General features: G+C 36.2%; 1 protein-coding gene and 1 non-coding gene across 6 annotated transcripts; both read right to left on the reverse strand.

Moving 5' to 3' along the window:
* Window positions 1-2012: 2012 nt before the first annotated feature.
* On the reverse strand, window positions 2013-30837 carry PLSCR1 (phospholipid scramblase 1). Of its 5 annotated transcripts, none has more exons than XM_038571142.1 (9): window positions 30659-30837; window positions 26464-26489; window positions 23544-23624; window positions 18957-19285; window positions 17101-17143; window positions 14065-14285; window positions 12446-12607; window positions 6167-6328; window positions 2013-2444 (listed from the first exon to the last, which is right to left on the reverse strand). In XM_038571142.1, the coding sequence occupies exons 2-9, from the start codon at window positions 26474-26476 to the stop codon at window positions 2406-2408; spliced, it is 1050 nt and encodes a 349-aa protein (XP_038427070.1). In that variant the 5' UTR covers window positions 26477-26489; window positions 30659-30837; the 3' UTR covers window positions 2013-2405. The 5 variants fall into 5 exon arrangements, with proteins under 5 accessions (XP_038427070.1, XP_038427071.1, XP_038427072.1 ...); XM_038571143.1 differs by lacking the exon at window positions 30659-30837 and adding an exon at window positions 30545-30616; XM_038571144.1 differs by lacking the exon at window positions 12446-12607.
* A 1835-nt stretch (window positions 30838-32672) lies between these two features.
* On the reverse strand, window positions 32673-32775 carry LOC119865491. The gene has a single exon (XR_005377318.1). It is a non-coding gene; the product is annotated as a U6 spliceosomal RNA (small nuclear RNA).
* Between the last annotated feature and the right edge of the window lie 24564 nt (window positions 32776-57339).

Consider the following 57339-nt stretch of genomic DNA (forward strand, 5'->3'; position numbering starts at 1 on the left):
TTGGCCACAGAATTCAGTCTACTAGTCTAACAATGCTTGCCATAGTGCAGGCATACAATAATTCTTTTATGAATAATCATAAGTTATTGCCATTAATTTTGTCTGCTGTGTGGTAAATCCAAACACCTAGAGACTACAGTCCATTTTGATTGCAAATATATTTTCTTATACTTTTATAGTATTCTCTCGGCCTCATCTGATTTCTGCTTCTGAAATTCCTGTTGTGTATCAATTAAAATCGGTATATTTGTTACTAGGAATCACCTTTTCTATCATTTCAGTTTATCTGACTTCCTGGACTTTCTAAAATCTCTTTTATCACGTTATCCTTCTACTTTATGCAATCTAGTGTCTCCGTCATACTTTAAAATGTGGTCGTCAAATTTTTCAACATTAAAATTTTGTTCTCACAAGAATGTTCCTTTTTCTCTCCTGCCTTTTCCAGAAAGTAATCTGCAGCATTCCCTCAAATCTCCTTGAAGTTATAAATTTGTGTACAAATGTCAGGACATTTGTTGTAATAACTAGTAATTTTCTCATTTAAATTTCTAACTTTTCACATGTGATGATTTTTCTATTAATGTTTCATGGTAATATATTTTTCTAGTATTTGCACTTAAATGGGTTCTACAGATAGTGAGTTTCTGCTCAACTCTTCCTTGCACTTTCTTAGAGAAGGGAAGGACTGTTTAGATCATGTGTAGTTTTACTTTGCTTGACCAGAGATCCTGCATTCTATGCGGAGAACTGGGAGGAGTGGGAGAGAAGAGGGAAAATGAAAGTAAGATTATTCCTGTCCCAGGAATAATGCCAGTACCTCTAGCGTCATTTGGGGTTGGTTGTGTTATCTGATAGCTAGTAGGGAAAGCCCTCCCTTTCTTGACCTGGCATAAGTAAAGCCACTAGGAAACAGCCATGCAAGTACCTTCGCTTGACCTGGCATGCTGTCTGTACCAACTGTAAACTGCACATGAGTGTTTTGGTTACCCTGAATTATTAGAATCTGGCATGGAGGAGTTGTTTAGGCTAATGAGTTAAACTGTGGGTTAGACATCTCTTGATCCATCCAGTCTTTCCTATAAAACAGAGTATGAAAATGCCTTTAAGTTTCTGACAGGTAGAAATCTTATTTTACAGCACTGGTATGGATTTAATAAAGATCATTATATGCTTTTGCTCCTTTGAAAGGTGACCCAAAAGGGAAAAGATGGGGAATGTGTAAGGTTCAGGATACCATCTAAATGGATTATGCACAGCTTATTTAAAAATAAAAATAAAATATGGAAAGAAATATAACAATATTTAAATCAGTTATTTGATTGTTGGTATAAATAATCTACAGACCATTACTGAAGTTTCTACTCAGGTGAACATATATTCTATTTAACCTGAATGATCTCATAACTATTATGCTCTGTGAATGAAAATGAATACAGGATATATAATGTGTTAATAATTACTTCAAAAATTATAAAAATGTTCTAGTTTTTTTAAATATTTTATTTATTCATGAGAGACAGAGAGAGAGAGAGAGAGAGAGGCATAGACACAGGCAGAGGGAGAAGCAGGCTTCATGCAGGGAGCCTGACGTGGGACTCGAACCCGGTCTCCAGGATCACACCCTGGGCTGAAGGCGGTGCTAAACCGCTGAGCCACCTGGGCTGCCCAATGTTCCAGTTTTATAGTGAGTCTTTAAATATATTCTTCTTAAGGACATATCTTTTTCCTTGGAAATCATTGAAATATCAGTAATTTATTGTCTTGTTAATATGAAAATCTTTTTATAGTAGAAGATTAACTTAGAAAAGAAATTAAATATACTGTAATTTGTTGAAAACACAAATATACATTTTATGTTCCTTGGTAATATGAATATTATTATTTTAACATAATTTTAAAGGAAACTGAAATTATATTGATTTATAACTTATGTGAATATATAGTATTTGCAAAATAACATTAGTTGTTATACCCGTGAAGTAAATTGGAACTATATTTAATAAAATGTAACCTTTTATATTAAAATTACTTTAATAAGGCTTTAATTTTCTACAAAAATTGAAAATAAAAGAGATCATAGTTCAAAACAATTTACATGAGAGGTTTCATGATTAAATGTAAAAATTCCCATGTCCTTTCTCCAAAATGCACAAAGAAAAAGAACATGTATGAAATAAAAGAAAATGCATAAAAACATTTATCAGTAAGTGATACAGAAAATCAATTCATAATTTGAAAAGTCATGTCATATAACAAGAGCTTCAGGCATCACAGTATAATTCACATATGCTATAACTCATTTCAATAAAGGAAAAAAGTGAGCTTTTCTTTTACATAGTCCCAATCAATATACAGACTTCATGCATTCTGAGGAGACTTTCATTAATCCACTGCCACATTCCTTTTTATTCGTTATTTCCACTCTTTTCAAAAAACATGAAGTCCTAGATAAAAACAAAAGTACAGAAATGTGTTTTCAGCAACAGATATCATAAGTGTTAAGGGGTCTGATGAAACAATAATATAACTGCTAAGGAAAAAAATGACAAAATAAGTAGATCTGGGAAAAGTTGGTAGCTTTCCAATTTAATAGCAAGTAAATCCTGTAATTTTATTCACTTACTGATTACCTTCATGAATTTAATTATCGGTAATTTCTCTAAATATCACTTTTTCTAATTTTTCCACTCAAAATGTTTCTCTTTTTGTTCTTCCTTAACTTTTTGTACTCTTTCTCTAGTAATACAACTTCTTTTGAGACTGGAATTCAATGTACAACTTTCAGATTTTTTTCAGGAGAATGACAGCATCTTACAGGTAGCATCCATCTTAGATTATTTTTGGCCAGTTTTTTTTATTATTTAAATTCAATTAGCCAACATAAAGTACATACTTAGTTTAAGATGTAATGTTCAATAATTTACCAATTGCATACAACACCCAGTGCTCATTACATCACGTGCCCTCCTTAAGGCCCATCACCCAGTTGCTCCATCTCCCCCACCCACCTCCCCTCCTTGAATCTTCAGTTTGTTTCCTATAGTTAAGAGTCTCTTATGACTTTCTCTCTCTCTAATGACTTCCCATTCAGTTTTCTCTCCCTTACCTATTATACCCTGTACTGTTTCTTATATTCCACAAATGAGTGAACCCATATCATAATTGTCTTTCTCTGACTTATTTCACTCAGCATAATACCCTCCAGTTCTATTCACATCAATGTAAAGGGTAAGTATTTGTATTTTCTGATGGCTGAGCAATATTCCATTGTATACATACACCACATCTTCTTTATCCATTCATCTGTTGACGGACATCTGGGCTCTTTCCACAGTTTGGCTATTCTGGACATTGCTGCTATAAACATTGGGGTGCGGGTGCCTCTTCGGTTACTACATTACAAGATACTACATTTGTATCTTCGGGGTAAATACCTAGTAGTACAATTGCTGGATCATAGGGTAGTACCATTTTTACCTTCTTGAGGAACCTCCACACTGTTTTCCAGAGTGGCTACACTAGCTTGCGTTCCCATCAACAGTGTAAGAGGGTTCCCCTTTCCCCACATCCTTGACAACATTTTTTATTTTCTGTTTTGTTATTTTTATCCATTCTCACTGGTGTAAAGTGGTATCTCATTATGGTTTTGGTTTGTATTTCCTGGATAGCAAGCAATGTGGAGCATTTTTCCATGTGTCTGTTGGCCACTTGGATGTCTTCTTTGGAGAAAAGTCTGTTAATGTCTTCTGCCCATTTCATTTTTTTTCTTCTGCCCATTTCTTGATTGGATTATTTTTTGGGTGTTCAGTTTATTAAGTTCTTTATAGATCCTGGATTCTAGCCATTTATCTCATATGTCATTTGCAAATATCTTCTCCCATTCTGTAGGTTGCCTTTTAGTTTTATTGATTGATTGTTTTACTGTGAAGAAGCCTTTTATCTTGGTGAAGTTCCAATAGTTCATTTTTGCTTTTGTTTCTCTTGCCTTTGGAGATATGTCCAGCAAGAAGTTGCTGCACCTAGGGTGGAAGAGGTTGCTATCTGTGTTCTCTTCTAGGGTTTTGATGGATTTCTGTCTCACATTTAGGTCTTTCATGTATTTTGAGTTTATCTTTGTATATCATGCAAGAAGATGGTCCAGTTTCATTCTACATGTGGCTAGTTTTTCCAGCACCATTTATTGAAGAGACTGTCTTTTTTTCATTGGATATTCTTTCCTGTTTTTTGGCTCAGTTTTATGATTTCTGTCTCAAACTTGTCCACTGTGTTCCCAACTTGCTTCACTATATCAGTGCCTAACCAGACCCTCTTCCCTATGACTTTCATCAAATTTTATGGATTTTCTCTCACTTCTATCATTTTCCTTTATTTGTTCACAAAGAAATAATTTAATTCTTATCATCATTCCCTTACAGTTGCATTAGTGTAATTTTACCTCTCATCAGTCCATTTCTCATATAGTTACCAGGATTTATCTTTCTGAGATTTGGATTTATTACTATTTTATTTATACCTAGTTTAAAGCCAACCAATTAAATAATTTTCAGTATCTTCCCAACATCTACAAGAATTTGTCCAATCTTTAAAAGTCCTTTAGAAGAGGCCCAATCTACCCCAAGTAATTTCCTAATAACCCTAACACAACTCTCAATCCCATTTCTCATATATCCAACCATCCCAGACTATCTTCTCTTCCATTTATATGCCTTTGCTTATGGTATGTGTACCTCTGGTCAAACAGTTTCCTAAGGTTAAGTTTAATTTTACTTTTCACGTGAAATAAACAGTGAAAACATAGTTTTTAAACAGAACTGTGGTTATATTTAAAACTTTATATAGAAAATATTGAGCCTAAACCAAATTAGATAGAATAGCAAAATAAAATCCCAATGGCCACTCATTGAGCTTTAATAATTATTAACATGGCTAATCTTGGTTCATTAACTACTTAACCCCCTCGATTCCCCTGCCCTCACCCTCATTATTGAAAAGTAAATCTATGATATTATACCATTTTATTCTGAAACACTTCAGTGTGTGCCCCTAAAAATTTGGACTCTTTTGCTTTTATATAAGCCCAGTATTACTAACATTTTTAAAAAGTAATAATTATTAATATCATCAATAACCAATGTTCAAATTTTTTTGAATTCCTTCTAAATGTCTTTTTATATTTCTGCAATTAGTATCTAAATATGGTCTACAAACTGCTTAAATTGATGTATCTCTTTTTTTCCCATTATTTTTATCTTAAAAAGATTTCCTGACATTTATTTGTTGAAGTAACTGGATCTTTTTTCTGTGTATTCTCTCATTTTTTAGTTTTTTTTTTTTGGAACTGCATCACCATGTCAGTGTTTAAGATTTTCATCCAGTGGTTCCAAACCTTGCTTGCACATTGCAATCACCTGACAGCTTGCAGGCTTGGTCCCAACTGCAGAGATTTTGATTTATTTTCTGGATGTAGTCTTGACATAAGGGGTTTGAAAGGTATCCAGGTATTTCTATTGCAGCTAGGGTTGAAAACTATTACTCTGTCCCATGAGTCATTGGCTTTGGCTGCATATGGAGTTATCTGGGGAGCTATCCAAACTTCTAATTCTGACCTTCTAATTTAGTTAAATTGGGGTACAGCCTGATACTTGGGTTTTTTTAAAGTTTCCTAGCTGATTTAATGTGAAGATAAGTTCAGAACCACCGCTTTATTACATGTAATTCCTCTCAAATGGCAATTCTACCTAATGGCTTAATTGGTTGTTTATTTACTCTTATTGGAATTTACACTCCTGTGTTAGATGATTTAATACTGAATCAGGATGAAAATCTAGTTTTACTGAGTCTAATCCATGTAAGCCCAAATTCAAACTCTTTTCCAAAGCACCGATTTCAACTTTTAAATAAAAACCCCAAAGACCAGGACTCCTCCGTAACATATGAGGTCCTTTTGTTACCATAAGAAACTGCACAGACTTCCCAGAGAAATTAGTCACATGTGAACCCAGAATACCAGGAGAAAATGAAATTTCGGAGCTAGAATTAAATGCAGCCCCTTGGAATAAAACCTATAAATTTAACAAAGTCATTTAAAAATGTACAATTTACTAAATCATTTCAGAATGACACTAAATAAAGCCTCTAAACCCAGGATTAGCAAGAATAGACTCACGATGAGGAAACATGCACCGAGCATCACAGCTTTCATTTTCACATCAAGATCTAAAGGGAACTGGATGCCAAAGTTATCAGTATCTGTAAATGCCTCTCTCACCAAACCAGTCCACTGCTTGGAAATCTTGCCAACCACATTTTCTTCATCAAGAGATTTAATCTAAAATGAAAAAAAAAATACATTTTTAAAGAATTCTAGAAAACTAGTAACACACTAAAAGTTGAAATAAAATGAAATACCCTATCAAAATTACATGGAATACTTAACTATAAATACATAATATCACTCATTAAATGTATATATATTCCTGTATCTACTTTTAGATGCATGAAAAAATATATCTGTTTTTTTGTTACAGTGAACTTACATGAAAGTAGTTTTGCCTAAAAATTTAACATTTTCTACATTAAGAAAGTAACAAATGATCCAAAATAAAATTTAAGTAGGAAAAGATACAAATCTAAGATGTTTCTTTGGTGAAATCTCTAGAAGCCATGAGGAGGATACTAACTAATACCCCATTCTATAAGAGATGCACAGGGGGTTTACATAAGCTAAGTGTTTAAATATGATGAGATGGTTTATTACTACCATCAGTAGGAAAATATGAAATGTGAAGAGCCTGGAAAAGAAGACTGGCAGTTTTGAGTACAAGAAAATAGCTAATAAGCAACTTGATGGGGTGCCCCAGGTCAAGGGTTGGGGTAACACTAGACAGTAGGGTGGATGCACAGTCAACAACAAAAAGAAGCATGTATGATAAAAAGAGCTCCAAAGTAAAATTTTTCTGATTTTACAATTCTGCTTGAGGAAAGCCCAGAGCCATCTTAAAGAGTTGAACAGACTGTGACTGGACAAATGCACCTCACCAAGTAGGCATGTGTGGGGATGAATGTAGCCCACACTTACCCTGGTACATGCATGTAGAGTTATGTATGTCAAACTAGGAAGAGATGAATCCTTTTTAAATGTGCACAAGGTACCACAAGTGCTAGCCACACCTACTTAAGCCCTAGCTCAGGTTGAGAAGAGCAAAATAAATGTGAATTAACTGGGGGCATCTGGGTGGCTCAGTCAGTTAAGCATCTGCTTTTGGCCCAGGTCATGATCCCCGGGTCCTAGGAACGAGCCCCATGTCAGGCTCCCTGCTCAGCAGGGTGTCTGGTTCTCTCTCTCCCTCTGCTGCCCCCGCCCCGCTTGTGCACTCTCACACTCTCCCTCTGTCAAATAAATAAATAAAATCTTTTTTTAAAAATGTGGGGAAACGGAACACAGTTGACTCATTTTCTTTTGGTGTGGGTGGATGGGTTCTTTAAAAATCTGAAATTAACTTCTAATATAACTATGATAGCATAGATTACGGTTCAGCAAATATTCATGCACTACCCTCCCCGACCAATTGTAGGTCTTGTTTATGCTCCTGTTCATTGATAGGTAGGGTTGGCCATGTGACTTGATTGACCAATGGAATGTTAAGAGATGTGACATGAGTAGAGGCCTAAAACATGGCTAAGTGCTTTGGTCTGGTTGTTGCTCTCCAGTGATCAGACTAGAAATGCATGATCCAGGTAGCTGTATTTGCTACCGTTCCAGAATGAACATACCTGGAGTAGACCTGAGACCAACTTACAGCCCAAATCAGAGCCATCTAGTGAAGCTTGGATATATTCCCTGAGACACAACTGACCTGCATATCTATTCACATGAGAATAAATCCCTGTAGTTTTAATCCACTGAGCTTTAGAGGTTGTTATGCATACTATTGTGGCTACATAGACTACTACAAATCCCTCTTGCATACCTGTATTTTTTGTTTGTTTTTAAAGATTTATTTATTTGAGAGAGAGAGCATGAGCAGGAGTGGCAGAAGAAGGAGGAGAGAAAATCTCAAGCAGATTCTATGCTGAGCATGGACACAAGGCTGGATCCCAGGACCCTGAGATCATGGCCTGAGCTGAAACAAGAGTTGGAGGCTTAACTGACTGCACCACCTAGATGCTCTGCATACCTGTGTTTTACATATTAATAGCTGTCATCAGCATTTGAAGCTAGTAAAAAAACCTTATATTTAAAAATTTAGTCATTTTTAATTTCTAAAGTGTTTTTTAAATGAAATATACAACAGATAATTTAGCCACCATAATCCTACCACTAGATTTAACAAATACTGACATTTCTCCTTTTTATTCCTATATAAGAAATAAAAAATTTACCAAAATTTATGAGAGAAGTAGAACATATAGTTTGTTTTAAAAAGGCTCAGAAATGTGAATAATGATTTACAACTGAAAAGTAAATAGGATTAAATCATTTTTAGCCTTAATATTCACAGGAAATGAAAATCTGATAACAGCAAAAAATGATAAAGAAAATTAATAAGTGGCTGTTTGGCTCTGACTAGCTATAGAATACATCATTAAGTTGCCATAATTGAATCATAAGGCACTGTTGTAAAACAGATTATTCTATCAATGAAATAGTAGAATCTAGAAATAGATCCCATTATTTGTGGGAATTTAATGTATGGTATTTCAATTCAGCAAGGAATGACTAATTTATTCAATAAATTGTGATGTTATAGCCATCTAGCCATCTGAAAGAAAAAAATGTTTGATCCTATCTTTTTTTAAAAAATTTTTTTTTTAATTTTTATTTATTTATGATAGTCACAGAGAGAGAGAGAGAGAGAGAGAGAGAGAGAGAGAGAGGCAGAGACACAGGCAGAGGGAGAAGCAGGCTCCATGCACCGGGAGCCTGATGTGGGATTCGATCCCGGGTCTCCAGGATCGCGCCCTGGGCCAAAGGCAGGCGCCAAACCGCTGTGCCACCCAGGGATCCCCTGATCCTATCTTGTACAAATAAAATTCCTGGTAAGTTAAAGAGTGAACTATAAAAAGATTGAAAAAGGAGTAAATACAATATAACGTTGGGGTAACTTCATCATAATCAGGACAGGTGAACCAGAAGATATTAAAATAGATATATGTGACTATATGTAACAAATAAAATGTATACATATGCATACATATATTTATACACACACACACACACACACACACACACACACACACATAAATATATAAAGTCCACAAAGAAAGAGTAGATTTGTGGAAACTATTTGCAGATCAGAGGACGGATGCAGGGTCAATATCTTCAACATACAAATTACATTTATAAATTGACAAGAAAAAAAATAACCCAATAAAAATACAGGCAATGAATAGACAATTCAAAGAGAGCAAACACAGGTAGCTAGTAAACTTAGAGTAAAATGTTCATAATTCCTAATGGTTAGGGAATTACATAGCAGAGAGAACCTCCCCCCCCCCACCCACCCACTTGCTGATTTTAGATTTCCTTTTTAGTTTGAAGTTTGCAGTTTAAGTTGTATCTGGGAGTCATTTCTTCTTACTCAGGACTGCTTGTCCTTTTTTAATCTGAGAATCCATGGCATCAAGTCTGCATGATTCTTATCCATTTATCTCTTTGAATATTATCTCAGCACATTCTCTGCATTCGTTTGTTTGTTTGTTTGTTTTTTCCCCTGTAACTGCTCTTTGGCATATGCAAGACTATTTTATTCTAGCTTTCACATCCCTTTACACTTTTTTGGTCCCCTCAAATTTATCTTTTCCCCTCTCACATTTATTTTTCTCAAATAGATCATCCAATTCATCAATTCCCTCCTCACCTATATCTAATTTTCAGCTCAACCTTCCAATGAGGTTTCACATCAATGAGCGTTCCTTATTTCTGGAATTTCTATTTGGTTTGTTTTCAGATTCTCCTGTCCTTTCTTTAATAGTCTTATTCTTCTCTTATGACCTTCTTTGTTTCTTCTTTAGCCTCTTTAATGTTTATTTAAATATTTCTTATATGACTGATTGCAGACTGTTCTGTTTTATGCAGTTTGTTGGTGGTGGATTAATTCCTAGAACATTTTGTCATTTTTGATCGATTCATGTGAAGATCAGCTTATTCTATAGGAACAGAAAAGGTTTGGTGATCAATTTTTGGTGATATTCTAGTGTGCTTTTGCATTCGATTCTGTCATCTGTATCACCACTCAGAACCAATTTTTATGTTATGAGGTTTTGATCCATAACAGTGGTATGAATTTAGACTTTGGACTCATAAAGGGGACTATAATGTGTTAAGACCTTCATGTTTTTTCCTACCAAAAATTCTGGAAGGAGGCAGATTTCCTTATCATCTCCACACTTGTCTTTCTTCTACTACCCTTGGGATAATCTAATGACTTCAACTACGATTTTTATGCTGAAAACATCCCAAACTTTTTCTCTACATACTAAAAATCCAACATAACTCAAATATAAATTATGAGGTTCTCACAAATCAATTGTTTCTTCTCCAAGATTGTTAACTTGGCTAACTGGCTAATGACATCATTATTCATTCAGGTTTTTTTTTTTTTTTTTGAGAGAGAGAGAGAGAGGGATTGAAAGAGTAGGGACAGAGAGGGCGGAGAGAATCTTAAGTGGGCTCCATCTTAAGTGTGGAACCCCCATTATGGGGCTTGATCTCACAACCCTGAGATCAGGATCTGATCTGAAATCAAGAGTTGGGACACTTTACTGACTGAGTTACTCAGGTGCCCCTCACTGAGTTTCTTAAACATCAGATATTAGAACAGTATGACATCAGAATCATCTCCAAATTTTCTTTCATGCTCAACTGACATCAAAGCCATGAATCAATTCCACTTGGTATGCTTATGAAATGTCTCTTATTTCTTCCTTTAGAATGGCTCCTGCTGTGTTCAGGCCATTATCTCTTTTCTACTCTAAGTTTCCATACCATTAACACTATGATGGAGTCCATGTCCATAGTGGTTCCTTGTACTCATAATTCCTGCTTTCAAACTTTCCATTATAGCCTACAGAAAATGATTCAAGGGACTACTTTCTTAGTTCCCTCAAAGAGTTTGTTACCTAGTTAGACCATTCTGGATGCACAGGAGAAGAGTTAATTCATTACATATAACAGATGCTTTAAGGTATTCACTGAGAAAGGTTGCTGGGAGATTTCTAAATTCCTTAGCATTAAATATAAAAGTTTTGCAATCCAGCTTGACTTGTTACACCAGTACTTAATTTCTGCAAATAAAGTATATGTCAGCAAAAGTTCTATTAATATTCCCTGAGAGAACAATTACCTCTCAGTCCTTTGGGTCTTTCCTGGAATGATGACCTCTCTATAGAGAACTTATTATTATACAAAAACCTATAAAGTCTTTACACATGCAGAGTATACATCACCTCAATTCCTCCTTACACTATGTATATGCCTTTGTAAGAGTCTTTATAAGTTTCTATTTTATCTATCTTCGTAGAATTGCCTATCTTTCTTCTTCGACTCTGAAGTCACTGAGGGGAGGAAGGATTCATTTTTATATAACCAGGTCTAACAAAGGAATTGAAAATCATATGATTAGAGAAGTCACGCAGATAGTATAAAATAATGGAGCTGGACAATGGAAACTGTAGGAAGTAAAGGACAGCGGCAGATTTCAAACATCTTATCATAAGGGGCAGCCCTGCTTAGTTTTAGATTTTTGCCCCTGTTGTGGAAATGTTGGTCCATCTTAACAAATTTTATGATTTTCCATGAGATTAAGTTATAAAATCTCCCTATTTTTACACATTTACAACTAAATAATTTGGGGTACAAGGCTAGGCCATCTATGGGAAAACTGCTATAATGAAATTCCTTCATGTAGTAAATACACAGATATAGTGTGGTTTCCAGTCAATAAATTTAACACATGGATAAGAAGCATAGTTGGGAAATACATCTTACAGTATATTTCTTAAAACTCTCTTTGCATAAGTGAGCTTTTTGCAGGAATTCAAAAATGTCAGAACTTCTGAAGAGGATCTAGAGCACTGGCAACCTGTACTTCGGACTAAGGAAGAATTCATATGCTTTAGCAATCAGACTTAGATGATGAGGTTCACATTTTATTTTAAATGGATAATATATGGAGTGTCCACACAGAAACCACCATGTTCAAATGTTGGATGTTTTGCTTATTATTTGACTACAAGGCTCTGCTTTTCCTTTTTAAAGTATAATCAACCCTGATGCTTAATCAGAGCATTAACCACCTCTCTGACCAAAGTTAAATATATAAGCATACTGTCTTCCTCTTGAAATATCAGGACACACAAATGTATTCTATTTGTAACATCCTACCAAATTATATTATTCTTGTATGAGGAAAGCAAGACCTGTAAACATTATCACATCTCTTACCTCAAAATCAACATCTGCACAACAGCTGCATACAAGACACGGACCTGTAATTTTTAGCACATCCTCTCTCCTCTCATTTTGAATTGTAAACTTTGGCAGGCATGGATGCCAGGTCTGATTAACATAACCTACAGGTACACCAGGAGGAGCCTGGATTTCTATCTACAAAGACAAAAGAATATATATATAAATCATAATAATTATAATGTCTAGTAATAACTCACTTATTGAATACTTTCTAAGTGCCAGACACTATTTTAAGCACCACTTAATTCATAAGATATCCCTACAAGTTTGGTACAATTATGCCTATTTATAGAGAAAGTAACTGAGGAGCAGAGATGTTAATTAACTTACAGCAGATTCCTAACTACAAAGTAGACAAGATGAGGTATAAACTTGGGCAGGCTGCATGCATAGTCTTCACTATTAAGATTTGCTCTACTGGCCTTTGCACATTTTTTAATCTCCATATTTATGAAAAATGTCTAAATTGTTAAGGAACTCTTTTCTTAAACCTTTTTAAAAATAGTGGGTTGGATGAAGGAACACAGCTCTGATCAGTGGTGCAATTTCCAAATATGAGTAGCACTGCTGCCAAAATGGAAAAAAAAAAAAAAATGAAGTGTGGAATCTTGGCTCTGCTAGGTGACCTTTAAAGAGCCTCAGTGTGCTCATCAGTAAATGACTTCCTAGGTCCATTTTTTTACCATCAACTAGCATAATATATAGTTGTAGTATCATCATTATATTATAGAGCATATTCCATCAAACTCTCAGTTTTCCCTTAGATATTCCTGGATAAATATTACTATATCTAACTTAAATGATATGAAAATAAAATAGTTCACTATGAACAATTTCAGTTATCTTTTAAAAATACATACAGTATTAGATTTCAAATATTCATGTGCTTGTAACTGTGTCTGTCATGCTAGAACAGCCACCTCTATGGAGTGACTGAGTGACCCTGGCAGGGCTGGTCTCAGGCCAATGAAGATACAGGCAAACATCAACTTCCCTATAAACTCTCTGTGTCCCAGCATTTCCCCTGAAATATATATTCTCTATTAGTGGGCTGCCAAGTAATATGAAACAGTCTGGTCTTTATGGAGCTAATGGTACTCATAGCTGGTATATACCTCTTACAGGGGGCCCAAATACATTAATAATTTTTAAGGATATATAAAAACACAGGCATTGAAGTTTTTTCAGATGTGGGGCCTCTCCTAGGTTCATTCTATAATAGGTTGGCCCAAATTGTAAGATGAACACATGTAGGATATTCTAGAATATTCTCTAGGTTGTCACTGCTCTGGCTTTGGCTAGACTTTTCTCATTTATTTTAGGTAAGGGATTTGACCAAGGTGCCCTACCTTCTCAGATCTCCATGAAGATCAAGAAGCCTGGTCTCAGATCTCTGATCTCAACCCCATGAGACAGACACACTACTCATGGCCATGAGGCTAACTGCTCATTGTTTTTCACCTGCCTTTCTTCTTGGACAATTTATTCTCAAGTATAAACCAATAAGCTTATGGATCAATTTTCCTTTAAATCTCATTTGATTACATAAATTCAATAAAAGGGTAACAATTCTTACTGAACTACTCACTGACCTCCTGAAGGCAGCAAGGGCAACAACAGCTGCCACACCTTAGTGGTCTCTCCAGAGTTATAACTTCTTGGCCCATATTATCAAGAATCCTTATGGTAAAAGGCCTAGAAGCTCCACAGCAATTTCGGGTACAGAAATCCGTATCCTCTGCTGCAAAGTAAATCCTCTGTCCAAAGCTGTTCTTAATTTCATATTTGTTATTAGTTTCAAAACCTGTTATGACTAAAAACATAAGAGAGGGAATCATTATGACCATTATACTAAAAGAATATCGAATCTATCCTAAGATACTATATCCTACCATTTGTAGATCATACTTTAACAAAAAGGAAAGGTGTTTAGAGATGATCTAGATAGAGGATAAAAGATAAAGGGAAAAAAGAAGGAGAAGGTATTAAGGAACAGAGAAATTAAAGTCTCTGTGTAAGACAGGGAAAAGAAAACTCCTATCTTCTTAATTCCATAGTCTCATGTCAGAAAGACAGACTGCTTCTGAGGGATGGTACAGTGATGTAGATGGTCATAGCTTGCTTTGTGCATGCAGAAAATATCCACTTGCTTGGTATAGTTTTCTAATATTCAATTATATAAGGGAATATAGGATGGTTGCTATGTTCATACTCTATGAAATATTCTGTTGAATAAATTGGCTTGAGTTTTTTTATATATAATATTCATGGCTTATGTTTTTGCACTGTGTGATGGTGAGTAATGACAGGGCTTACTCTTAATGCACACTTGTGCATTAAGAAAGGGAGGGGGTTAAAATGGAGGGTGAATTAGAACATCACATTGGGCTCAGAGCACCCTGGTTTAAGATTTGCTCTACTGGCCTTTGCACATTTTTTAATCTCCATATTTATGAAAAATGTCTAAATTGTTAAGGAACTCTTTCTTAAACCCTTTTAAAAATAGTGGGTTGGATGAAGGAACACAGCTCTGATCAGTGGTGCAATTTCCAAATATGAGTAGCAATGCTGCCAAAATGGAAAAAAAAAATGGTTTAGCTTAGCGGTAGTTATTCAGAAGTGGGTGATGGGTATTAGACAATGGGAAGAGGTGCTTCGCAACCAAGGCTGCAACTCAATAGGCTATCTAGACCACTGGCATCCTACGTAAATTCTGTACTCTGGAGGAGGCTAATCTTTTCACAAGGGGACAGAGGTATGCTAAATGCTGATGTCCATGTGACATCTTACCAATGGGCTCCTATACTGAATCACACATTGCAAACCTCTCCTTGCTTAGAGCCAGGGGAACATTAACAGTCCTACTAGTCTACAGTCCTCATTAACGTGGGTCATGAGATGCCAGAAAGCCACCAATATATAATGAATGATAGAGAGATACATATGGAGACAAAAAATATTCTCTAATATCTGTGTGGATAGACTTAGTCAGATATAGATGTCCTTCATAAATTCTATGATCATGGCCTCTCTTAAGTATCTTAGCTGGCTTCAGCCAGCCTTTGGATTTTTAAAAGAACCACCCTTGACCTCAACATCTGCCAGTCAAGTGCTGTGTAAGAAAAAAATTAAACTGATTCGTAACATGGAGTCTGTTATCTAAATGTTTCATTAGCTAGCTTAATCTCAAATTCTTAGCTAGTTTATCTGTAAAATGAGATGAATGGGTTTACACAATCTCTAAGTTACCTTCTAGTTACAAAATGAGAATGAAATAAGACTTCTATGGTCATCATTACTGTCTATAAAGTTTTGAATTGGGAAGTGTGTAAGTGCCTGTCATACACTCAGATGGTAAAAATAAATGGAATAATCTCCATCTCTTTATGCTATCATGTTACAATATATACTTTCATTGAGATGAAGAGAAAAGAAGAAAATTGAAGACATCACTATTAGAAAACTGAAGAATAACTATAAATTTTGAACTTACTTTACCTTTCATGATATGTATAAAACTTATACATTTAAAAACTATAAATGGGGAGTGCTTTATGATGTACAGTATCTGGTTTGGTTTGATTTTATGACATCAAAAATAAATTTCTTAAAACATTAAAAAATTCAAAGTACTAATTATCAAGCAACAAAGAATGCCTTTCCAGGGAAAACTTAGTATTAACTAAAAACACGCATATTATAAATATCTAACAACGTACATTATAAGCAATTTATTACTTTTTTTTCATTATAAGCAATTTAAATAAAACAGGCAAAACTAAATCTATTATTCTGCTCTTACTATTCATAGTTATAATTTCTATCATTGGAAACAAACTTTGCAGAGAGATGAAGGACTTAACAGATATATTATAAACTCTAGCTGAGCGTTCATTACTCTTTATATCTAGAAGAAAGACACCATGGTTCATGAAGGCATCTAGGTTCTCTTTCCCCTGGTAAGAGTCTTGAAGCATCTGGTGGCTTCTTAAGTTTACCTTGCACCTCAGGAGTGCTGTACCCAAGGAAATATTTATTTGCCATTCACATGAGCAGGAGTGCTGTTTTAAGAAGCCAGGCCTCCAAGCCTACTGATCAGCATCCTCCAACAATGCATTAGCCCTGCACCCAAGGTGATAATCCACAGCCCACAGAACAAAGGTCTTACAAGGTTCATATGAACTCCTGATATAAATTGTTGGCAAGAATACATTTTCCAAAACATACCCATCCAAATTGAAGGACTTTCCTGGCTTTAGAAATGTACCAAGGTAACTGAACTAGTGCATATGGTTCTGTGTCAGCATCAAGATCATGTCAGGCTGGAGAAAACAGCTGAAATGATTTCTAGAGGGAAGTGGGAGCAAAAGTACTTTTGATGGGCTTCCTTCTAAGTTGGCATGAGGATGGATGCTCAGAATAATGGTGTTTTACAAGTTGACTTCTAATTTCCAGAAATGTGCCACTGATAATTGCCATCATTTCATTATCATGAAGAAAGACATTTGTAAATAATCAGATTTAACTGTTCCACATCAGTGAAAGTGTTATATTTGTGGTTGCTGATATGCTTTTATCTGTAAAAACATCTTCTTTCTAGAAATATGGTCAATAAAATGAATACATACCTTCCAGAAGCTCAATTTGCTGATGAATCAGTATTTGATCTATCTATTATAGTAAAAAAAAAAAAAAGACGATATTTTCATTCTTTTTATACCAAAATTAATATTTGTGTTTTCTATTTTAAGGAACGTATATAATAAATTGTCAATATTTATCAATATTTAATAATATCATGTCTTACTTCTAAACTTTTATACCTAAAGGTATAAAATTAAAGTTAATATATCTTTAATTGAAAACAATCTACTGGGGCACCTGGGTGGCTCAATTGGTTAAGTGGCTGGCTTTGGCTCAGGTCATGATCTCAGGGTCCTGGGATCAGCCGGGAGTTGGGCTCCCGACTCAGTGGGAAGTCTGCTTCTCCCTTTCCCTCCGCCCCTCCCTGCCATTTTTGTGTGCTTGCACATGCATGCATGCTCTCTCTTTCTCAAATAAAATCTTTAAAAAAGAAAAAGAAAAACAATCTATTGAATGTGTTCACTATTAACGTGGGCAAATTCAGGTCAAATAAAATTGACTTACACTGGAATCCCTCTAAAAATTAAAAAAAAAAAGTTCCTTCTTGAAAAGACTTAAGAAATATTAAGACTCCTTATCCATTTAAAGTGCTTCTTTCCAAATTTAAAAATTCTTTCCAAATTTAAAAAACAAATTTGAAGTGTGCTTGATATTACCTTTTGGAGCAGGTAATAACTTCCCCTATATATTTTGTAAGGCCTTGATTTTTAAAAAGAATCTGTTTAAAGTATTTCTTGGATTGTATGAACTACTAATAGTTCTTACAACACCCAAGTGCATTGGGGAAAATTAAAGTAGTACAGAGAGTAAAAGAGAGCCAATTCATTTACTTAAAACTGGTTAGTTATCGCAGGAATAGCTGTTTATAGATTAGACACAAATAATTTCATATTCCCAGTTTACATACCAGATTTCCAACATTAAGCAAATACTAACCTTCACATTGCTAGGATATGGGCAAGGGAAAAAAAAGGATTTTTTTTTTTCCTCACTGGTGGTGTTAATAAAATTGGTTCTTCCAAAGGACAAAGCATCATAAAATATAGTTTTATTAATTATAACAAAAAGTGAATCATGTTATACAGAAAATATTAACTCTCAGTTTTTGGTACCACTTATTGATATCAACACTAAATTTTTTAAAAAGATTTTTTTGTTTATTTATGAGAGAGAGAGTGCACAAGCTGGAGGGAGGGGCAGAGAAAGGAGAAGCAGACTCTGCTGAGCAGGGAGTTTGACCCTGGGTTCAATCCCAGGAACCTGGGATAATGACCTGAGCTGGAGGCAGACACTTAACCAACTGAGCCACCCAGGCACCTTGACACTCAGCACTAAATTTAGTTTAATGTTTCTATTCACCTCTCAGGAAGTTATTCGGTGTTAAGATTAAAGAACAAGATCTAGAACCAAGTTTCCAGAATTAAGAAGCCATTCCTTAGTGTTTTGACCCTGAGTCAGTTATATAATCTCCCTGGACCTCAGTTTCCTCTTCTGTAAAATGATGATAATTATAGCACCTATATATCATAGAGCTTCTAAGGGATTAGATAAGTTAATGCATGTGTTATACTTAGGAACAAACTCTGGAAAATAGTGCTTAATTAAAGTTTGCTATTGACCATTGCCACAGAGTATATTCAAAATCATAGAAAACACAATTTCATGAGACATTTATATTTTGCTTTGAAAGTAAACTTGACCTAGAAGACTTATAGTAATTTGTTAGTGTAAAATGTTTTACCATTTCAGACTTTTCTGAATTAGTCATTTGTTAATTTCATTAAGCAAATGATATGCACAATTTTATTTTTTTATGAGTGTTTCACTTATTTAGAATTACCTGACTTAAATATTCCAATCCAGGTGGACAGTCTAATGGAGGTGGTGGTGCTGGCATCCATGGTACCCCTGCAGGTCCACCTGGCTGATTATACACTGGCTGGTGTTGGACAGGAAAGCCTACTGGGCCAGCACCTAAATAATCAGCTGGTGGAATTGAGTAGCCAGCCTGAGGGCCAGGATAGCCAGGCTGGGGGCCGGGATAGCCAGGCTGGGGGCCAGGATAGCCAGGCTGGGGGCCGGGATAGCCAACCTGAGGGCCAGGATAGCCAACCTGAGGGCCAGGATAGCCAACCTGAGGGCCAGGGTAGCCCATATGTCCTGGAGGCCCTGAAATATAAACAAGTAAAATAATTTGTAACTGCACAGAAAATTTGAAACATGAATTCTTTTGGGATTACTCCTAAAACTCTACAAACTAAAATTTCAACTCAGAAATCCTGTTTTTATGAAGCTTAAAGGTTGTGTTTTTATCTTTCAGCGATTTTTCAATGAAATATTTGTGGTTTCATATCCACTCCTATACGGCTTGGGGCTGGGAGTAGGATTGGCCCAAGCCTTATCCACCACTCAAAATTTTCAATTTTCAATTTTCAGTTGAAAATAGTCTTGAAAACTAGGAAAGTGACAGGAAATCAACAATGATCTAGAGTCACCTACATAAAGATTCTGGAATGCCCTAATAGAAAAGAGAGATGGCACGGAGTAAAAGGCCCAAAAAGGCTTGGAATCAGCATTTCTGAAACCAAAGTATTGTATAAAAATATGATAATTCTGGAACTGTAGGAAACAGTATCTCCTTTATGTATAGAACTAGGGGTGGTTTTGCCCCCTCAAAGAATATGTGGCAAAGTTTGGGTATATTTTTGGTTGTTTCAGCTGGAATGGAGGGTGATACTGGCATCTGGTAAACAGAGGTCAGTGATGCTGCTAAATACTTCCTGAAATGCTAGAATAGTACCCTGAAAAATAAAAAGAGTTATTCATCTCCAAATATTATAGTGCTGCCATTGAGAAACCTTGGCATAAAGGTAAAAGCATGTTGTTACTTCCAATATTGTCCAGATGCTTATCTGGGTGAACAATCAGCCTGAAATTTTCAGGCATGGTACATTCCTATCCTAAAACCTCCTACATGAAAAAATCATCCAGTATGATAGATTACAAATTTAAGTTTTATAATTTACAGCACTCTGAAAAATATAATTTGAGAACTAAGGAAGATAAAAAGTTACAATAGGCAATCTTAAGTATTTAAGAAGCACAGGAGAGGAAGAAATTTAATAAGCGTATATTCTGTATTCCATGTGAATTTGTGATTGCAATGGAACTTCATAAGCTTCCATGAGTAGTCCACAGAGTAGCAATCCCACAGGAATGGAATATAATTTCAAAGGAATGTGTTTCATAATATTTTAACAGGAAAGGCTATATAAAATTTAATACTTAGATTATGTAATTTATAAGTACTTAAAAAATCACTGAGGCAAAACACATACACCATTAAAAAGATTTAGAAGAGACTAAATCTCATACTAATATCTTTTAAATATAGTTTTTATAATTCATTCCTTCTTACAATAAATATTTACCAACATTCTACAATGTGACTGGCTCTGTTCTAGAATCAGAGGACACAGCTATCAACAGGCAACCTGCCCTCAGGAAGCTTACAGGCAACTTTTGGGAAAGGGAAAATAAATTCTTTGATTTAAAAGATTTCAGATTGAACTTATAGAGAAAATGCATGGTGGAGAGGGAAAGGTATCAATTCGTTACATTAGATAGAAAAAAAATTTCTGTTGAGATCTAAAATATGAGAACAGAAAAGCTCTGTGTAAAGATCCGGCAAGAAATGTCCAGGAGGAAAGAAAACCAAATGCAAAACTCTTCTACTTAGGAATGAATTTGGCATGTTTGAGAAAAAGAGAAACCTCCTAAGGGAGAGAGGAAGAGTAGAAACTGTGGTCAGTGAAGAAACAGCAGCTCATCGAGGAAGCCCATTCATAAGGAGTTTAGATATTATTCCAAGTGTGATGGACAGGTCTTTGAGGATTTTAAGCAGACAAGTGAGCTCCATAATCTGATTTATATCTTACAAAGTTTATAGGAGTGCTGAGCACTGGGATTTAAAATGAGAAATGCAGATGGAATCCCTGCCCTCACTGCCTTGTGGGGAAGATAACTTTATACTTTATAAAGTTATAGTTTTTAACTTTATACTTTATAACTTATACTTTATACTCCAGGGAGCCACGACACCAGTATGACCAATTTGTTAACTATGGTTGAAGACAAGCTCTTTGAAAGAAGGGCCCAGATTTTTATGACTATAAATGCCAAAGGAACGTGTTGGGATGGGGAGAGAGAAAAGGAAGGAGTTAGGACAGCTTCCCTGAGGACCTCCTTTCAGCTGAGATCTAAAGGATGCAGAGGAGTTGAGTAGACCAGGAGGCACAAGGAAAATGTTTCAGAGAGAAGCCCTGGGTTAGTAACAGGGTGTCTACTAATCTTTAGAAAGGCACATGGACTTGAATAGCGGAGACTCAGGCTTAAGAGACAGTTAAAGAGAATGCACGGGAGCCTTCAGGTCTAGTGAACCAAAATAAGCATTTTGGTCTTTATCCTAAAATCAAGGAAAAGTCAGTGATGTACACATTGAATGCTATCTGTAATATGAACAGGTAAGCATTTTTAAAGATCACTGGGTACAATGCAAAGATCAGACCACAAGCAAATCAATGGGGATATATGAGTTAATAGGTTACGTTATTAGCATTATTTCAATCTTCTCAAGACTCCTAGAGTGGATAGTTGATTATTTCCCAAGTCAATGGATTAAACATACAGAACTACCTGAAATTTGTAAAAATACAAATATTTTTATTTGTATAAAGTCCAATTGATTTAATGTATTATTAGTAGAATAGTCAACAAATATTTGTCACTTATTATTTGTAAATCATTGTACTAGGTATTTTACATATGTTTTCATTTAATCTCCAAACAAAACTGAATTGGAAAATATTATCCCCATTTTATAGATAAGAACAGAGGCTTGGAGGTACAGCAACTTATTTGAACCATCGCACAACTATCAAGTACAGAAGCCATAACCCAAAACCTGATACAGCCTCTCTATGCCTTTTTCCCACCTGAATAATGGGGATAATTGATAGTATTTACCTCATAAGCTTGAGAATTAAATGAGTTATCACACATGATGCACAGTAAAGTCTCATTTTTAAACTATCACTACATCATTATCATATTAAGACCTGTACTATATATGTGGCCTTGGACTTGAGAAATAAAATTAAGCTATTTTTCTCATAAGCTCTCAAGTCTGATTATAACTGAATTTAATTATGTATCACCTACTTTTAATTAGCTGTGAAGGTGGATTAAATCATTCTCCAAGTGCCTTGGATGAATATTGCAGCTTGCTAATAATTTTTCAAACAATCATCATATAAGAATTTAGAGCAGTAGTTCTTAGCTCTGGTGGTTTGCACATTAGAATTACCTGGGGAATTAAAAATATTACTAATCCCTGGGTCCTACTACCTGAGCTTTTTAAATTTTTCTGGGATGATGCCCTGGTACAGTGTTTTTAAGAACATCCACATAATATTTCAGTGCAGGCCCCCTTGAGAACTATAACCTTAGAGATTTTCTAGTTCACATCCTTATAACTAACTGCAAACATCTGAATGAGATCCAGGCCCTACTGGGAAATTTCTGTCTAGATAATTCAATTCTCAAGCAGATTTATTTGCTCAGAGCAGAAAACAAAATGGATATGCCCTGCTGCCCAAACCGGATTCCTTTTGATCCTAACTAAATCTTCAGAATGGTCTCTCAAGGTGGGAGTAGTCGGACTACTTGTAAATCCAGGTGCACCATGAACTTTGTCATTTAGAAAAGTTCCAGTTATTTTGATAACTGCATTTGACTAAATAAAAATCTCTGAAGTCTCCTATTCATTGGTTCAAAGGGTAAAAAGGTATTGCCTTGTATGGAGTGATATGACTCAACTGCTTTTCTTAGATGAAGGCATGAGTTAGGATGTATATAAATGCAAAGCTCTCATATATGTTATGGAATGAAAATGAAAATGATACCCAGGAAGCTACATTTTTACTACTTAGAATTTCCAGTTTTAAGTAGTCACCTCTTTTCTGTGACTCTCACTGTGCACAATTACCCTTGGCTAATATCTGACTCAAAAATACTCGGGGATAAATGTCCTAAATGTGTTTCAGAACAGGTGGAGAATCAATTAAATCTTTTATTTAAAATGTCTATTTGGGGGTTTAATTTATGTGAAAACTTTATTTGCTAAATTTTTATTGACTCTACATCTTTACTATCCTGTATAAGTAAAAATTACTTTTATGATATTTATGATAATACATAGTCAAGCCAAAAAAATTAACAATAGGCTTCCAATTTCATTATTGCACTTTTAGTAAAAGACACTACCAAAACACACACAGAGACAGGCAGACACACACATACGTACACTTTAGGGGAATAACAATAATTTAAAATTTGGGGGGGTTTATTCTTTAAATAAATATTTTACCTTGGAATGCTGCTGAAGGATATTCAGGGGGATGTCCAGATGGTAGATTTGTCCCTGGATGAGGAGCATCCATTTGCCCATCTGCAATACAGGGGCGGGTAAACATCTATCTACTTTAATAAAATATATATCAGAAAGAAAATTACATTATCCTTAGAAAGAAAAATACATTGTCTTTAGATAATTTTCATTTACACAATCTTGTGCTGACTAAAATTGATAAAGTGAATTCTTCACTCAACACAAGCTATGCTTGCTTTCAGACTTAATTTTTAGCAGAATCCTGTTTCAAAGAAATTCTTTTTCAGATAAAATGAGCTGAGTTACAGGGACTGAATTTCTAGTTTTCTAATATGCCTGATTAATGTTTACTTCTGTATTTTGATTCTGTTGGTATTAGGAAAACAGTATTTTAAAACCACATATAGACTGTGAAGAAAGACGTAGAGATCATAATGGAAAGGTTACGGATAATTTCAAAGATATGTATAATTATTGCTATAAGAATTATTTTAAAAATATGTAATATAGTTAAAAAATATGTAATACAACGCATACATTTCAATATTTAAATGTCCTTTTTATGCTTGCTCTGCAACTACCCCAATAAGGTTGAACCATAGGAAATTCCTAATATTTGACTAATTTTGACTTATAAAAATCATAACTGACTGAATTACAATAAACTAGCATATTAAACTTTGTTGAATATTTTTAATATTCCATGACCTTCTAGTTCTTCATATTTGTGCTTTCTAGTCACTCATATAGTAGCTACCCCAGTCAGACAATAAATATTTGTTGAGCACCTCCTATATTGTCTCTGAGTTGAGCTCTGAGGCTATACTGGCTCTGTCTTCATGCAATTTATGGTCTAGTGGACACTACACTTATATCACGTTCTCCTCTGTTCCACTATGGCTTGCTAACTATAAATTCAAAATAGTTTCCTATTGAATGATGAGGGCATGACATTAATACAGAAGAAAAAGTCAAAATCTGATATATTTTCTATATGCTTTTTTTTTTTAACCATAGGCCTTCAAAGAACACTCAACTCATGTGGTTTCAGTAGGAAAGCTGGATTGTGAGCCACCCTCCTCTTCCATTCAATTGGCTTCCTAATAACTTCAACAGAATGGAGTCTATGGAGACTGCAAATTCAGGTAATTAACAAAGAATCCTCTACTTCCTCCAGGGCTTTTCCCTGAACAGATAGTGTAACATACCCTGATTTATTACAGATCTCTGAAATACAAGTCACTCCATTCCAACCATTCCTTTGTTGGCTTCGAGTGGGGGCCTATCTCCTAGTTCTCTAGCTCTCGAGGCCCTGCCCACAGCCCCACTCCCAACCTGAGTTGAATCACACTGACCAGATCTCAAGAAAACACACTGCAAGTCTGACTAACAGACCTGCTCTTGAATGATATGTCACATTTTGGCACCTCTTGCTGGGTACTATTGTTTGAGCAATAGTCAGTGCATATACCTATCTAGGAGCTGATAGAGTCAAGAAATTAGAAGCTCCTAATCTCTGGGGTTTGGGTTCCAGGGTATTGACCCTAGTTTTAGGAATTTCAGCAGGAATTCATATAAAAGGAAACCAAGCAAATGGGGAAGTGGTCAAATAGACCAAAGCATATGAATGATGAATGGATTTCTGCATTTGTGAAATGGAACTTAAAATAATTTATAGATATCATAGGACTGTCACATTATCATAAAGAAACTTTATTTTTACTTCTCTATATATTTATTCCTATTTACATACATTTACACACACACAAATATATATGAGAAGATGAAGTGTTAAAAGGTGACTATGACCTTGGCCAAAAGAACCTTTCTAAAGTGATCTGAAGCATCCTAATGCTTGCGGCAAATATAACAGTGCAATATTGTATCAATTTGCATTTAAAAACCCTGAGTTTTGTAAGTAAAGTTAAATTAATATAGCAAACATTAAGAGAAGATCATGAAACTTCATGAAGGAAAGCTGAGGTTTCTAGTCGTACAGAGTAATATATGTAGCAAGACTGACACTGTGGTGAAAGACAAATGTCTCTTTCGTATTTAAACAAAAATAAAGAGAATATAAATCTCACAAAACAGCATTTTTTTCTTCATATTATTCCCTATATGTATTGTTTTACTCTTCAGAACTTTATATTTAAAAAAAAGACAAAGTCTTTTAATATATGCTTGGTCAATACCCATCTGCTTTAGAATTTTTTTTTAAGATTTTATTTATCTATTTATTTATTTTAGAGATAGAGTCAAAGAGAGAGAAGGGGACAGCAGAGGGAGGGGGACAAGCAGACTCTGCTGAGCACAGAGCCCAATGTGAGACTTGATCGATGACTCTGAGATCATGACCTGAGCCAAAATCCAGAGTTTGCTGCTTAATTAACTGTGCCACCAAGGAGCCCTTAGTATTCTCTTGGCAGAAAAAAGCCAGAGTATAATGATTGGTATTTATTTAAACCTGTTCACATGTGTATGTTATCAAATATATAGCAGGCTATATCTGAAGATTTTATTACAATGGACTGACATATTAAATTTATTATCTGTTAATTTAATGAGTTGAATAATGTTTATGTATAGAAAATGCACATAAAGACGGAAAACCTGATCTAGGTAGAATATAGTATGAATTATATAACATATTTCCCAGTAAGACTAAAATTCCTTAGGCTTACCTAAGACTTTTTTATTTTTACAGAAAAAATTAGTGGTAGTGGATATGTGTGTACTTTGTCTCTACAGTCAAAGCAATGAACTAGAATTTGGGTTCTGGAGCATAAACAAAACAAAGCAAATTATATCCTTTGAAACTGAATAAAACATTATGACAAAGAACATATTAACAACAATTTAACACTATAAAATGAAAGTAAACACTTAAATTACTTACTTTGTTTTTCCATGGTTTAGAGAGTTCTGAAAAAGAAGACCTGATATTAGTACATTGTCTAAAATTTATAGGTCAAATATGACTGTTGAAACAAGATAATCTGAAACTATCCATACACATAGGATATTCTTCTATTCATCTAATCTACCAGAAACAGTCATTTAAACCCTTTGACCTTGCTCCCATTCCCCACTGATGTGTTTATTTTTTTTTTTTTTTCTGATGTGGTTTTGAGTACAACTTACAAAGTTGTGGGTCCCCCCAGGATCATGGACATTTCCTATAAACCTTTGGGAGGAGAGGGTCCTATGAGGCAGAAAGCCAAAAGGAAAACACTGTGATCTTAAGACGACACATTGCAACTCAGTAAAGAACTGGAGCCTTCCAATCTACACAAAAGAAATGTGTGATCCAGCACCCAGCCTTAGGGCTGGACTCTAGACGTGAAGTTAGCTATCAGATCACACTACTGCAAATGTCTCTGGATTCCAGGTTCTGTGGATATATCCTTCCCAATTTCAGCAGTAAATCTGAAAAGGCCTGACCCTTTTTTCTATGTTTCAAGATATACTTTTAGCCAGAGAACCCATTCTCAGGTGTTGCATAGTTGTAGCGCCATGACAATCCAACCAAAACTTTGTGTTTGGTTATTTCTACAGAAAATAACAATTAAAAAAAAAAAATGCTCTCAGTATTTCTACCTTCCAGTTCCTTGATCCCTTTTTCCCTGATTTCTCCACTTTAAATCCCAACCCCTGGGCAGCCCCGGTGGCCCAGCGGTTTGGCGCTGCCTTCAGCCTGGGAAGACCGAGATCAAAGACCTGATCCTGGAGACCTGGGATCGAGTCCCACGTCGGGCTCCCTACATGGAGCCTGCTTCTCCCTCTGCCTGTGTCTCTGCCTCTCTCTCTCTCTGTGTGTGTCATGAATAAATAAATAAAATCTTTAAAAAAATCCCAACCCCCTTTATGCCTACTAATAACATTTAACCCAGGCAAAACTTCTTGTCTAGAGATCCCAGGAAACTCAACAGACTCTAACACAGAGCTTGTTTGTCCTGCTGTGCTCTTTTCTTTCCTATGTGGTTATATTATTTTGAATCTTAAAGTATAGATTTGTGAGAATGATTCCCTGTTGGCAAAACTGCTGCAGAACAAAATCTGGGTCCTCACTGTGCTGTAGGTTTTAGAATTTTTGCAATTAAGCAAAAAATCAAGCATAAGTTTTGGTACAAAATGTTAAGGGACAGTCGTGGCCTGTATTTGTGCCAGTAGAATAAAGCACTTGTAGAATAAAGAGGATACTCACCATGTCACCCTGTCTAGTCTTGTTTGCTGTTTCAGAGATCTTTTGATTTTCTCAAACTTAAGGGTCTATTAACAAGAGGTAATGTCACCCAGTTTTGGAAATGAGTAAGGCGGAGTCCTGGGTGAATTAATTAATTAGTATAACTTTTTAATAATGCCCCCAGGACTTTTAATAAGAAACAAGTCCTAGAAAAACTTCCAGGGAAAAGAACATCATATTTATCCTGTACTAAAAGAAAAAAAAAATCTAAGGAAGTCATATATATTGTACCACTGGAATCTTAATTACTTCAGGACAAATGTATAAATTCAAATTATAATCTGAATACTATACCCTTCTTTTTCTTAAAAAAAAGATTTTATTTATTTATTCATGAGAGAGAGAAAGAGAGAGAGAGAGAGAGGGAGGCAGAGACACAGGCAGAGGGAGACGCAGGCTCCATGCAAGGAGCCTGACATGGGACTCGATCCTGAGTCTCCAGGATCACGCCCTGGGCTGAAGGCACTAAACTGCTGAGCCACCCGGGCTGCCCTATACCCTTCTTCCTAATTCAGTTAAATGAGAGATTAGTGCATCATATACTATATTCATATAAGTATATTTCTGGTAAAATTATTCCATCAGATACCATAAGACCCATTGCTGCTCTGGGCTCTTTGAAAATTATAAACCTCTTCCATCAGGGAAGAGAAATAATGCAGGTGACATCAATCATGGTTCCAGAACTCATCTTACAGTGAAATCCTTGACCCATCTCTTGGGGGTCCTGAAATTTCTCTTATTGCTTTCAGAAAAATATTAATGTACAATCTGGAGCCCAAAGGAAGCATCCCTAGTTTTGATAGCTCCTAAGACTAGTATGCCTATAAACCAGGCATAACCTATATTTGAATCATCGATCCATGTTTACTTCTTAATTGTTTAACAACAAATCAGTTAACATTTTTCTGAGGCCCACGATGTGGATATATGTTCTGAATTATTTTAGCAAATAAAGACAATGACAGAACTCTTTGTCCCTGACCTACTTTGAATCTGAGAGCCAAAGGCTGTCTAAAATCAACTAGGCCATGGATGGGGGTTGGGGAAGTGAAGCATTGCAGAGGCAACTGGCACAAGTCCTGTGGCTAGAGGGAGATTGACTAATTCAAGGAAATGAAAGGTTTGTGGATTACAGGAAAAAGAAAAAGGGGGGGGGGGGAGAGATCAGACAAAAGAATAGAGAAGTGTAGGACAGTTTTAACGTAGTTTCTCTCTACCTGCGTTCTATGTTCTCAAAGGCCAGAGTATGGACTATCTTGTCCAGGACAAGGCACTTAACTGGTGCTTGCTGACTGAACAAGATGTGTAGGGTTTTATTTCCCTCCTTTCCCATAAAGAACAGCTCCCGTACAAATGTGAAGGCTGCTTCGTCTCAGATTCAGCCACTTATTTATTTTACATGCACCTTTTCTATCCAGCTGCAGAAATCCACTCATTTTCCCTTTTCCTTAATTTTCATTCCTTGCGTTTATTCAGTGTTCAAAGCCCTGCAGTTGTCCTGCTCGCGAGCATGGTATTAAGAGAAAGTTCTGCTATTAAGAAAGTTCAAGGATGATAAAGGGAATCATAAATCGTTTGACAATTTCCTCTACGGAAGTGACACTTGTACTAATCCTGTTTCTCAAATTGCTAAACCAGGAGAAACAATACCTGCCTGTTCCTGGAGCTGGGTAGTAGCTATTTTACCACTTCCAGGAATCTCTGTCTAAATAAAACCACCTGGGAGCCAGATAATAATCTCGGAGAAGCAGGGACTTTACTATTAAAAATACTAAAAGCGGGACACCTGAGTGGCTCAGGCGTGGAGCGTCTGCCTTCGGCTCAGGGCGTGACCCCGGGATCCGGGATCGAGACCCGCATGGGGCTCCTTTCGGGGCGCCTGCTTCTGTCTGTCTCTCTCTCATGAATAAATAAATAAAATCTTAAAAAAAAAATACCAAAAGCTAACCCTAATGAGAACTTTCTGCAGCGCGGGACACAGCTCCGACAACAGCTTTTACACTAGTTAAGTATCCTACTCTTAACTCTCGGAACTCATTTTTGACCTTGACGCAATTTCAGAGATGGAGCCAGCAAGGTCCAGAGATGAAGAAACGGGTCGGAGTCCGCAGGAATTAAGTAGCAGAGGCGGGGGGTGCACCCAGGCAGGTGGACGGACTCGGGAGCCTCGGGTCTAGGGTCCCCCTGTGGGCGGTAAAGCACCTGCCTCCCTCCTGCCCCCGCGCGCGGAGCTCCAGGTGGCTCGCACAGTTTGGGGGGGGGGGCAGCCTTCCCAGTAGTGAATACTCACTGTTAAATGACAGCTCCGAGGGGCCTGCGAATCGCCCTTCTAACCCCCCGCGCACCCCCCGCACCCCCCGCACGCTGCCGGCAGCCGCAGCTCAGACTCTCAGCGCCGCGGACAGGTGTTCACCCACGGGGCGCGGGCAAACCTGAGCCCTGGGGCGGGCCCGGCGGGGGGGGTGCCGCAGGCGGGTCGCTGCTCGGGGGTCGCTCCCCGGGCCGCCAGGACCCCGGCCCCCAGCCTGTGTCCGCGCGCCCCGCACAGGTACAGCCCCCCCCACCCCGCGCCTGGCTGGGAGCCCGCTGCCCGCCCACCTGTGGCCGCCGCGTGCGGATGCTCCAAGACCCCGGCCCCCAGCCTGTGCCCGCGCGCCCCGCACAGGTACCGCCCCCTGCCCCCGCCCCCTTCCCCCCCGCACACCTGGCGGGGAGCCCGCCGCCCGCCCACCTGTGGCCGCCGCCAGGACCCCGGCCCCCAGCCTGTGCCCGCGCGCCCCGCACAGGTACAGCCCTCCCGCCCCCCCCCCCCGCGCGCCTGGCCGGGAGCCCGCCGCCCGCCCACCTGTGGCCGCCGCGTGCGGATGCTGCCCGGATGCTGCCAAGGGCGAGGCCCCGGAACCTCGGAGCGACCTTGCGCCGCCGAGGTCTGACGGTTTCGTTTCCCGGTGGCGGCGTCCACGCCCCTGCAGGTGCCCCGAGCGCGCGCTCGCCGCTGGCCCCGCTGCGCCCCCTGCGCCCTGCGGGCCCTGACGTCTGTTCCGGGGCCCCGGGCAGCGAGGCGCCGGGAGGCGGGGGCAGCCGGGCCCCGGGAGTCACGGAGGGGGCGGGGCCGCCGGGGTGGGGTGGGGGCGCGGGCCTCCCGGGAGCTTCCGCCGCCCGGAGCCTGCAGCGCCGCTGCGGGTGCAAACGGCCCGGGGTCGAGCTCGCTTTTCTTCATGCGGCTTCTTCTCTTTAGCTCTCTCCGTCCTGGCTCGCTGTCCGTCTGGCTCTCTCAGTGTCTGTCTCTCCCTCTCTCCGCCCATCCCTCATTCTCCACCAAAGGCCGCTAGCTAGCTAGCTAGTTATTTATTATTTATTTATTTATTTATTTATTTATTATTTATTTATTTATTATGAACTACACATTGACTTTTTTTTAAAAAAGATTTTATTTATTCGAGAGAGAGAGAGAGAGAGAGAGGCAGAGACACAGGCAGAGGGGGAAGCAAGCTCCCTGCAGGGACCCCAACGTGGGACCCTATCCCGGGACCCCAGGATCAGGCCCTGGGCTGAAGGCACATGCTAAGCCGCTGAGCCCCCCAGGGGTCCCCAAGGCTGCTAACTTTTAAGAGTCAAACTGACTAGATGTGTTTAGAGTGTTTAATTTTTCTGCCATCTACCCCCACCCCCGCCACTGGCAAACAGGCTCAATAAACTCATATTGGAAAAAAACACACACACACACACACAAACGAACTCATATTGCTTAAACTGAAGGATTCATTGATTCTTTTTTTTCCTTAAAGTGTTTTATTTACAAAAGTAATACAGGATCTTCCAAACAATAAAGCTGAATATGGATAAATAAAGCGAAAGGCGTCTTGGGCAGCTCTCCTCTCCTTTTCTTCCCATGACCCTAGCAACAGATACTTGAAGAGTAAGGGAGGAAGTAGGCGGGAGGAAGGAAGAGGGGGTGGGAAGGGAGAGCAATAGAAAATGAAATTGAGAAAAGAAGTAAAAAGGAGGGGGGAAACCTGCCTCTTAGATCTGAATCCCTTCTCATTCTCCGTGACTTTGTGCAAATTACTATCTCTGTGCCTCTTTTTTAATCTGTAAAGTGAGGGTAGTAGTAGTATGCGTCTCATAATATTTTTATGAGGATTGAAGAAGTTAAAATATGCAAGAAGTTTAGAGTGATGCCTGCTAAGGAGTAAGCGCTGAATAAATATCATTATATATACACACATATATACACACATGTACGTAGTGTTTCTTTACATAAAGAAGATTGTTTCATGCAGACTGTTATCTGGGGCATGTTCTTTTCTCCTTTAGGATGCATCTTAGAAATCCCCTTGCCTCTGATACTGAATGGTCTCGATCTAATCATCTGGGTGCAGTTTATTTCCTGTTTTATAATTACAAATTATGCTACAGTCATCAACCTTGCACATATCCTTATGTGTATATACACTACAGAAAACCCGTCATTCTGTTCTTCTGTCAATAAAGTATGGAAATACTTGTTTTATCACATGTCTTCACTTCTTGAGGATCAATTCTAAATGTTTGCTATTCTGATTGGTACATATGACCTTATTATTGTTTATGTTAATTCAGATTGTAAGTAATATAGAATAATCTTTCATAGAATTACTGAATATTTTACCATGCTCTATGATATGTCTAATATTTAGTACAGAGTTTTCTGTTGCTGATTTGTTGTGCTCTTTAATTTCGTGGATTGAATCCCTCATTTTTTAAATGAGGGAGTTTTTTTTTTTAGCTTAGTGGGTCTCTGGATTTTATCCTATTTAAAGTTGCTTTCACAACTCTTTCATTTTTAATCATCTTCTACTGTGTTTTTATCTTTTTAAAAAAATGTGGGACACTTCACGAATTTGTGTGCCATCCTTGTGCAGTGGCTATGCTAATATTCTCAGTATCATTCCAATTTATTTATTTATTTATTTATTTATTTATTTATTTATTTATTTATATTTTTTATCATTCCAATTTAATTTATGTGCCACCAAAGTGAGCACCTGTGTTTTCACCTCTGATCTCTGGCCTTCACATTTTATTTTAAAAAGCCTACTGTACACCAGGATATCCATTATGATTCCTTCTTTTTTTTTTTTCATTATGATTCTTTCTTGATGTCTTATGAAGAAGCTAGAATTTTCTAGTTATTATTTATAATGGTATTGTGGTCCAAGAACATGCTATAAATGGTTTCAACCATTTGAGATTTTTTTACATATTTTAAATACACTTGAAAAATAGGTGTACTCTTCAATTGTTGAATATGGTATTATATTTTTTTGTATTAGGTCAATTTCTTAATTATGCTGTTACTTTAGCTGGTACTTTGCTTATTCTACTAATTATTCAGAGGAATATTAAAATCTCTCACCATATTGATAGATTTGTCTATTTCTTCTTGTCTGAATTTTTTCCTAATATCTTGTGCTTATATGATCAGCAAAAACTAAAAGTAGTTATATTATCCTGGTGAATTGAACCTTTATCAATAATGAAGTGTTTCTCTTTATTTCTAGTAACAGTTTTCCTTCAAAGTCTATTTTGTCTGAAATCAATGATGTTATTATAACTTAAGAACTTTACGATGACAGATAGATACGTCTTTCTCAAATCTAGCACCAAGGTCAAGAGGGTAAGTTTTCTCTGTGCCCTTCCCTCCTACATGGTGGGGTTTACATCTCTGTCATGTTTTAAGGTGGTAATCCTACAAATCCAGGTTTTAGTGGGGCTCTTAGTTTTTTCCCCCTTCTTGGTGTAGGAAATTCACCTAAATTGGCCTTGAATATGTCTTTGGTTTTAACACTTTTATGGTAGCCAGAGTAGATGCCCAGAGTCCAGTGCTTGTAGAAGCATCTGTTTACAGTTTAGTTTCCTGACTGTTGAGCTTCTTCTATAGATGGGGCAGGAAAACTGTAGAAATCTACTAGATTACATTTTCAATGTTATTTTTCAAACTTTCTTCCTATATGATTATTTTTCTTGAATCCCTAGAAATTCCCATTCTGTTTTTTTTTTTTTTTAAGATTTTATTTATTTATTCATGAGGGACACACAGAGAGAGAGAGAGAGAGGCAGAGACACAGGAGGAGGGAGAAGCAGGCCCCATGCTGGGAGCCCGATGCGGGACCCAATCCCGGGACTCCAGGATCGCGCCCTGGGCCAAAGGCAGGCGCCAAACCACTGAGCCACCCAGGGATCCCCTCTGCCTTCAGTTTTTCTGAATCAGTGGGTTAATAATGGACCTGAAAGGAATCCTATTTTTATAAGGTATTGGAGAACAGTATGTTTATGGAAAGAGGGTCCTAAAGCAAAGGATGATTTTTCATTACTAGACAATCAGTTCCTTTCCTTGTGATTGGTTTACATGTGGGCATATTACACAGATTTGGCTAAGGGAAAATCTTCTAGAAGACTTCTAAAAATGTGCTTTCCGCTTAACTTTATGTATGTTTGCATGTGTACATATGTATGTAAACACACGTACACATACATATATGTGCACATATACACATACTCTATACACATAAATATGTGTATGTGTACACACACATAAGTACATATAGGTATGTGTATGCCTCCTTCTCCTCTATATATGGCAATGATTATGTGAAATTGTGACAGCCGTCTTGAGACTATGTGAGGACAAGTCTTGAGGATGATAGAAACATGGAAAGAGTTCAAGGACTTGATGGCACTGATGACCTATAACACCGATCCTGGACTTATTATAGCTTCAGATGACTTGTTCTCTGAAGGCTGGCTTGTCGTTATGGACTCTCCAAGGATATTTATTTTTGCTTTGTGTCCAATTTTATACTCAAAATAAGCAAGCCTCTTCACTGCTGTCCTCTTCTGCATGGTGGTGTGTAGGATTTTAAAATATTACACCTTGGTTGTAGCTCTTTGTGATTCAGTCTTTTTATTTAAGCTATTTAAGGTTATTTTTAGTCAGAAGCATTATACTACTAAGGGTCTTAAATGTATTCTTTCTAAAATTCTCCTTGTTGCTCTTATCTCTCTTTTCTTGCCTAGACCAAATGCTATAGACATTAGCTCCCGCAGCTCCCAGGTGGAATTGATACAGTGGAAGCAGCAAAAGAAGGTCTTGACATCTGGGTGCTTCAAGTTATTTGTATCAGGATAAAACTTTTTGTATTGAAATATTAACCTTAGCAAAGGTTTTTAGTTTTCCAATTAGATTCCCAAACACAAATACTTTAGTTGTCAACATTGGGTCATATTATTTAGGATAATGCTGGTGGCATTTTCAACCTCTACCTCCAAACTTTACTGACACAACAGAAAGTTTTTTTTCTTTTTATACGATGGAACAACCAAATAGAAGTGTTCCTCTTTGGTAGGGTGGGAGCTCTGTTTTACAGCATGACTACAGGGCCCAGGCTAATGGAAGCACTGACATCTTTAGTATATGGCTTCCAAGATTTTTCTGGACTCTGACACTGAGTCTGCAGAGAAAAGAAAGAAGTTGGTTGTATATGGGAGGTTTTTATGGGCCACTCCTGGAATTGACACACATCATTTCTTGTAATATTTCCTTGGTTTGAACTTAGTTAAATGGCCACACTGAAATGTGAAGCAAGCTGGGAGATGCTGTCTGGTGTCTTCTTATAAAAATAAGGAAATGAATTTGTTATTAAGCAAGAGTTTTATATCATTTTCTACAAGTTTTTCCTAAAGATAAGAACAAACCAAAAGTTCCTCTTTAACAAACTATATGTTGTCAGACGTATGGTCACAACTGTTTATAAAATCTTAAATTGTGTTACTTTACCAAAAATATTTTCAGAAATTGGTACTAAGATTCACTCCAAATGAGTCAGGTTTCATTTTCCATACTGCTATTTTTTCAGTCCCCCTGAAAAGAAAAATGGATATTTTTAAAGTAAAAATGTATGTAACTGAGCCTATCAAGACTTTTCCAAGCACCTCTTACAACAGGAATATATAGAGAGAATACTTATCCAGAAATAAGAGTTCTGTAATGGTTTTCTATACAAAAAGATTTTTCAGCTAAATTTTGAAAGAAGAGTAGAGGGTAGCCATGAGCACAAGGCTGGGACATAGGCAAAGTGAGGGCTTGGTGTCTTTCAGGAATATAAGTGGTTAAGTATGCTACGGTGTAAGAAGGGGATGGGATAGGAAGTTGAACTCTTGATGTTGATTCAAAGACAATGACCTGTTCAACAAAATTTGTGTTTTCTTTTTCTTAGTATAGAATTGTTGCTGGTAATTACTCAGCTAACATGCGGTCATGTGGTGGATTGCAACCAATAGATGTGAGAGGGAACAAATGTATTATTTCCAAGTCAAGGTCTTTTTTTTTTTTTTTGAAAGGTTTTGATTGGAACTTTATCATGAAAATGGAAGCACAGAATATGAAAGTAATTTAATCTTATCCTAGATTTAATATTATTTATTATTTATTTATTTATTTATTTATTTTAAATTTATTTTTTATTGGTGTTCAATTTGCCAACATTTAGAATAACACCCAGTGCTCATCCCATCAAGTGCCCCCGCTCAGTGCCTGTCACCTTGTCACCCCCACCCCCCGCCCACCTCCCCTTCCCCCACCCCTAGTTCATTTCCCAGAGTTAGGAGTCTCTCATGTTCTGCAAGCCAAGGTTCTTAAGAAGTAGGTGAGCCTTCACTGCGCTCTTTCCCTCCCTCCCTCCCTCCCTCCCTCCCTCCCTCCCTCCCTCCCTCCATCTTGATGTAGAAGTTGATGAGACCTTATGAAATGGTGGAGCTACAAAACAGAAAGATCTTGTGGCCCTGAAACACCATGCCGAATAAAAGCTACCCACAGACTAGAAACTCCCACCTTGATAAGTAAGCAAGAAATTGCCTTGTATTAAGAAAAGCCATTGAAATGTGTTATAGCAGTTACAATGATCTAAACTAATCAATCCTGGAGAGGGTAGGAAGAGACCACAGGTAAAAGCTCATACGCTATGCTAGAGATTGGATGTGATGTTGGGGGGTGGGTTGATGACATAATTTTAAGTATGAAAAGGGCGATATTAGGTTCCTGCTTTAGAAAAACTAAATTAGTGTGGATTTGTAGGATAAGAGAAATAAGGATAGCATATTAGTGACAATTCTAGAAACAAAATATCACAATACTGAAAAATACAGTGAAATTAGAAAGGAGGGAATGTATTCCAGGGATAGAAAGAAGTGAAAAAAAAGAAAGAATACATTCTACATGGTAAGATTTTGGGTAGGGAAAGGGAAGAGATTTACTTTAAGAAGGTTTTTGTGCTGCCTGGGTGGTACAGTTGGTTAAGCATCTGACTCATGGTTTCAGCTTAGTTTGTGATCTCAGGGTTGTGAAATCCAGCCTCAAGTGTCATGTCCAGCTCTGTGCTCAGCATGGAGTCTGCTAAAGACTCTCCCACCCTCTCCCTCTGCACCTCTCCCCAGCATTCTCTCTCTCTCTCTCCCTCTTTCTCAAATAACTAAATAAATCTTAAAAAAAAAAAAAAAACAACCACCAAGACTGTTTTCATCTTGAATGATTGGATAGATGGTAGTGCACACATATAGATAGGGATCACAGAATGAGATTAGGATAGAGACCACTTAAATATCCCTAGTTACCTGTTGAGAGAAACCAAAATATGCACAGTAATCAAATTATCAAAACAGGTAGACTCACACCATTGAAATTGCAGCATGAGGAATGGGTCAGGAATGGAGATATGTGACACAATATTTAAAGAACATTTTTTTTAATCCTTTGCCTGGCAAAAGAAAAAAAGGGTAGATAAAGAGGGATGTATAAAACAGAATATTTCTGGACAGCCCGGGTGGCTCAGCAGTTTAGTGCCACCTTCAGCCCAGGGCGTGATCCTAGAGACTGCGGATCGAGTCCCATGTCAGGCTCCCTGCATGGAGCCTACTTCTCCCTCTGCCTGTGTCTCTGCCTCTCTCTTTGTATCTGTCTCTTATGAATAAATAAATAAAATCTTTAAAAAAAACCCAGAATATTTCTAAACATTTCTAAAACTGAAGTGGAAGATACTTTTAATAAGGAAGTAGTTAATGGTGTCAAAAGCTACAGGAAGGAAAAGACGTTGCAGCTACTATGGCCAAGTGCTCTATGTAGGTCATAAGATCATGACCTTTGGTTTATAACCAATGATGACAAGGAGTGTGCAAACATACCTTCTGGTTAAACACAATGCATAATTGTGCCTTCCACCTCTCGAGTTCTAAATGGAAAGTAAGGTCACTAAACAGAAAGCATCCCATAATCTTATGCCATAATCTGAAGCCTCCTGGGTGGATATAATCAGAGTGGAAAGAAAGTAGGATCTCACCCTGTGGTTCCAGGTCCTTCTATTGTAGTAGTTCTCATCCTTTTTCAGGCAAAAACCAGAGACAGAGACAGAGAGTGGGGATGGGGGTTGGGATCCGTGTTGCAATCCGCAGAATGAGAGTGACCATGCTCACAGCATCAGGTTGCCCTGGGAGGTTCACAGAGCTGAATCTTTTCACAGGGTTTACCAGTTGTAGCTATGGTTTATCAGTCACTACCTGATAAGCGTATCCATTTTAGTTCTTACTTTGCAGACATCAAACAATTTTTTACTTAAATTCCAAACCAACAAAACAAATTGGTTGCATTTAGGGCCTAAAAGTTTCTACTTATTTAGCCAATATCAAATGCTGTCTAAAGTAAGAATTATTATTACGTTTAGGAGGAAAAACCAGAAAATCTAACCACAAAAGAGGTTTTTAAAATATACATTTGTTTTTGCTTTCAGTTAAAAATTTAATAGTTTTCATAGAGTCTAAAAATTAAAAGGCCATTTCCATTCTTAGCAAGGGCAGCTTCATTGGAACTGTAAGGGTGGAAACCATATTTCAGTGTTTGCAGAATAAAAAGGAAGGCAATAAAATATAAACAGTAAGTTTAGGATTTAAAAAAACAAAAACTACAATTACTGCTAACCATGTTTAAAAGTAATTATGAGCAAATATCAAGATTATTTACAACAAGGGTATGATAAGAGACCCGAAGGAGAATCAAGTTCATTGGACTAAACCTTTGTTAGTTGAAAGCATCAACTTTTTTGGATGTATCACGAGCAAAAGCAAGAGAAGAGACACTTCTACAAAACTCTAGGAACAATTTGAAACCCTGTTAATGGAAGAACTTAATATTCAGATTATAAGGGTTCATGCTTATGAAGTACAAGTATTTGGTTACTGAGTCAGAGGTTGAGCTTGCATGTCATACTTTTTTATGAGTGTCAAATGTAAATAAAACAAAATAAAACATTACAAACAGAAATCCCATAGAAGGTCAACAATGGCTTCAGTTCCTCAGTAAGTCATTATGGTATGTTCTTTGTCAGCCTGAATTCAGCATATAGGTTATATATTTAAAAAGGTCAATGGATAAAACCTCAATTACTTAACTACACTGTATCATGTTTGCCTTCTGCTTGCTTTCTCTTCAGTCACTTTACTACTTAAATGTACCACCTACGATCAGGTTGCCAGTGGAATCAGCATTAAGAACAAGTAGCAGCATGGCAACCATGATGTATCATGGTTTTTTTTTTTTTTTTTTTTTGTATCATGGTTTTGTTAGAGATTAGTTCTGCTTTCACTAGCTCAGTACTGGTGGTAATTCAACATTTTAACTACCTTTTAAACAGAAGAACGCTTTAAACTTGATCTTTCCAGTAATAATACAATGTTATACCTTTTGTGGAAAAAAGAAATTGCTTGTTATTTGACGTTCAGTTTAGGTTTGTAAATTCAGATGGTGAACTAAATTCATTTGCAATGTGATCTTTTAAATTCATGCCAGAGCAGGAATTGTATTTATTTATTTAGTCATATATTCCTCTGTAAGGAGATAATAGTGAAGAAAAAATTTCCATAACCATATGCGATAACTTAAATATAGGGATATTTTAAGGGATGTAATTTGCACTTACTAACCTGGTAATGAGATGCCAAGCCATCCCTTCACTGAGTACTGAATCTCTAATTCATTCTAGAGACTTACAGGGTTAATGTACATTAGAGCATTAAGCAGTTAGTTTTGATCTGGGTTGTGTAGGTGACCAATTCAAACAATGGAGGATAGATGCTAGTTTTTTTAAAACGAATATTCAAAGACAATTCTTAAAATGGAGTTATATACTCATTTATCCCTTTTTCTTTTAAATCATTTTATGAGGTTAAATTACTAGGTAAATTTCAGGGTCGACAGGCTTGATCATTTTAATTCTTTTTATATCTTGCTAAAAAGCTTCCCAAAAGAGTTGTACCAAATTTGGTTTTGTTTAAACATTTATTTATATTTTTATTTACAGAATGAAATTTTTTTTAAAAAAATAGATTTTCTAAGTTAAAACTGATATGCATAGTGTTTATTAAGCTTTAAGTTAGAGGCTAAAATATAATTTTAATCATATAGAATAATTTTGATAAGGGCACCTGAGTAGCTCAATTGGTTAAGCATACAACCCTTGATTTCAGCTCAAGTCATGATCTCAGGGCCTTGGGACCAAGCCCCATTTTGGGCTTTGTGCTCAGCAGAGAGTCTGTTGTCCCTTTACCCCTGCCCCACCTGCTGACATCCAGCATCCTCCCATTTGCTCTCTCTCTCTCAAATAAATAAATAGGCTCTTTAAAAAAAATAAAAATAGTTTTGATAAATGTAGCCCCTCTCTATAATCATTAAAATAATGAATACAATTAAAGATTCTTTCTTACAAACCTTATTTTGTTATGTCAAATGTTACTATAAGGCAATGATAAAAGCATAAATGTTTTGAAAAGAAAAGCCAGAAAGCATTCTATATGGTTGTCATTTACATAAGAATATTACTTAAAATAATCTAAAGAGAAATTAAGATAGCAATTTCCAATGATTTGTGTTCTTGTTTTTCCCACCTCAACTGTCTTTAAAACTTATATAGTGGTAAGATGAAAAACAGAAACATTATCTGTTGTGATTTAAGAGATGACATGCTCAGAGACATCGGGGGTGGGGGGTGGGGTGGCGCTCAGCGGTTGAGTGTCTGCCTTTGGCTCAGGGCCTGATCTGGATTCCCAGGATCGAGTCCTGCGTCAGGTTCCTTGCATGGAGCCTGCTTCTCCCTCTGCCTGTGTCACTGCCTCTGTCTCTGTGTGTCTCATGAATAAATAAATAAAATCTTAAAAAAAAGGAGAGAGATGACATGCTCAGTGTTCAGAAAATGCTCATGAGGAATGTATGCAACAGTGACATGAAGGAGAAAAACAGCAAAGTACCAAATCCAAGTGATGGCTCTAGGGAGGTATTTTATAAACCTAGAGTCTTCCTAACACCCCTATATTTAGATATTCTTAGAAGTTTTGTATTCAAAGAGATGTTAGGTCCTTTGGGTCCATTTATTTTGGAAAACGAGGAAACCAAAATGCTAAAAGGTTAATTTGGCAAAGCAATATATAGAATTAGTGGAATATGTGTATACATAGCAAACCGATTCTACAGATTAATGTTTGCTTTTAAAAAATCAAATTATAAACTATATGTAGATATTTTATAAAAATATAAAACGTGTAAAAATTACTAATAGCTACCACACACTAATGAGCACTATAACTTTACAAATTTGTTTCTAGCCTTTTTGTAGTGCAGGTATTTTGTGTTTATAATAAAATTAGACTCAGTTGATAAAATTTAGTATCTTTTCATTTACTATATAGTAATCCTTTCCTTCAAAAATCTATGGAAGGGTTGCATAATATTTCGTGTAATAATTGTGCCATAATTTATCAATAACATATGTAATGCTGTGAGCAATCTCCTAAATCAAACATGTGAACCTCCAGAATGCTTTGAGTGGGTTACAATCCTAGATATAAAATTATTAGGTAGCAATGCTATTTGTCCTTGGTAATAAGTATGTTTATGAAATGGGACTAGTCTGCCTGGAGAAAAAAATATTTGGGCATTTAGGTTTGCATTGTCTAATTGTAGATACAGTGCAGGAGAAAATACGCACCACACAACTTTCTGTATTTCAGCAATTAGTTCAACTAATAACACTAGTTTCAGGTAAAACATCATATGGCATAGGCAGTGCTGACAGTGGTTGCTTGACTGCATGCAAGTTGTACTAAGAGGTTGGGCATTCATAGTAGATTTTTATTGCTGCTGTAACAAATTGCCACAAATTTATCAGCTTAAAATAACAAAGCTTTGTCATCTCAGAGTTCTGCAGGGCAGCAGTCTGGGTTGGCTCGTCTGGGTTCTCTGATCTGGGTCTTACAAGGTTGAATCAAGGTCTTTGCCAACTGGGCTCTTAACTGGAAGTTCTGGAAATAATCCGCTTTCAAATTCATTCAAATTTTTGGCAGAATCCATTGTGGCCATAGACCGATTTCAGCTTCCTGTTGGCTATCAGCTCCGGGCCTGCCCTCAGCTCCCCCGGGGTCCCTATACCTCAGAGCTAGCGACTGTTCCTTGAACTCCCCTCATGCTTGGAATCTGTTTGACCTCCATCTCGGCTGCACCTTTCTTACTGCCTCTTCTGTCTCCCTCTTCTACTTTTTAGGCTTTGTGTGATTACATTGGACCCACCCAGATAATCCCAGGAGACTATCTCCATCTTAAGGTCAGCTGGTCAGTAACCTTAATAACCTGCACAGCAGTACCTTGACTAGTGTTTGATCACGTAACCAGAAGATGGAAAACTGGGGGAAAGATCTTTAGAATTCCATCCGCCCCAGCAGCTATTCGGATTGCTTAGACCCCATGCCATGCCAATTATACTTTTGGTTTTAATTCCCGAATAGGATCTACTGCTAATAACAGTGAACTATGTCAGAACCTTGGCTGTCAGCCCTCTTCCTCCACTCACTATTGCCGGTTGAGGGAGCACCAGTTATTCCCCTGCATGACTGGATTCTGGGGTCCAAACCCTGCAGTTACAGCTGTTTTATCATGTGGACCAGTCCTGATTTCCCATCGGACCTCTACCGGGGGTTCCGCAAGGCTGAATCCCTCTCCGAGGGGACAGCCTCTCAGGGATAAATCAAGCTAAACATTACCATCTGTCATGCCTATGAAAATAATTTGGGGAAAACCTGCTTGTTTATTTGATACTTATCCTTGGGCTCACAGACAATAAAAAGTACAGGTTTGCTTTAGCTCCACATGAGACAGCAGTAGGCCTCAGTATGATGTGCTGTGGAAAGACCTACTTTTGATTAGAGTGAAAATTCAGAATCCAGTCTTCAGAGAAGTCTGAGGCTTCAATAACCATAACATCAATTCAGTGGACTTGAGATACAGAGAGATCTCTGAGAATAAGAGCATTATCTTCTTCTCCTTCTTCTCCTTCGCCTGAGAGAGAGAGAGAGAGAGAGAGAGAGAGAGAGAATCTCAAGCAAGCAGACTTCCCACTTAGTGCAGAGCCCAACTCCAGCTGGGCCAGACCCTGAGCCCTGAGCTCATAACCTGAGCTGAAATAAGAGTGTCGGAGCTTACCTGATTGAGCCACCCAGGTGCTCCTCTCCGTTTATAATTAGAGCTGAGCCATTCTTTGCAAGTAACACTTCAAGGACTCTCTCACAAATTGAAATTATCCTTTGCAGAAGAGATGAATCATTTTATGTAAAAAAGAGGACTCGTGAATTGTGAAACGGAACACATAGATTCAGGAAACAGGCTTCAGTTATCTCTGCCCTCTACTCTTCCTCCCTTCTTGGAAAATGAAATGAATAACCACTCAGATTAATTTCCTCTGGACAGGAGTAGCCTTTTCCATGAGTCCAATACCAGTTGCAAATGTTATTCCTCTTTTTAATGGCCAAGGTACACCTGTGTCCCTCTCCTAATAGGGTATTCAAATTCACCTTTCTCTTATTTGGATTCTTTCTTTCCCTCCATCCTCTCTACCTATTTCCTTCTCCTTATTTTTTGTTTGTTAAGATTTCTGGGATTTTTCTCAATTGATCTTTTATACCCCAGCCTAATTTACACTTTTGCTATTGTGTTTTCAACTCTTGACATCCCCCTCGCCCCCACAATGTCCTTACTTATAGTTTTCTATTTTTGTTTTGTAGATTTTTTTTATGTCTAAGAGGATATTAATTCTGGGGTTTAAAGTGGGGTTTTTTTGGCTATTTTTTTCAGCAATGTGTCTGTTTCTTCCAAGTGTTGCTTTTCCTTTTGTTTGTTTTTATCCCTCTTGTCTGAGGCCCTCGCCACATATCTGGTGATATTTAGATAGCCCACTTGTATGCATACCAGAGGGAGTAAAATAACAGATTTCAGCAGCAGGCCTTGCTGATTGCTTTGCTTCACTGCATGGCAAATGACTAGAAAGCTGCATTTTTTTTTTCTTTCAAGTGCCCTACAAGTCTGGTTTCTTTCTTTCTTTATTTTCTTTCTTTCTTTTTTTTTTTTTTTTGGACCCTTTGACAATTTTGTGACCATCTGCATATTGTGAAACTATTATAGCTTTCTTGCATCCTGGATGAGAAAAGCTATTTAGAAGGCCCAAATTATGTACCATATAAAGGAGAGAAGAGTCTGAGAGAGGAAGAAAGAAGGGAAAGGAAAGAGAAAAGTGAATTTGGATATCCTGTTAGGAGAGGACCACAGGTTTACCTTATTCATTAAAAGAAGTAACCACTGCAACCAGGTTTGGACTCACTGACAGACTAGGCTACCTAATTCAGAGGGCTCTAACCTCTTTCTGCAGGTAACAGTAAAAAGTGGCTAAAAACTAACTTCTCTGTAGGTTCTGATCATTGAAATCATAGCCAAACAAAGCCACCAAGGAACACACCCTCAGTCGCAGAGTGCTTCATCCTGAGCAGCCACAAATGAAATTCTCCCATTTTCTAGGACATGTAAGTATTCTCTAGTATGAGCCTTTATCAGACATTTAGCAGGTCCAGGGTTATCTAACCATGAAAACAGACTCTCTCCAACATCTCCTGCACAGTAAAATTTTTAGAGAGCTGTCATCCCACAAATGCCTTCCCTCTGTCCTGCATATTCCTAAGAAATCTTCCTCTGAGTATAAGGAAAACACATGCCTCTCCCCACTTTAAAAGAACTGCCCCAGACTCCAATGCTTTGACACAGCTAAATGGAGAGTGAAAGAGATAATGATTTAACTCTGTAGATTTGTGAAAGGGCAACAATTAAATTGCTACTTCTATTAAGACTCCTGTTTCTGCTACTACTATTTTTTTCTGACTACTTCCACTAGTGCTAACTGGTTTTAACAGGCATCCAGACATTCTATCTTAACTACATATAATGAAATTAGAAATGCCATCATTTTATCATATTACTGAAAATTAAAAATTATGGACCAAAGAGTTTCTCATGACAGTCTTGGTCCTTATTCAAGCTAAAATGGTTTATTGCAAAATAGATTATGTTGAGGGTTATCTGCATTTGGCTTTATGGCAATTGTTACTAACAAATGGGAGAAAAGTTACCAAAAATGATATGACTTACTTTACTGAAGACAGTGAAAATAACAAAGATAAGAAATGTAGGTGGGTTTTCATTCTTTTCTCCATTATTTACCTATTTGTCAGAATAGGGCCCTAGACATATTACCAGATTTTTTCTTGACGTTTGGAAATATCACCAAATCAGTGAGTACATACCATTTAGTCCTCCCATATGATGGCGTACTAATAACATATTATCTGCTGGAGTAGAAACAAACCTGAGTAGTTAAAATAGATTTTTTAAAAGAAAACTTTTATATATCATGGTATAATTGAAATGCAAAAAGCTGTACATATTAAATGTGTTTAGCTGGGTGAGTTTGGGCATAAGTGTACATCCATGAAACCATCACCACAATCAATGCCATAAACAAATCTATCACCTCCAAAAGTTTCTTCCTGCCTTCTTTATTTATCATAATTTTTTATAAGAACACTTAAGGTCTACTCCCTCAGCAATTTTTAAGTATATAATACAGTATTGTTAACTATAGGCATTATGATGTACTGAACTTTTATCTATCATGTATCACTGAAACTTGTACCCTTTGACTGATAACTTCCCATTTCCCCCCTTTCAGCCTCTGGCAACGATCATTCTATTTTGTGCTTCTATAGGTTTAGATTTCTCATGTAAGTGGTATCACATGGTATTTATCCATCTGTGTCTGGCTTATTTCACTTACTGTAATGTCCTGTAGGTTCATCCACATTGTCACTAATAACAGGAATTCCCTCTCTTTAAGGCTGAATATTTTTCCATTGCATGCATAAACCACAGTTTCTTTATCAATTTCATCCATCGGTGGACATTTAGGTTGCTTCTATGTCTTATCCATTGTGGTTAATGCTTCACTGAACATGGGAGTGATGATATATTTTTGAGATCCTGATTTCAGCTCCTTTGGTATATTTCAGAAATGAGATTTCTGGGTCACATAATAAATATATATATATTTTTTCCTGAAGATTTTCCATACTTTTTCCATAGTGGCTGCACCAATTTACATTCCCATCAATAGTGTACAAGAATTCTCTTCTCTCTACATCCTGGCCAACATTTGCTTTTTTTTCTTTCTTTCTTCTTTCTTTCTTTCTTTCTTTCTTTCTTTCTTTCTTTCTTTCTTTCTTTCTTTCTTTCTTTCTTTTTTTCTTTCTTTCTTTCTTTTATAGTAACCATCTTGATTGGTGTGAGATGATATCTCATTGTAGTTTTGGTTTGCATTTCCCTGATGATTAGTGATGTTGAACATCTTTTCATGTGTGGGTTGGCCACTTGTATGTCTTCTTTGGAGAAATATCTATTTAGTTTCTTCACTCATTTTTAAATTGGATTTTTTTCTACTGAGTTGTATGTGTTCTTTATATACCTTGGATATTAACCCCTTATCAGATATATATTTTGCAAATATTTTCCAATATAGGCTGTCTTTTCGTTTTGTTGATAGTTTCCTTTGCTGTGTAGAAGCATTGTAGTTTGATGTAGTCCTACTTACGTATTTTTGCTTTTGTTACCTATGATTTTGATGTCATCTCTAAGAAATCATTCCTAAGACTAGTCTCAAAAAGATTTTCCCTTATGTTTTACTCTAGGAGGTTTATGGTTTGGAGTCTTACATTTAACTCTTTTTATCAATTTTGACTTGATTTTTGTGTAGTATAATATAAAGGTCCAACTTGATTATTTTTCATATAGCTGTCCAGTTTTCCCAACATCATTTATTAAAGAGACTATCCTATCCCTTGGTGCCAGAATTCATGGTCAGGCCTAAAATATCTTAAGATATTTTTAAGTCACACTTAAAATTCACATTTTAATATTGCCCAGGCCCATTTTATGTTTGTCATGTGTTGTTGTGTTTATTTATATGTTCTAAGATTCTAAAATCACAGTTTAAATATTTTTCCATTGAAGTAAAAATTTCTTTGAAAAAAACAAATCTTTTTCCTAACCCCTGACATTCTTAAAGCCAAGTAAGGAAAATTATTTTTACTGAAAGTCTTTTAAATATTGGAAATTAATGCTACCTTATAAAATCAAAAGTAATCTACCTAACATTCTTCCTTCCTACAGATTTCAAAAGTTTTCAGATAGGTCATCATAAGCCTAACATTTTTAATAGGTATAATATATGATGACTTCTCATTGATGTTCTTTGGCGAATGCTGAACATTTACCTTATTTGGGGTATTTCTTGGATAGCAAGGGGTTTAATAGAGAGGCTTTCTCTCTGGAACACTAAAGAGTTGAGACTTCTCAAGGATATTTGAGTACTGATATTTGTCAACTCCACTACTCCTAATACGGCCTTGCTATTACTGAATTTGGTCCAAAAAATTAAGAAAGCTTGATGTAGAGAGTCTCTTTAATATAAATACCCAACGTATTAAAATGAATTCCTTTTCAATGGCATTGTAAGTGCAAGTGTAGAAAAGTAGTGGTAGAGCATGAATTTGGTATCCTTCTTAAGTCTGCCATGATCCTATGTGAATGGAGAGCCTTAAATAAGTAAATGCTGAGAACCAGGGCACCAGAAACACGTGTCTGTATTACCTAGAAATATCTTTTTAAATTCTGAACATTTTTCTAACTTTTTTGTTAAGGTATTCCAACCCTCATCCCCCATTTATGTCTTATTTTCAGTATGAAATTAATTTTTAAAATATTTGTCCAGATCCTTTTTGTTACAACTTGATGAATATTTCATGTGTGCTTCAAAACAATATTTATTCTTTATTTGTTGCACATAGGCAGCAGTTCTTAAAATGTGGCCAAAACTATTTCCTCTATCACTAAGATGTTATTTTACTTTTCCACTCTCTCTCATAGGATTATACAGTGGAAATTTCCAGGGGTTGTGATATGTGGTGATAACATCACCACTCTGACAGCTAATGGAATGTGAACTTGTGCTTTTTGTTTTTTTTTTAACAGTTTCTGTTTTAATTTCTAATTCTGGTAAATGTCACTGGATAAAACCCACATAATCGAAAGCTCTTTGGGACCTTCACTGAATCTGCCTTCTATTGTTACATTTTCAGAGGCCTTAAATAGCTGCTCTGTGTCCAATCCAGGTTTTATAGTGATATTAAGTAGGAAAGACATGATGCATTGTGTTTAATCCACATTACTTAGATTTGGAATCTTTGTAGTTTTAAAAAAATTCTATTCTTTTTTAAAAATTCTATTCTTTATATATTAGACTGCATATTGTATATGTTCACATATATGAACATTATGAATCATGCATCATGTAATGTATTTAATCAGGATTAATTACAGGTAGAGATATATTAAATATTTGACATTTGTGGACCATTATACTTTGATAATCTTTCTTACAGCATTTTGCCATATTTACTTCTAATCCTTTAAAAAAACAATTATAAGCTATTTCAAACATAGGAAAAGTATAGAGAATAATATAAGTTACCTACATATTGAGGTGGTTAAGAGCCCCCATTCTGGAGCCAGGCTACCTGGCTCTGTAGCATGACATTAAAGAGGTTATTTAACCTCTCTGTTCCTCTGTGACCATTTTCCATTATTTTCTGAGATCAGATTAGACAAATTTAGGGAAATAGGAAGACATGACTGATCAGTGTAAGTCACATCTGAATAATGATGAGGACATCACCATGCAGGATAGACATACCTAGAGAATTTCCATCTTTTCATGGCTAAATGATATTCCCGTGTGTGTGTGTGTGTGTGTGTGTGTGTGTGTGTGTGTTGTATTTTCTGTATTCATTCATACTTCAACAGACACTTTGGTAGTTTCCATGTCTTGGCATTATGAATACTGCTGCAGTGAATATGAGAGTGGAGATATCTCTTTGAAATAATGATTTCATTTCCTTTGGATATATACTCAGGAGAGGAATTTCCGGATCAGATAGCAGTAATATTTTTAATATTTTGAGGAATGTTTATAATATTTTCATTAGTGGCTATGCTGACTTCCTTTTCTCCACATCCTCACCAGCACTCGTTTTAATGTCTATTTTATAATAGTCATTCTAACAGGTGTGAAATAATATCACCTTGTGGTTTTGATTAGCATTTCCCTGATCATTAGTGACATTGAACACCTTTTTACATACCAGGTGTTAGGTTGTATATCTTCTTTGGAATATGTATGTCCAGGTCCTCAACACTTAAATACATAAAATGCAGAACAAGTCATCCCGTTCACTACAATAACATTTATCTTAGCTTGTGTCGCTAGTAACATTCTTAGAAATATGTTAATTAAATGTCTTTAAACACTCTTCTGTGTGCTTTACAGTATCATCAGCACATCCATTCACTGAAATATCACTTTTCTAAGCATGATAAGAAAGAAGCACATTTAGAGATATATGCAAGGGGAAGTACATCTGTTCACTGATATAACACTGTTCTCTAGTGTCAAGCATGAAACACTCTGAGAATCATCTCTTACGTGTAGTTTAACACTCCTCTACATGCATGACAAAAGAGCACATCCATTCAATAAAATTCCATTCCAATTAAGTTCCTTACTTACCAAGCAAGTAGTAGCATTGTCTTTTTTTTCTCTTTAAAAATTTGTTCTTGGGTATTACAAAAAAATGCCACAATAAACATGGGTGTGCATGTATCTTTTTGAGTTAATGTTTTTGTTTTCTTCAGATAAATTCTCAAAGTAGAATTTCTGCATTATATGGTAGTTCTGGTTTTTAATTTTTTGAGGAAACTCCAGACTCTTTTCCATAGTGCCTGCACCAATTTACATCTCCAATAATAGTGCATAAGGAATCCTTTTTCTCTCCATCCTTGTCAACACTTGTTATTTCTTGTCATTTTTATAAAATCCACCTTACAGGTGTGAGTGGATATTTCATTGTGGTTTTGATTTGCATTTATTTCACTATTGACTAGTGATGTTGATCACTTTTCATCTACCTGTTGGTTGTCTTCTTTGGGAAAATGTCTGTTTAGATTCTTTGCCCAATGTTTTAATCAGATTGTTTGATCTTTTTGTTATTGAGTCATATGAGTTTTTTATATCTTTGGAAATTAACCCCTTATCAGATATATAATTTACAAATATTTTCTTCCATTCAGTAGGATTATTGCCTATCATTTTGTTGATTGTTTCCTTTTTTTTGTGCAGAAACTTTTTAATTTGGTGTAGTCCCACTTATTTATTTTTGCTCTTGTGGCTTTTGCTTTTGCTGTCAGATTCAAAAATTACCCAAAACCTATCCCAAAGAGCTTACTTACTCCTTATGTTTCTTTTTTTCCCTAAAAGCTTTATCATTTTAAATCTGAAAAAAAGAGGGTCCCCAGATCGCTTAATTGCTTAAGCATCTGACTCTCGATTTTGGCTCAGTTCCTAATCTCAAGAGTCCTGGGATGAGCCCCGTGCTGGGTTCTGCACTCAGTGGGGAGTCTGAGAATTTCTCTCCTTTCCCCTCTTCCCCTCTTCTCTCTCTCTGTCTTTTGAATAAATAAATAAATAAATAAACAAATAAACAAACAAATAAATAAATAAATATTTTTTAAAAGTTTCATAATTTTAGGTTTTACATTCAACTTATTAATCCATTTTGAATTAATTTTTGCTTATGGCCCAAAATAATGGTTGAGTTTTATTCTTGTGTATGTGACTGTCCAGTTTTCTCTCAAGACCGTTTATTGAAGAGATTGTTCTTTCCCCAATGCAGATTCTTGGCTCTTTTGTTGTAAATTAGTTGACTTTATATGCATGGCTTTATTTCTGGGCTCTCTATTCTATTCAATTGATCTGTCTATTTTTTTTGATCTGTCTATTTTTATGTCAATACCATACTGTGTTTTCAAATAACATACTGTTTTAATTAATATAGTTGGAAGGCAGTAAGCATGATGCCTTCAAGTTTGTTGTTTACTCAAAACTATCTTGGATATTTGAGTTCTTTTCTGGTTCCATACAAATTTTGGTATTATTTTTCTCTTTGGTGAAAAATTGACATTGGAATTTTGAAAGGGACTGTACTGCATCTGTAGATTGCTTTGAATAGTATGGAAATTTTAACAATATTGATTATTTTTATCCATGAGTATGGAATATCTTTCCATTTATTTGTGTCTTCAGTTTTTTTCACTGATGTAGTTTCCATATATAGATCTTTCATCTCCTTAGTTAAATTTATTCTTAGGTATTTTATTCTTTTTGATGCATATGTAAATGGAACTGTTTTCTTAATTTTTCTTTTCGACGGTTTCTTTTTTTCCTGATGTTTCCTTATTGGTGTATATAAATGCAATAGGTGTTTATATACTGATTTGTATCCTGTGACTTTACTGAATTTGTCAGTTCTAATAGTGCTTGAGGGAGTCTTTAGGGTTCTCTCTATATAATATCATGTCATTTGCAAATGACACTTTTACTTCTTCCATTCCAGTTTAGATACTTGTTATTTCTTTTTCTTGCCTAATTTCTCTGGCTAGAACTTCTAATAAGATGTAGAATAAAAGTGGTGATAGTAGGCATCTTTGTCTTCTTTCTGATCTTAAAGGAAAAGCTTTGAGTTTATCAACATTGTGTATGATGTTAGCTGTATAACATATATCATGTTTCTTGATGTATTCCCTCTACACCCACTTTGTTTTGAGTTTTGTTATAAGTTGATGTTGAATTTTCTCAACTGCTTTTTGCACATCTGTTTAGATAATGACATTTTTATCCTTAATTTTGCTAATGTGGTGTATCACATTGCTTTATGGATGTTGAACTATACTTGCTTCACTAAAATAAATCCCACTTGGTCATGGTATATGATCCATTATGTGTATTACTGAATTCAGTTTGCTAATATTTTGTTGGGGATGTTTACATCTATGTTCATCAGGTATATTAGTCTATAATTTTCTTGTAGCATCCTTGTTTAGTTTTGGTATAAGGATAATTCTGGCTCATAAAATGAGTTTGGAAGAGTTCCTTCCTCTTCTCTTTTGAATGAGAATGAGAAGATTGATATTCATATTTTTGAATGTTTGGTAGAATTTACCAGTGAAGCCATCCTGTCCTGGACTTTTGTTTTTTGGGAAGTTTTGAGTGCTGATTCAATCTCTTTACTAGTAATTGGTCTGTTTGGATTTTCTATTTCATTATGATTTGATCCTGGTAGGCTGTATGCTTCTCAGTGTTTATCCATTTCTTCTAGGTTGTTTATCTTGTTGGCATATAATTGTTCATAGTAGTCTCTTATGATCTTTTGTATATCTGTGCTATCAGTTTTTTTTTGTGCTATCAGTTGTAATGTCTCATCTTTCATTTCCAATTTTATTTAAGTCCTCTCTCTTTTTCTCTTGGTTAGTCTAGTTAAAAATTTAAGTTTGTTTATGTTTTCAAAGAACTAGCTCTTTGTTTCACTGATCTTTTGTTTTTGTACTTTCTGTTTCATTTATTTCCACACTGATCTTTGTAATTTCTTTCCTTATATTAATGTGGGGATGAATTTATTCTTCCTTTTCCAGTTCCTTGAGGTGTAAGCTTAGGTTATTTATTTGAGTTCTTTCTTATTTCTAAATTGCCATGAAATCCCCTCTTTTAACTGTTTTGCTACATCCAATGAGTTTTGGTATGCTGTATTTTTTTTCATGATGTATAAGGTATGTTGTATTTCTATTTTCATTTGTTTCAAGGTTTTTTTTTAAATTTCTCTTTTGATTTCTTCTTTGATCCATTGGTTGTTCAGTAGCATATTGTTTAATGTTTATATATTTGTGGATTTTCCAATTTTCTTCTTGTAATTGATTTCTATTTCATACTATTATGTTCAGAAAAGATGCTTGGTATGATTTCAGCCTTCTTAAATTCATTAATAGTTGTTTTGTAGTCTAACATATGCTTTGTCCTGGAGAATATTCCATATGTGCTTTAGAGGATGTTTATTCTGCTGATTTTGGATGGAATAGTCTGTAAAAATCTGTTAAATTCATCTTGTTTAATATAGGATCTCAGTCCAACATTTCCTTATTGATTTTTTTGTCTTGATTGTCTATCCATTGATGAAAGTGGGGTATTGAAGTCCCCTACTCTTATTGTGTTGATGCTTTTCCTTTTATGTCTATAACATTTGCTCTATATATTTAGTTGCTTCTATTTTGGATGCATTAATATTTACAAATATTTTATCTTCTTGTTGGATTGACTCCCTTGCCATTATATAATGGCTTTCTTTGTCTCTCACTGCAGTCTTTGACTTGAAGTCTATTTTGTCTGATGTGGGCATAGACAAAAACTGAGGTGTCAGACATATGCACAAACTCCTTTATGGGATGCTGGTGGCTTGGAGTGAGGCAGAGGGAGAGCCTAAAAATGGCACCTGCTGCCTCTCTCTCTCTCTCTGGAGAGCATTGCAGTTTGCCTCTTGATGTGTGTTAAAATAGAAGCCTGCTCCTTTCACCCCAGCTATTATGGTAAGTTAATTGTTCTCTTTCGTGGAAATACTGGGCAAGTTTCAGTCTGTTTTCTCTACACTATGCCCTGGGGAGTTAGCCATGATGAGTCATAGAAGCCTTTTAACAATTGTCATGTGAGCCTCATGGCTGCAAGCCCTACTGGTTTTTATTTTTATTTTTGTAAAGATTATTTCAGAGAGAGAGAGAGAGAGAGAGAGAACTCAAAGGAGAAGGAGAGAGAGTCTTAATCAGACTCTATGCTGAGCACAGAGCTGGAGGCAGGGCTCAATATTGTGACCCTGAGATCACGCCCTGAGCCAAAACCAAGAGTTGGTTACAACCCACTGCACCACCTGTTGCCCTTCCTACTGTCTTTTAAAACTAGATGTTTTGGGTCCCGTCTTTGAGGTAGAACTATTAAAAGTTTTAGTGCTAGATGTGGGGTCCAAACTCTTCACTTCTCAGGGGAAAGTTGGGAGTTGGGAGTTCCCTCTTGTTTTGTTGTTTTTGTTTTTGTTTTTGTTTTTGTTTTTGTCCCTGCACTTGGAATGGAGTTTATGGTAAGACTGGATCAGCCTCTTACCTGTTCCAGTGTGTGTGTGTGTGTTCCTCATTCATCTCATGTGTAGGAGTCACCCGATGATCTTCTAGATTTCTTTCAGAGGGAATTGTTCCATATATAGCTGTAGATTTGGTATGTTTGTAGGTGAAAGTGAATTTAGGAGCCTCCTATGTCATAATCTTGAACCATAACCCCTCAATCTTAATCTTTTTAATCATTCTTCTCCAGATGTCCTCCAAATTTGCAGTGTTCTTAAAGTATGGAATCTATTAGTATAGTGTTCATTGTATCCAGGATAGAGGATTATCACCACATAATGCCAGAGCTACCACTTTTGTTATGGACATTATATTTCTATCAATTCATTTTAAAAAACTTTGGCTTTTTAAAAGTTACTTGAGCCTGTATTTAATATTATTTTTTATATAAAATGCTAATACAACCTCCATTTTGAATTCTTTTCTTTTAAGATTTTATTTATTCACAAGAGACACACACACACACACACACAGGCAGAGACACAGGCAGAGGGAAAAGCAGGCTCCTCACTGGGAGCCCAATGCAGGACTCAATCCCAGGACCCAGGGATCATGATCTGAGCCAAAGGCAGATGCTCAACCACTGAGCCAGCCAGCCATCCCATCCATTTTGAATTCTTGAGGACAACTTTTATTAAGTCTGACCCATTACATGTTTCTGTTTAAGATGTTCATTTATCCCTAAATAAGAAAATAATTTTTAAAAATTAATTATATACAAGGCACAGTGTTTTTTGTGTCATCAAGAATAGACACAAAAAATGGTTCAAAAGCAGAGCCTGCCATGAATGGTTCACAAGCAGAGCTTGTATTTTAGGAAATAATATGAATCATAAACAGAAGACAAATACCTAATATTTACAGTAGAAAGTGCTAACTTGCATAATAATATTACCATTATATCTTGACACGAAGAGAATGGAAAAAATAAACAGCAAAAATTAGATATCTTGAGACAGAAACAATATGGTATTCAAAAATGAAGAGTGACTGGATAGACAGAAAAATATCAAAATGTGCCATAGTGAGAGAAAAGTATAAATAGATGTAGGGAAATAGAAATGCTTCAAGCATGGCTACATTTTAATTAAGGGCATCAGCCTAAGATTATGTAAAATCTATATTTTTATTCTTTTTGCTCTAAAATGAAATTTGAAGAATTTCAAATCATAATTTGAACATATCAAATACATCAAATACAACATAATCAAAACATCATAATAATGTTTTAACTTCTTAACAATGAGATTTTACTGCCTTCCTCCCTTGGGAAGCTGTGTTTTTGGTTTTTGTAACTATCCACAACTGTATGAAGTGCAGAAATCAAGGTCTGCCACCAATGTGGTGATGTTTGATGCTTCCTCTGCCTTCACTACTGCCCAATTTGTTGTTTGAGAAGTGAAATATTCCATTCTGCAAAAGGATTTACATTTTGGCATACTCTGGAGGCTACAAGAGGCGTAAACCAGTGAGTGATACACGCATGCAAGCAGCAAACTTACTTTATTAGAATAAAGGGATAGAACTATTACGTATATATCAAGAATGAGAATATGTTTTACTTCCTACAATGAAGTCATAAGATTTTGTAGAATAGAATTTACTTTGAGAGTCATTCACCATATCTCTTTTTTAATTATTTAATTCACAATTTTTAAAAAGATTTTATTTATTTATTTATTCTTTCTTTTTTTAAGATATTATTCATTTATCCATGAGAGATACAGAGAGAAAGGCAGAGAAGAGACATAGTCAGAGGGAAAAGCAGGCTCCATGCAGGGAGACTGATGTAGGACTCGATCCCAGGACACCCGGGACCATGCCCAGAGCTGAAGGCAGACATTCAACTGCTGAGCCACCCAGGTGTCCCTAATCCACAATTTTTATACATTATACTTTATTCCTGCTATTCACTGTTGTAAAAAATGTATGTTAATTATAATGTAAAGCAATATGATAATGTTTTTACATTTTTGACTCATGTAACAGTTGCATAGTTCATTCATAATGATTATTAAAAGTAGGTAAGAACTTATTAATTTTCTGTAGACTAAAAACATTTATAATATACTTATTAGAATTTTTCATTTTTTCAGAAATAGCAATATTAAAATCTAAGAAAAGAATAAGTCTGTTAATTATATGGATAATTCATATAATTATATATTTATAATTTCTTATTTTCTAATGCTATGAAATAATGCAGAAAAACACTTAAACCTTTTTTTTTGGCAAATACACAAATGTGGCTCCTAAGTCTTGTGCCAAAGTGCACAGAGAATGGTACATTTATTAAGCATATGTGAACAAAAAATTCAGCAAGTCATTGTATGCCTTTGCTTATCTTTTTTCCTTTTGGCTAATGATATAATTATTGATGTTATTTATCTTCATCTGAGAGTTAAAAGAGTTAATATTTAAAATTTGCTAATTATGCTCCTAATTAAAACTTATAGTAAATATTTCCTGGAAAGGAAGTTAAAACTTAGTTCAAATAGAAAAATTCAGAGTTTCTTTAGATTATGATGCTAAATCACAGGGGTGCCAGGAATGCAGTAATGTTACTTTCCAAGAATTCTTAACATTCATCTATTTTCACAGCCTGCTGTTTTTAGTGCATATATGAATTTTTCTAATTCCTCAATGTACATGGTGTTTTGTTTTAGAATTCTCTTTCATTTTCTGGCATATATTTGTTTCCTCTTTGTTCAACAATTTTTATTTATCTTAGTCTTCAGTTTTGCTATGTATCTAGTAGTCTTAGTTTATTCATATTTAAGAATGGAAGACTGTTGACTTAATTTTTCTCTGCTCTTGTATGCCTGTTTCTCTGCTAGCTTTCTCCCACCTACAGGACTAGGATTGGAAGCTCAGATCTGAAATAATGCCTGTCACCCTTAGGGTGAGCAGATGGGAAAACTACTCTTTGAAAGCTAAAATGAGGTAGAGTTTACTTGTGGCATTGGAAACCA

This window comes from Canis lupus, chromosome 23 (assembly GCF_011100685.1).
Source record: "Canis lupus familiaris isolate Mischka breed German Shepherd chromosome 23, alternate assembly UU_Cfam_GSD_1.0, whole genome shotgun sequence".
NCBI lineage: Eukaryota > Metazoa > Chordata > Mammalia > Carnivora > Canidae > Canis > Canis lupus.

What these genes read in the sequence shown, in the direction of transcription:
- PLSCR1 (XM_038571142.1), bottom strand. An exon ending in GCAAATTGAGCTTCTGGAAG is followed by an intron (nt 14,286 to 17,100) that starts GTATGTATTCAT and finishes TTATGTTTTTAG; the next exon opens with TCATAACAGGTTTTGAAACT. An exon ending in TCGGTGCATGTTTCCTCATC is followed by an intron (nt 2,445 to 6,166) that starts GTGAGTCTATTC and finishes GTTTTTATCTAG; the next exon opens with GACTTCATGTTTTTTGAAAA.